At 39.5% G+C, this 72,089-nt stretch overlaps 2 protein-coding genes across 2 annotated transcripts in view; one reads left to right on the top strand and one right to left on the bottom strand.

The window, feature by feature from the left end:
• The window catches only part of ext1b (exostosin glycosyltransferase 1b), a 127,616-nt gene extending 105,291 nt beyond the window's left edge, over positions 1-22,325 (top strand). The window contains exons 7-11 of the mRNA XM_039820047.1: positions 6,047-6,142; positions 14,655-14,744; positions 18,075-18,235; positions 19,527-19,698; positions 21,099-22,325. Of these exons, the coding sequence (XP_039675981.1) occupies positions 6,047-6,142; positions 14,655-14,744; positions 18,075-18,235; positions 19,527-19,698; positions 21,099-21,284 (705 nt within the window). The 3' untranslated portion in view covers positions 21,285-22,325. The remainder of the gene's footprint in view (positions 1-6,046; positions 6,143-14,654; positions 14,745-18,074; positions 18,236-19,526; positions 19,699-21,098) is intronic.
• Positions 22,326-31,783: 9,458 nt separating this feature from the next.
• On the bottom strand, positions 31,784-67,272 carry med30 (mediator complex subunit 30). Its single transcript, XM_039821141.1, has 5 exons — positions 67,149-67,272; positions 65,910-66,219; positions 63,661-63,819; positions 58,245-58,352; positions 31,784-32,597 (listed from the first exon to the last, which is right to left on the bottom strand). The coding sequence occupies exons 2-5, from the start codon at positions 66,126-66,128 to the stop codon at positions 32,502-32,504; spliced, it is 582 nt and encodes a 193-aa protein (XP_039677075.1). The 5' UTR covers positions 66,129-66,219; positions 67,149-67,272; the 3' UTR covers positions 31,784-32,501.
• Positions 67,273-72,089: the final 4,817 nt, after the last annotated feature.

Below are 72,089 nucleotides of genomic sequence, written 5' to 3'. Positions count from 1 at the left end.
GGCAGGTCCGAGATACTGTTGTGGAGAAGTTTAAAGCCGGATTTGGATACAAAAGTATTTCGATTTCGTGCTTTAAACATCCCAAGGAGCACTGTGCAAGCGATAATATTGAAATGGAAGGAGTATCAGACCATTCCAAATCTACGAGGCCCGGCCGTCCCTCTAAACTTTCAGCTCATACAATGAGAAGACTGATCAGAGATGCAGCCAAGAGGCCCATGATCACTCTGGATGAACTGCAGAGATCTACAGCTGAGGGTGGGAGACTCTGTCCATAGGACAACAATCAGTCGTATACTGCACAAATCTGGCCTTTATGGAAGAGTGGCAAGAAGAAAGCCATTTCTTAAAGATATCCATAAAAAGTGTCGGTAAAGTTTGCCAAAAGCCACCTGGGAGACACACCAAACATGTGGAAGAAGGTGCTGTGGTCAGATGAAACCAAAATCGAACTTTTTGGCAACAATGCAAAACATTATGTTTGGCGTAAAAGCAACACAGCTCATCACCCTGAACACACCATCCCCACTGTCAAACATGGTGGTGGCAGCATCATGGTTTGGGACTGCTTTTCTTCAGCAGGGACAGGGAAGATGGTTAAAATTGATGGGAAGTTGGATGGAGCCAAATACAGGACCATTCTGGAAGAAAACCTGATGGAGTCTGCAAAAGACCTGAGACTGGGACGGAGATTTGTCTTCCAACAAGACAATGATCCAAAACATAAAGCAAAAAACCAATGGAATGGTTCACAAATAAACATATCCAGGTGTTAGAATGGCCAAGTCAAAGTCCAGACCTGAATCCAATCGAGAATCTGTGGAAAGAACTGAAAACTGCTGTTCACAAACGCTCTCCATCCAACCTCACTGAGCTCGAGCTGTTTTGCAAGGAGGAATGGGCAAAAATGTCAGTCTCTCGATGTGCAAAACTGATAGAGACATACCCCAAGCGACTTACAGCTGTAATCGCAGCAAAAGGTGGCGCTACAAAGTATTAACTGAAGGGGGCTGAATAATTTTGCACACCCAATTTTTCAGTTTTTTGATTTGTTAAAAAGGTTTGAAATATCCAATAAATTTCGTTCCACTTCATGATTGTGTCCCACTTGTTGTTGATTCTTCACAAAAAATTACAGTTTTATATCTTTATGTTTGAGGCCTGAAATGTGGCAAAAGGTCGAAAAGTTCAAGGGGGCCGAATACTTTCGCAAGGCACTGTAGAAATCGATCGACCTAATTTCGATATGCTACATCTATACACCAAACCTATAACCTATAAGCATGTTATTTCAGAAGTGAAAGAATGGCTTTTGTTGTGGATTTGCTTTCCACCCTGACTCAAGGAGGAAAGACTTCACTCGCTCTACAGATCCTCATGATCACGTTATGGCTCCGTAGCAGACGTTTTTGTAAAAATAGGCTAACAATTGTGTCATAACCATGCGACTTACTGTCGCATAGTTGTTTAATTACTAATGTTAACTAGCATTTTAGTTAGCAATAATTAGCCTGTGCCTATGTTATCTCCTTACATATACCTACGCTCTCTATCTCTGCAAGATTTGCAATGATTGAGATTTCTCTTGGCACAGCTACCAGAAGACTTCCAACTTTCAGACAGGTTGCTCACGTCACATCTACGTCTTCAAGCTCAGTTTGAGGCTGCGCAGATACGCTCAGCTATCACCGGAGAAGTGCTTCTAATAGACTGGTCTCCGTTGAAGTATAATGGCGTCGCTTTGTCCATTTAGTTAACTGTCTATGGAACGATCCGAGTGGATCACGACTCAAACAGGTTTACTGGTTTGTGTCTTTTAGCTCATAGCTTTAGCAGCAAACAGTCATGCGTCCCAGTGTTGGAATCCTCTACAGTGAAATACAGTCACACTTTTACACCGTTTAGCTGTCAGCATTTAACCGTGTTTAATCCAGCTGGTAGCAAACAGTAAACTAACATCAACTTTACCTGCTGCCAAGTGTAACATTAGCGTTAACTAGCGTGACGCCTGTTTCGGAGCATCAGAGAACATTTAAGTAGCACCGAAATCCGTTTTGCTATTCCGTCCGGTAGATACCGGCCGTTTTGGCACCGGTGCCGTATTAGCACTGGATTTTAACATGCGCCGTTCACATGAACAGAAAATGGCCTTGACTGTATCTTTTCACGACAACCCTCCATAGAGATGTATCAGCCTACTTTCAGTAACAGCGACAGTAAAAATTATTTCACACTATTATTATAGTTAAAATTTGCAATTGATCCGCGGTTCACGTGCATTCCGAGTGTTGATCCACGGATCAACCAAGGTCCGTTGCACCACTAAACAGAACTATTATTGCTTTTATTGCAAAAACTGTGAGTCTGTGACTGTTGATTTCGTCTGTCTCTGTTTTAAAGAGCTTATTAAGCGACCAACAGAGCGGTGCTCTTGGTAGCCAGACCGACTACGTTTTGAAGGATTTGTGGTGGGGAGGCAAGTCTTTACCTATGGTCTTCACGCACACACTGTGCTCATAGATCATTTTTCCGGTTGCCGCACGTATCTATTTTTAGACATAACGTTATATGATCCACTAGTCTTGATAGCATTATCGATAAGCTCGGATCTTATTGATTTTCAGGTTTTGAGAAATTTGGAACCGGGTCCTAATAGAACCGGGTCTCGAGACCCATCCCTAGTCCCCACATCCATCACTCCAGCACCAAATATTTCGTCACAACTTTTGCACAAGAAAATACCTTGACGTTGCCTTAATTAAGTGCAGTTAAAAACAATGTTATTGATCTTGACAGTTTATTCTTGACGATATAATCTCCGCTAAAGATCCACTTACTTTGAGAGATTTGTTTTAACTGCTGTTTCAAGGCCAAGAATTAACTGTCGAGCTCAACTTTTTATCCAACATGGACGAGAACATCTACATGACAACTGAGCAAAACTTCATATGCTGATGAAGACCTGATACTGTTGAAAAATGTAGAACAAGTTCAGTTTTTTTTATTCACATTTGCCTGTTCAAAAAATAGGAAGAGTGCGGATCTGAGCAAGTAATCCATTCCAACGGTTTTGTGTTACAGACCCATTGTAAGTACAGAGGTTCAGCCCTACATCAGTGTGGTGAAACCTAAGCCGCACATCCTGTTATGGGCACACTTTAAGCCAACATTTCTCAGAAACCTTCTCTCATAATAATAACAGCTTGAATGAGTAAAGTCTGCCTTCTTTTTAGTTTTTATGGAAGTGCTTCTGTGTTTGCGTTCTTCTGGCTGTGCACGCAGAGTGGAGAGCCAGGTACACAGCCGGGGTGTTTTCTTTCACTCTCAGCAGACAGAAAAAAGGAAAGAGAGAGGGGCTTCTGAGGAAAGGGATATAAATAAATGAATGGAGAGGAGAAAATGAAAGAACTCAGAGGGTGGGGGAGGCTAAATTGGACGCAAGAAAGCTTTTGAGTTGCATACTATATATAATATAAAAATATATCTGCATGTGCATTTTGAGGGAAGTGTTTCTTCGAATTGTGATACAGATACACCAAGAGTTTCTTCCCCATTTTCCTCCAGTCAAACACACACACACACACATGCAGGCATACATACACAGTTCCACCATCAGCAGCACCCTGAGAGGGCTGGTGGGCTAACAGAGCACCATCTGTGTTTCTAATCAAGGAATAGAGCCTCTGTAAGGGTGGAATAACACGTTTCTCAGCTGTGTGTGTGTGCAGAGATCCAGACTATATACCTGTTGTTATCTTACAATGACAAACACTTTCTCGTCTCTGATTCAGCCTCATTAATTATGGTTGTTTTTCTTTTTATCTGTACTGGCTTATAATTATGAGATAGTTTAGTCCATTCATCAAACAGCTGTGTGATCTTACTTTTAAAGACCCGTGACATATTTCCACACACTAACACCTTAACACAGACATCCAAATGGCTCTCAGCTCATAATTTGGCAGGTGCAGTCAAGGTGCAGACTCCCCGAAGGGAACCGCTGCTGCGTGTGACGTAGTGAAAGTCAGAATCATGTGAAACTTTATTGATCCCTGCAGGGAAATTCTTGTGGATCGCCTCCATCAGGGACATGTGAGCACAGCGGCTACAGCTCTGCACATTGGAACTGGGACGGATTCATTTACTGACTTGTTCAAGGACATTTCAGCAGGGTAGATGTTACTGTAGCTGACACACAGCAACTGAACACGACAGGATGGGATGCTGATGTGTTCCTATCACTTTCCTTATCACTAACTGGGTATTCCTTCGCCACAGGTTCAGGCAAACCAATAGGGATAGAAGTTAATATTAGTTGTGTTTGCGCTCTGCTTTGCCATTGTTTTTCTTTATGTCTCAATGTATGTAGTATAGAATAATACTACATAGTATAGAATAAACTACAATAACATACTATTGACTTCACTCTTTTTGAGTTTTAGTATGTTCTTCCTGCTGAAAAATGCATCATACATACTAAAATTGCTCAAATGTTGAATGTGGTTTTGAACAGCACGACCATCCCACTACGCTGTGCTCAACGGAAATGGAGGCACTGGAAGTGAATGCATGGCAGATGGTGGTGCTATAGCTCCAGGCAAAGCTCAGAAAACCGCAAACTAATAAATCTTTGGAGATACATTTTTCACCAGCTATTTGTAAAGTTTTGAAATGTGACAATAGGGGGAGGGGCGGTGTTGTGAAGTTTCCATTTGATTTACAATCCATCTTCACATGGTTTCCTGTTGGTTTGAGCTGCACAGTGACTGTCTATATTAGCATGTAATGTACACTTTAAAGTAGTATGTAGCATTGAACTGGGACATACTGGTTGTGCATTGTGCAGAACCACAGGTTGTGTGATAGAAATTGTAACAGTTTTAGGGTTTAAGGTTAAGGTAAAGTATAGGTCATAAACCCCGCCCCCTCTATGTTAGCGGATGGGACATGGGCCAAGCTAAAAAAAAAAAATCAAAATACACGTCAAATACATTTTTCCCAGAGATGGTTTCTGTCAGTTTAGGTAGTTATTATCACGCTGGTTTGTTCAAGTGTTCTTTTAATTGATAACTTTGGTTTTTATTAGTTATTTAATGCTATAAAAAAGGGGGAAATGTCATGATTGATAGCTGTGATTGACTCGAGATTGGTCAGGTTATGTGTTATATCAAAGATCCTCTATACATACTAAAGATAGCGCATTTCAAGCGGTGCCAATGGTATGAAACGGTACACAATTCCTGTCTCCTGAAGGGGCGTGGCCTCGTTTGAAAGGGTAGTGAACGTCATATGGATGGATGAAAAGTTATATTTGTATAATTTATAATAATTTATTTCTAATATAATTCTTCAACAGCTGGATGAATCCAAAGGTTCACAGGCCTGCAGTTGCTAAGCTGTGATTGGTCAATAGCCAGTTGGGGGAGGGGTTTAGCGAACAGTCATTTTGTCTTACCAAAATTCAAGATGCATTAGAACAGGCATAGATATAAGAATGTAAAAGTGTGTAAGGTCAGACAGGAGTCATGCCGTGTGTGTGTATATGTGTGTGTTCCTCATCTAACATTAATGAGATCTGTCGTGGAAGTGCAGTAAATGATAGAAGGTTAACTCATGTGACACGTCCATGTCTTCTGACCTGCATGTCGCTGAACAGCAAATCCAAGTTATGTAAAACATGAGTCCTTTATGTAAAACATCATCTTGATGGAGTGGGAGTGTGAGATCAAATGGGCCAGAAATTGTTTTCAGCAAACTGTTGTAGTTAGAAATGGAACCTGACAATGTGACGTTATTGCTTATGGGCTGAATGGAACGAACCATTTTGGAGCCTTAATTGGACATTTTATCACTTCAGTTGCCCTTCTAGCTCTTTAACCTTCAATCATCCTTTAATAAGGTGGCATTTGCTGGCTGTAGGTCACGTAAATGTCACATGTTCAACAAGCAGGGAAGTGTTCTGCGGGTTGTTTTGGTTAGAGGAAATCAAATCAGATACAATGTAGTTATTTGGTGCAGCTGATGATGTCTTTCTTCTTTCTTTTAGATCATTGTCCTGTGGAATTGTGACAAGCCTCTCCCGGCCAAGCACCGCTGGCCTGCCACCTCAGTGCCCGTCATCGTCATCGAGGGAGAGAATAAGGTGAGTCTGAACACTTTTCCTCTCAGTTACCGTAGGATGTGATCACTATCATTTCTAACACTTAGCTTTTCTTATGCATATTCTCCGACTGTAAAGTTAATGTATCTTGGCACATTTAATCCAGTCTGAGAGTTAATGAGTTTTGATTTGTGCTGCACTGACTCCATTAAAGGTTATGGGAATAATATACATTGGGTGTGATAAAGCATGGCTAACCCCCAATTTCCACAAGTCAATGTGTGTATTTTCACTGACTCCGGCGGTCCGCAGCCCTCCGGAGCTGATACGCAGAGCTTCTATTTTTGCCGGACACCGGAGAGCTCCGCAGCAATTCAACACAATTCAGATAGTGCGGAACAGGAAGTCGAGCACCGAAACAAAATAAAACATCCGGTTAATTTTCAAAATAAAATACACCTTGCTCACGGCGGATCATATTTCCCTGCACTACACCTTGAAAACACAGCACAGAGTTGTTTCCCCTCTACTCATCTGGATGGAAACAAACTGTTGTTGGTTTTGTGGTCCTATTCTACGTGAATTCGTGAGATCTCGTGGGTCCTCGTGACTACAGCCGTCAGTCATGGCCGCAGCCGTTCCGCAACAAATCCGGACCTGATGGGTATTGAAGGACGGCGGAGCACGCAGCAGACACGCAGCGGAACCGATCCGCAGTTGGTGGAAATGAGGGGTAATGAATATTGTTAGGAAAGATGAGGCAATTATGGGTAAGTACATATGCGTCGTAGCATTCATTTATTTTGTATGTATTGCTGTTTATTTTTTTACTTAAATCATAACTAAATATCTAATTAACTGAAGAAAGTGGCAACGTCTCTTTGGAGAAATAAGTTACAGTTGAGTTGCAATATAGACCATAAATATCCAAAATAAATTCATGCCCAGAAGACGAGCTACAGCATTGATTTTCAGGGTAGATTTTTCCTAATGTGTTTAATAACTCATGATCCTCACTTTCAGATTATTTTCAGTTATTTGATTTATAAAAGGAAAATAGTGAATGTCATTATTGTGTACATGTACATTTATATTATTATTTATATGTGTATACTTATAATGTACATACATATAGTGTATAGTGCAACTTAACTGTGAGAGATTCAGTCATTTTCTTTAATTAGATCTTTAGTGATGATTAAAGTAAAGAATAAACAGTACATGAGAAAGTGACAAAAGGCCATTTCAATCAGGAGAGACTTTTTAATAAGGTACTTTATTTGTCACATACACGTACATGTAGCGAAATTCATTCTCTGCATTTAACCCATCCCTCAAGGGAGCAAGGGAACTTGTTTGCTGATATGCGAAAGGTTTAATGTACAAGAGCATGTAGCTGTACAGAGTATTGGAGATTGAACTCCATCGTTATATTAATACATTTAATATAGGGCTAGGGAACCATGCTGTAACCCCCCGATGGAATCCAGACACCGGTGGTGGGTGAGAAGGGCCTGAAGACCAGACCGAGGAGGCACTGGTATGACAGGAGGTGGAACGGGAGGAGGAGGGATGACCGCCTTTCCTGAAATGACAGCTGATAGCACAGGGAGAGAAGCAGATTTTAAAGCAGTGTTGTGATGCTGTGATTGGCCTATGGAATCCGTGGCCGATTCTGATTGGCTTATCAGAAAGGTGAAAGCCTCCAGCGCTGATTCGCTTTAGGGAGAGAACAGATTATTGTTAGGTCTTCCTGAAAGAATTTGCGCTGAGCTACATTAGAAGGGTTAGTTGATATCAATGACAAACCCAAAGACATTCAGTTTACAATCCTATAAAACAGAGAAAAGTAGCAAATCCTCACAATTAAGAAGCTGAAACGAGAGAGGTTTTGTCTTAAAAAATGACGGCTATTATCAAAACAGTTTTGTGTTGATTGACTAATTGATTAATTGACTACTCCTTTCAGCTCTAACATGACTATTACTTCCTTAACACACACTTTTGCAAAAATATTTTTAAGAACACAAAAATAATAGGTTTAAATATGACTAAAACATGGGAATGTGCATGAAAATAATGTCATAATGTCAATATCAATTTTCTCACCTTGTCAGTGTAGAGATTTTTTTTTCCTCTGTGCTTATGAGTAACGCTGTCATAAGAGACACGTGTTAAGTTAAGCCTACAGCCAGAGTCCTGAGCATGCCTCAGTGGCATTTATTATGACACCCTTATTAGACCGAGGACTCTGCCCTGGTGAAAGGGCTGCTGTGTTTCTCTTGACCTGCCTTTGGCCCCTCTTTGTCAAAGTCAAAGGTCAGACGTTGACACACGGCTGATTCTTTGCCTCTAAACGCTGATTCAAACTCAGCTTTTAACAAGCTCACGTTGCCTCACGTTTTTGAGGAAAACGAAACAGGATCTGGTCGTTCATCTGTATTCCAAGACATCAGACTCATTTGACGCCGGCCTCTCCTCTTTCCCACTCGTGAGGACTTAACTTCACCTGCCAATCAGAGGAAGTGGTTTTCACATCAGTGTCAGTCACCCGGCGCTATGCTGGGTTTATGGTTTACCTCTCTCCGTGGCTCTAAGTGGTTTCTCCCAAGCTGTCAGTCACAGTGGGAGGGCTCTGTGTGTAGCTGTGCGTCCGTAAAAAGCGAGCAGATCAAGATTAGGTGTGTGTGTGTGTGTGTGTGTGTGTGTGTGTGTGTGTGTGTGTGTGTGTGTGTGTGTGTGTGTGTGTGTGTGTGTGTGTGTGTGTGTGTGTGTGTGTGTGTGTGTGTGTGTGTGTGTGTGTGTGTGTGTGTGTGTGTGTGTGTGTGTGTGTGGCAGCCTGTGGTTTGTTGTGGCGGATTCTGTGTTTACTGTGGCGAGCCAGGCTGTGTTCTTCCACCCCACAGAGGAAGAGAGAGTTTTTCATCTTGCCTTTTTCCCTGCTTCTTTCTTGCTTATCCCCTCTCTCTTTGATCCCTGTCTTCACTCACAGATTTTTTTTTTCTTTCCTCATGCTAATTTTCTCTTCCTCACATATGTTTTTGCTTCTCTCAGTCACTGCATCGTCCTCTCCTTTCTCCTCTTTATTTGCTTTTTTGCATACTGACCTCAGGAACGTAGCCAGAATTTTAGAAATACTGAGGTCATACTGAGACTAAGTTCCCCTAATGCACCCCTGCCCCTTATTTTTTTTAATAAATTAGATGTCCCACATTTAATTTATTTCTCATTCTTTGTAAATATGATTATCAAACATGAAGGCCTGCATTCTGATTCAAAGCCTCCACAGTGCCAGGAATAAAAAAGCTGAAACCTTGTTTTAATTTATTTATTGTTGACCGTTATTGTATAACTTGTAGATTCAGCCTACGAAAAAAAACACCTTTGTGTGTACAGTGTATACTATAATTAATTTGTCTACAGGTTTTTAAGAACCCCAAATTCCCAGGGAAGAAATAGACTACATGACCTCAGTGGCCCTAATGGTAGCAACTAGGCATGGGCCGGTATACGATTCTGACGGTATGATAACCTTCAGCAAAAATATCTCGGTATTACGGTATTGCAATTACAGCTTTAAAATGTTTGTTTTTTTAAATGTCTGGGTAAAGAAAAAAACTTTTTTTCCATTGAACACAGTGTATTTTATATTTAAACACACTGCACACTGGAAGTGAGACTGATTACTAAACTGCACTTTCTGTCCTTGACCACTCATAACAACAGCTTATACCTTAGGAACAGTATGACAGAAAATGTTAGTGGTTTTGAAACCTTGACTTTTTCAAACCGCGGTATACCATGAAATCGGTAACCGGCCTATGCCTTGTAGCAACACCCCTAGCTGTATCTGTTCTCTTATTTCTCTTTCAATTCATATATCTTCCCTCAGACAACGTTGGCCGGTTTGTGTCTTTCGCTTTAAAGGGTAATGTGTCCCCTTGCATCTTGCAGCAGGAAACATAACTTTTAAATGTGTAGTGACATAAAATCTGGTTGAGTCAGTTTAACAAGATCCACTCCTGTTAAAAAGAACAACAACAGTGAAATTAAAATAAGTAAAGAGAGAAAACATTAGCCATTTTGACCTGATACCTCTTTGAGCAGTCTGATTACTGGTCATGCTAAGCTTATACTTAATAATAAACTTTAATTTTACATAAATCATTTCACATACCTCTCTGAATCTGACTAAAAATAAAAAAAATCAGACCCCTGGATTGGATTGCTAACAGCATAGGGATCTAATTCGTCTTGAAAAATACCCAAATTTGCCTTGTACAGTAGTTTGAGTCACACACAGTCATTTTGCTGCTATGAATTCTCACTAATGCACCAAATGTGTATTAATCCGCAGCTGGAAATAGTGCCCCAGTAAAACACTATTCACTCCAGTTTGAGTAAAGTTTGCTAGATACTACAGTGCCCATCTCTTTTAGGAAATAACTAAGCCTTTTTTTTGTCATGGGATTTGTTAACAGCTAGGAAAAACATGGGATAACACCAATCTTATCTTTTAACCATGTTCCTTCTTTTTCTCCCTCTGTCCTTCCCTCTGTCATTCTCTGGCACAGGGGCCAACAATCTGGTTTATGACTGGTTGATTAAAGCCGTGTGAGAATCCCTGCAGCGCTTAATATGGTTTAAACAAACTGGTGGTCCTTTCTCCTTTCTCAGTCTTCCTCCTCTGCTGCTGTCCTTTAGAGAAGAGGTGAAGTGCTGGAGGTAGATTCCTGCTGTAAGAGCTCACATTCCTGGAGAGCACCAGGAAGCCCCAGGCTAATATGTCGCACTTCTAACATTACAAACCATCTGGGGGTTGGAAACACCAGCCTCTCATCCCCTCTTTCCTTTTTTGTCTTTTTTGTCTCTCTTTCCCTTTTTTGGGTTAGGTTTGTCTCGCTGTCACTTTCTCCCCTCCTGTCTTCTATTTTGTTCTGTCTCCACTTCTTCTTCGATGGTATTCTCTCTGACACATTCTGTTGAAAAAGAAGTGGGGAAGTGGAGGGCAGAGCAGAGGTTGTTTTGTTTCTCTTCATATGCCTGCAGGAAATTACAGCAGTAATGATGACACTAGAAACTCGCACACCTCGGCTCCTCCACCCCTGTTAGGACTGACAGTAGAAACTTCCAGCTGCTGCTGTTGCCTCTGGAGGGTTTTTTGGGGAGAGGGGGAGTAGATGGCACTTGACCGAGCCCCGACAGCGCTGTCGAGGCTCAGCTGTGTAGAATTAACTCCCCTTGTACATGTAAAATTAAGTTCTGTGGCAATCCACATTTTATATTTGATTTCTTTCCTGCATATACAGTGCACCTGCAGATATGAAAAATTCAACACTACATTTTCCAAATTGAATCCCTTAAAATAGTATTTAAAAACGTATTTTGCTGCCTATATATAGTTTAACATTTAAACAACTGTATATACGCATGTTAAGTCAGCCTTTTTCCATCACCAAAATGACCCATGTTTCTCCCATGAGCTCAAACTGTCAACTCTCACAGTTAGAATTCAGGAAACAGGTGTATGTGTTAAAAAGATACCTGATCCATCCATCAAAGAGTACCATCAGGTCTGAAAAAGCATATTATTTCAGTTTGACCTATTAAATAGTTTTTCCGTATTATGTTGCCTATTCGACATTTAGTCAACTACTATGTAAGTTCAATCTGCTTCTTGTTTTTTTTTTAATTACATTTGTACATATTTCTTGTCTGAAATGAAAAGAAATCTTTATCAGGAGTCTGACAAGCAACGATGCCCAAAATAATGAAAATGTTTGTTTCATCCATGAATCAGAACAGATTAGTGTTGAAACAAACAAATGAAATGAGCCGTCATTTATCAGACAGGTTTATCAGGCTGGAGCTTTTCAAATGCAAATATTTGCTGCTTTTCTCTCACTCGTCATCATTATATACCTCAAACTAAGTGTTGTCTATTGAACACCTGATAGACGGGTGCATAGGGAAATCAAATCATGTAACAGAAAGCGAAGTTGAAGTATTGCACAGTGATTAATTCATGAATCATAAAATTCATAATTCAAAATTACAACATCTTTATTCTTTAGCCACAGTCTGCAACAAACAATCACAAACATGAAAGACAATCATAACGCCAATAAATGTAAGGATGTCTCAGGTGTTTGTGATTTCACTCTTCTTGAATCTCATTTTGATTTGATAATTTATGTAATTGTCAAATGAAATTTTTTTTTTTTTACTGTCGATTAAATTTTATTTTTAAAGACATTTTATTCACTAAAAGGTTGGTCGATAATAAAAGTAATCATTAGTTGCAGCAAGGCATACTGTCGAGCTTCACACAGCTCGACAGTATGCCTTGCATTTCATTTCTTTTGGTGCTTGTTGCTGCCCTCGGCCGTAGGAGTGACGCAAACCTGTTGAGACTGAGGTCACTCTTCTTGAGCACAGCAGGCAGACAAGATGTTCATAGAGAAACGAGGTTAACATTGACTATTCTTCAATGCAAATGTGGCTTTTTAAGTGCAGGTGGTGTTTTAAAAGAACACATATTCTTCTGACCTTTTTAGAGCTGTGCTGAGTAACTGAATAACAGGCTGTTAGTGTGTATGTAGTGTGGATGTGTTAGTGTGTCTACGTCCATTAAAGCCATGCACTTTTAGCTGTTTCTTGTTTGTGTGGGAGGTTGTTTGAGTTTGAGCACACATCCAGTTTACAATACACACACACTTCCTCAATAAGAAGCTGCTGTTTTTTCGTCCGAATGCATTTCATCACAGCAACAGACTAAAAGACTCCCCATCTCTATGTTCTCAAGATGTTGGTCTCTCCATCCACCCACCAGGCCCCGGCCACTACCACTCTCTCTCTGCTTCCAGTAAATATTCAAGGACTGTTGTGTATAACATCGTTTGGTTTAATTTCCCGTTAAATATACGCATTCTGTTTCAGCAGTGGTTGGTGGATAGGAACGGTAAATTTGTAGGACACATGACTTGTGTCTTATGTGCTGCATTCATGTGTTTTCATTGATCTAAAATAGAAAGATGACTCTGCAGTAATAATGGAAACTTGTAACAGCACTCTATCACTGTTGGAAACAATGGGAGGCCAGCTTCTTCTCAGTGCGCTGCTGTTTGTTGATGTGATGGCTTGTTGTTGTCTTCCATGAATCTGTAAGCCATATCAATGTTAAAGGTGATCATGTCAGTGTTGTGTTGACAGCTTGTTTCTGTTGCCCTTATGTGACCAAAAACATCAGTTATCACGTTTTAACATAGTATAATCACTTCTCTGTAGCCTCCATTAGCATCCTTAGCGTGGTTTGGGCATCTGATTAGGATGCCTCCTAGTTGACCCTCTTTAGACCGTCAAAGTGGGAGGAGACTCAGGGCAGACCAGGACATTCTGGAGGGTAGTGATGTAAGATTTGTGAATGAATCATTCTTTTTGAACAACTCATAAAGAGGAACAAGTTAACTCAATTCGCAAGCGGGAGGGAATCCAGAATCCTGCTTCTGTATGGTGTATGCACAGTTAAGAGTTATAAGAGCCAGGTTAGCTTCTGAGCAGTCTCGCTTTGCCAGACCATCCACACGCTGCAGAGCAGAGGAGGGTCTGGCTGCTCCACACAGCATTCCGGGATGGGAGAAAAACATGCTCTGGTTTATTGGTATTTCTTTAAACCAATCACAATCGTCATGGGCAGCACTAAGCTCGGCACAGAGCCGCTGCAAAATAGTTGTGCGAGAGAAAACTCAGATTGGACAGATAGTCTAGCTAGCTGTCTTGATTTACCCTGCAGAGATCTTAGGAGCAGTCAACCATAGTCTTCATAAATCCACCAGAGTTTAAAATTCCAACACAAAGAAAGCAGAAGCAAACGGAAGTTGTTCACGAGTGCAAGGTTGTAGGTGAACCAAAAGAGTTGTTGATGAGTTAATTCCCTAGTGGCGAGTGACCGATACGAACCGGGTTACTTAAAAGAACCCGTCTTCTCCAGCAGGCGCTGAACTACGTGACTGGGGTGAAGTTAATCTAGGCTAGCATGCTAAGTCTGCTGCCATCGCTACCTGAAACTGAATAAGCAGCAAAAAATCCATCGATTTATTTCAAAATGATGATCATTTTTGCTAAAAGCGTTCTTGCTGAGGAAAAAGAACGAGAAAGATGTTTTTGTGGTAAAAAACGTAATCATTCCCAGATGTTAGATAAAATAGCCAATATTTGGAACAAAGCTCTCAAAACAACCTGCAATGATTTAGGATGACATGGAGCTATTAATGTTTCCATGGCAACATTCAATGAAAGCTGTCATGTGTGAATAAACACCGCCGCACTGTTGGTTTGCAAAACAATATGCAGCTGAATGGAAAAATGGAGACCATATGTACAACAAGGGTTTTTTGCTTTTTTTTCCACAGCTTTCAGATCTACATTTGCTCCTTAATGTGTTTCAGGCAACCAAATGATCACATCTTCATGCTGTTTGAAGAGGGGAATCCAACTGCTATCATTTGAATGGTGTGTTTTTAACCCTTTGTGCTCTGTGTTTCCCTCTCTGCAGGTGATGAGCAGTCGTTTCTTGCCCTACGAGACCATAGTGACCGATGCTGTCCTCAGCCTGGATGAAGACACAGTGTTGTCCACCACAGAGGTATCTTGTAATATAATAAAATAATTATATATATAGAAATATAGAAAAGTCTTTCTCTCTTTCTGCCTCTTCTCTGTGTCTTGATAGCCTGGTCCTCCTGAGACAAACTCTCTCTATGTCCCTAAAGCAACTCTCTGATTGCATTTTCTCTCAATTTTATTTCTCTTTTTCTGTTTGTCCCTGGTGTTTTCAAGTTATCGCTCTGCAGCTTGATTCTTAAATCGCTTAAACTACTCTAACTTTTACTGCCAGCGCCTTAACTTTATCCCTCTTCTCGTCTGCCTTTTCTCCTTTTCTTTCCATCTTCCACCTCATGTTTTGGCGCCAGTAATCACACGGCACCTCCCAAATCCCCTGTTCCAAAGCAGCACTGCACTAGGCATTTTTGTTCCACATGCTGTCGGGACTGTTTCTGTTTTTCCCGGGGACACGTTTTGGCGCAGCACCATAGAAATCCAGATGCCTCTTTGAACAGTGTAGAATTAGATCTCATAAAGGCTGTTTGTACGGCGGATCAAGATGGCAAGGCAGAGCTGGCACTGAAAAAAATCCAGCCCCAAAAAAAGGAATCGACCTGTGCTTCTCCGTTGAACATTTTAGGCACATCAATGCCAGTGCAAGTTAAAAAAAAGTTTCCCAATCTAAACACACTTCCCATTCCCTCCAAATTAGCCTCTCAACAAGAACAAAATCCTAATTTCCTTCCTCATCCTCAGTTTTCTTTACCCTTAAGTTAAAGGACAATTCCGGCGAAAAATGAACCTAGGGGTTAATAGCATATGTGTACAGAGTCGAACTTTCTCTGGGATCTGTTTTCATGCTAATCGAATGTGTCTGTAGCTTGAAACTAGCTACCGCAAACCAGTGCTTAGCTGCAAGTAGCGTTAATGTTTACATGCGGCCGCCATCTTGCATAACAGTCATGACCAGTCAAATCACAAACGCTGTGTTTGAGCTATGTTACTGGTTACTGGTTGCACGGCGTTCGAGGGGTCATGACCAAGATAGCGGCCACATGTAAACATTAATGTTACTGTCTTTATAATCTATCTTTGTAATAAACTGTCTGTACACTTACAAAGTTCTCAATGCTTCGGTTTGCATGTAGGGACCCTCATTATGCTACCGTTTAAGTGTGGTGCTATTTTGAGCCTTGTTAGTGGTATAAAATAGTGATTTACCCTGTACCCCGTTAGCAGCTAAACACCGGTTTGCGGTAGCTAGTTTTATGCTACAGACACATTCGATTAGCTTGAAAACAGATCCCAGAGAACGTTCAACTCAGTACATATACAGTATGTTATTAACCCCTAGGTTCATTTTGCGCCGGAATTGTCCTCTAAGGATGGTGAGAAGCAAAGTTATTCTTCACAATAAAATATAAACCAGTACTTCCGGAGGATTTCCCATGTTTATTAATCGTGCCATTTTTCCAGCAATTCTTCCTTTTGTTGCTGGTTCAACCATTTAAATAATTTTTCTTGTGACTGTGTTATTCCTTCAACTACCTTTCTCTTGCATTGAAAGTAAGAGCAAAAGAGAGTCAGAGGTCCTCTTGGCACTTGTGAAGAGAAGATAACAATGTGTTTTATGGTGTATTTTGACATTCATTCAAGTATTCATTTATATAAACACTCTCTCAGTTTAGTTTAGTGTGGTAATATGTAGTGTAGTGCAGAACGGGCTGTTTGTGGAGCAGCTGAGGCCTTTTTGATGTTTTCATCTAATTTTTTGATTGAATGCTTTGATCGTGGCCCCAGAAGAAGGCAGCTGCTTAGGAAAGGCTGCTTTGTGTTTGATGTGGTTTTGCCTATGTTGTATTTTCACTATGGCGTGCATTTCCTTTGTTAGTTCTCCATGTTGTCTATTTATTTCCTTCTTTGTTTCTTTTTCTAGCACAATGTGCACTGTAAAAAGAAATTTAATCCTAACTAAATTCAATTTCTCCACATTTCAAAAAGAATATTTCATGCTTTATATGTACAAATTACAGAACACCTTCAGGAATACTACAACAGGTGTTGTCGCATTTTTCAAATTGTGTTGTAATAATTGCTTTATTAATGGTTACTACATCTTTTACTAATGCTTTGTATATCAGTTATAATCCATTAATAAGATCAACATTTGGGTTGCCAGGTTGTGGGAAATCCCTCTGGCTAGTGTTTATCCCTTTGATTTGGTAATAATGCAGTTATAAATGTTGGCAATCCATTAAAGCATTAGTGCGTAACTTTTTTATACTAATGAACATCTGTTACATTCAAGCCATTGCCAAATGAGTTGCTACAAAGCTAATTAAGAATATCAGCTCCACAAAACTCTCTCTGTATTTCTCAGTCTGGCTATGTTCATAAGATTGTGTCGTCCGGCGACTTTCGCACGCAGAAAATCAAGCGAAGATAATTACCTCCTCTGAAGAGTCAATCATGTTTTTGTTTTTTTATCCCCCGTCTCCTCCTTGGTTACTAGCTACTCCGTGGAGGACCCCTCCTCCACGAGGTTCCTCATGAGGGAACAGAAACTACGCACTATAGCTTTAATAAACACATGCGAGTTTCAGACTTTCTAATAAGCCATCAAGTCAGTTATAGAGTTAGTTATAAATGTTACGTTGTTTTTGGTCCAGATAGGTAAAAGTAATGGCTAAACAGTTGAAATAGTTAGCTAAAGGTAATGGTTGAAATAAATTACGTGGTGTTGATGAAGAGGTACTTGGGTTCATCTCACCTCTGTGGAGGTATGTCAGACAAAATATGTCTGTAAGCGCTGTCCTGATGAACTAAAGAACTATCTAAAAAGATACATCAAGTGTCCTGCTGAAGGAGCATAAACACCACGTTAAAGAATTTTTTTCACAACCTGGCAACCCATAAGTTATTAATTGATTATAAATGATATAAAGCATTAGTAAATCAATATTAACCATGAATGCATTATTCTTTTTTTTTAGAATTTATTTTTGTTAATTTCTGTGGGTCACCATAATCCGGTTCCAGGAAATACATCAAACAAGGCGAAACAATAAAAAATAAAATACAAATAAAAAAAAAATTAATCTATAAAAACAGATTACAAAATGTCATCAAAACAGTTTTTATCAAAATTTAATTTCTATTTTTTATATAGTATACTTCCCTCAATTCTTATTGATTTTATCGACCCACCCCCACCCACCCAGATCACACCCACCTGAATCACACCCACCCACCCACCCAGATCCCCCCATGAATGCATTATTCACAACATATATAGAGTGAATTATTAGGAATTGCTACCCATTATGCATATAATAAATGTTCAACATATAATCTGTCATCGTCTGTCCAGGTGGACTTTGCCTTCACGGTCTGGCAGAGTTTTCCAGAGCGAATCGTAGGTTACCCCGCTCGTAGCCACTTCTGGGACAGCAACAAGGAGCGTTGGGGCTACACATCCAAATGGACCAACGATTATTCAATGGTGCTGACTGGGGCCGCCATCTATCACAGGTACAGCGCACGCTTCATTGTCGTCTTCTGATCCGCAGTTTACCTACTCACTGTTTCGTTGTGCTCCGCTGTTTTCTTCCATGCTCTTTACTTCTGTTGTGTTCCTCTTCTGTTGTATGGGGATCACAGCTTTGCTCTACTCTGCTCTCCAGTGTTCAGTCATCTTTCTTCTGATATAACACTTTGATGCAATGATCTGTAGATTATGAAAGTAGGTGTGATGTTCAGTGTTGCACAGCCTCAGGAAACCAGTGTTTTGACACTTGGTATGTTTTATGCAAAATTTTTCAATTTGTCCGCTACACAGCGTTTCATAGTTCCTTTCGTTTAGTTTTACTACAGCCCTGTCAGCTTTAATATGGCTTCGCTCAGCTGTGATGGGAGCAGTCCATTAAGCTGAAGTCAGCCAATCACTGTAGCCAAATGCTTAATCACTTTCAATAACTCAGTCGTTCAATCCATCCAGGAACTTGAGCAATCAGTTGTCTGTTGATGAACTCAGAGTTCTACCCAAAGGCTTTAACCTGGAACGTAAAGGTGTCTTAACATTTTTGGGAGCATTTAAATGAAGTAGTCTACGCAGTTCTTTGTGACATACACCACTCTTCAGTTGTCTCTAAAGGTCTGAAACTGTGGGATTACTCATTTTCACAGTGACGTTTTCAGGCAATAATCCAAAAGCAATCTTCTGAAAGTTTGTGAATGTACTTAGAATCTGTTGGAGTAGAATGTAAACGAAAATCAATATACAATTTAATGTGTTCAATTGGGAAAAGTGAAAAGGAAATGAAGAAAAAATGCGTGAAATTGAATCAAATCACAGATGTGCAGTTTTTGAAAAGAGGCCCCAAAAACAATTGTACATCACAAACTTAACCTGCAAATCATCCTTTAGTCTGCTTCCTTTCCATTTAAATGCTTCCACCTTTTGATTCTTAGTCACTCTGCATTTGTGTGACCCCCCTGGACCACATATACACACACAAAATGTTTTTGAAATATTGGATGTATGCACATTGGTATCATTAGTTTAGAGTCGTGGTTCTGTCCATCTGGCAAATATCTAATTGTCACTCTCCTTCAGCTCTGAGGGAAATAACTGTCTCTTTAGCTGCTAAATGCTCAACTATGTTTACCATCTAGTATCTTACTGTGTCTATTTGGTGCTGAGCAGGTAGTGAACAAAGTATTTTGTTTTTTTAGGGAAGGAAGACAATTTCTCATAAGAACTGACCCATCCAGATCAGTAGCCTATTCTATTCTTCTAACTCCTTTCTGTCCTCTCTTGCAGATATTACCATTACCTGTACACCAACTACTTACCCACTAGTCTGAAGGGCATGGTTGACCAGCTGGCCAACTGTGAGGACATCCTGATGAACTTCCTGGTCTCTGCTGTCACCAAGCTGCCGCCCATCAAGGTTACACAGAAGAAACAGTACAAGGAGACAATGATGGGACAGGTAAGAGTCTATTGAAACCCTTCTCATGACTGGATCCATGTCATTTTTTATTTTATTATAGATATATATATATATTTTTACTTAGAAGACTCATTACCTTGTACCGCTTTTATGAAAGAGCTGTTACATCAAAAACAGGACAGCTGCCAGTTGAGAGAACTGGTTTGCGCTAATGAAAAACACATTACAGGATATGATAGAACTCGTAACAGGCGTAGACCTCTTATATGAATCGTGATTCATGCTGAAGCCAGAGTTGTTTTTTTCCCATCATCAGTGTGTGTGTCATGGCCTTTGAGCTGGAGCAAACCTGTGCTGCTTTATGAAATCAACATGAATAATTCTCTTAAAATTCTTTGGTATGACCCGTGGGTAAACAGGACAAGTCACTTACTGTACAGTGGAGAGACAAAAGCAAAGAAAAGAGTCCTGTCAGTTTTTACATTTGAGTTCATCGTTGCTTGCTCCCAAATATAGAATATGATCCGGCTGATAATTTACTGAGGCACATTAATGTCAGTTGTCATTCCGTAATGGTTTTCTCTTGTCACAGTGTCTGAACTATGACTATGAATGAAAGAATGAATGCAGCTGATTGTTATTGTTGGTCTTTTTCATGTAATGTCCCTTTCCTGCCAATGATAATGATAATTAAAGTGTTTTTTGTCTGGCGTACCCCCACATGCCATCAACGACACCACTTGTCACGTTCCAAATAAGTTCAACTCAATTGATTTTGAAGTAGTACAGTTTATCCATCACTTTTAGCAAATTATTGTTTTATAATAAATGTTTTATTCATTACTTTTAGGTAGTTCTTAACTGTTTAGCTCACTGTTTATTGTGGCAAACCATTTTCTGAAGATCAGCAACACACCAGTTTGTAATTTAATTTGGATGTTTATTTTCCTTACAAATTTGTTACATAAAATCATAAATAGGAAGGCAATTCTGGCGCTCCAAAATGCTTTGTTTAAAGCCCTGACGAAGACCTACAGCAGTCGAAACATGCTGGCTTCTTTAATGATGTACCCACTATAATAAAGGCTTTTTAATATTTCCTTCCTCTTTGTCATTTTGGAGTGCTTTGATTGCCTTCCTATTAATCCTTTTTTATTCCCCATTTTCAAAGAGCACCCGACACTTGTTTGATCTACGTTTGAGTATACAGAGCTACCAGTCATCTCTTCTTTTTTTCTCCCCATAAAATTCTAACTTAATTAAGCTACTCCACAATCCTCCATGTACCCCAAAGCAAGAGCAGTGGTACTGGTACCCCCTGGGGTCATTGTTGCCAATCACTGATCTAAAGCAATACTTATTCACTGTAATATTATGACTCTAAAATGGTTCTTTTGTCTTCCCTTATTCCTCTTCTTCTTCTTCTTCATTCCCTTCAGTCTTCAAGAGCTTCTCGCTGGGCCGATCCGGACCACTTTGCCCAACGGCAAACCTGCATGAACAAGTTCGCCAGCTGGTTTGGCGCCATGCCTCTGGTCCACTCCCAAATGAGACTGGACCCCGTCCTGTTCAAGGACCAGGTCTCCATTCTCCGCAAGAAATACAGGGACATCGAGAGGCTCTGACAGGACCGGCGCCCCCTAGGGGGAGACCCTACACAGGGGGAGGCACACGAGAGAGACCCTGTGGAGAGTAGTAGTAGGACTACAGCAGGATGGACAGGGAGCGACACAGCTCTGTCTTCCACTCAGCACATTGCCAATGACCACAGCGCCGCTGCTGCCAGGACTTGACATGGAAAGGGATGAATGGGAAACAAGCAGATGGCGTTTGGATATGAAAAATACAAACAAAAATCTCAAACACAGACAGACAAAGAGGAGTACACAAACTGATGGACATGCCAAACAGTACTGTATGTTTTGCAAATGTGCAAACACACAGCACACACTACTGACGACAAGAACTCTTGGATAGAATATTTTTTTGTACAACATGAACATAGACGACATTGACTTTCCTGCTCTCTTGGCACGTGTGCAGGACGGTAGACGAGGGAAGGTGTCCACGATCGCAAATCTGGCAACCGCACCACCATAAATCCTACTGGTCACCCCTAGCTACCCTCCCCAGTATGCATCAGGACTTAATATTGGACTACCAAAACCCCTGCTTTATAGCCCAGGATACCCTGTTCTAAAGTTGATTTTATTTCTGTCCAAATCAGCTCTCTGGTGTCACTGTTGACCCTTTCTCCTCTCTGAGAGGTAATATTTTTATTCTCAAGGCTGAAAAGGTAAACATAAGTGTCCTGACAAGGTTTTTATAGCAGAGCAGCCATGATTTCTTGACATTCTTGGCCATCAACACACATCCTTGAGCCGGAAAACATCCTGTCTGTCCTATCCTTGGCTCATTTCTTGATGTGCTGATATGGCATTTATAATGGTCTCTCTGCGTCCCTGTTATCACAAAGATAAGTTAGAAAAACATCTTGTTTCATATTCCACTTTCCTCTCATACTCGCCATTTACTTTCATCATCTTTTATTTTACCCATTCAAACTCTCTGTAGTTTCCGTCTTCTGTGTGTGTGTGTGTGTGTGTGTGTGTGTGTGTGTGTGTGTGTGTGTGTGTGTGTGTGTGTGTGTGTGTGTGTGTGTGTGTGTGTGTGTGTGTGTGTGTGTGTGTGTGTGTGTGTGTGTGTGTGTGTGTGTGTTATAGCGTGGCGGGGTGCGGCCGTGCGTGTGTGTGGCCTAAAAAAAAAGTTGACTCATCCAACCATAAGCTCAAGCGGAGTACATTTTCACTCCGTTGGAATGAGTGAAATGAACATTTCTGGATGAAATGGAGCAGAACGTTGCATTCAGACTCAAACTTGTTTTTGCCCATTTATTTCTTCTTGCATGGCCTCCCAGCACTAACTTACAGGGAGAGATGGAATAAAATGTCAGCCCATAGCAGGTCTTTAGTGACCAGCTTCATTTCACAAATGTGCTTGTGGAGAGATTTTTAACGCTGAGTGCATCAGTGCCATTCTGACATCAAGGTCTGCCTTTAAAATTGTTTATTGCACATCACGTTGCCTATTTCAGTTTGAGATGCCTAGATGCCCTCAAGTTGAAATATTGTAGTCATCGGTCCAATGTGGCTCTCCTGCCACCATGATTATTATTTTTTGCCGTGACATATCAGAGGACCTCAGACCCATTAAATTGACGAAAGGTTTTCTCCTCCATTTGTCAGACAGAGATACGGTTTGGCTTCAATTAGGTAAAGCTATTTCATTTTGAGTGCTGTTTTATTCCCAAGGGACAAGCTGTTGATGAAACACTCTCACATTATGGACCATTGTGTTGTGGAAGCAGTGACCCACAAACATGACCTGCTGGCTAATGCTAGCCTTGGGAGGACAGTTTTTTTTTTTTCTCGCACATACCCTCCACTGCTTGTCCATTACTTATAACAGCTGCTCACATCACCATCATATCCACATCAAAGTGTCTGACATTTTGCACCTTAAATTACCTTATTGGTAATGCATAACCAGATTAAAATGCTAAAATAACTAGCTATCTCAACCTTTTAATTGATCATTTCGAAGAGATATGTTGTCTGTGAAAATGGCTGACTGGTAGCAGAGCTGCTACACGCTGTCATTAGGGCTGCATGCAGCATGCAGCCGAGAGCACAGGCAGTCCACTCGCACATTTAGTTTGCAGACACTTAAATGAAAGCAGCATGCTTTTAGTGGCCTTTCTGTTGAAGTGTGTGTGTGTGTGTGTGTGTGTGTGTGTGTGTGTGTGTGTGTGTGTGTGTGTGTGTGTGTGTGTGTGTGTGTGTGTGTGTGTCAACATCGTCAGTATCAGTCTCACACATTCAATTACTTTGAGTTTTCATTTCATTGATTTGTTTTATTTTTGTTTTATGGATAGTTTATATAAAATGTATTTTAAAGCCTTTACAGTGTCAACAAAACTGTTGTTCATGCTATCAGGTGTCATATCCAAATGCAAAGCTACTCTTTTTCAGCATGTATCAAAGCCAGCAGGACTATTATGTTTTTGTTTTATTTTTTCTCACGTCATTGCTTTAAATATCATGTTTGTATTTGCATTCTGGGACATCAAGATTGGAGTCTTATTTGTCTGCCGGGAGAGATTTATGATCTGTTTAATGTTAAGTCAAACAGCAAATGTTCTCTCATCTACAGTACGTGATTCCTGGAAAAACATGCTCCTCATTTGGTCTGCATCTGGTCCCTATTTCATCTTCAGAGAACCATATTGTATTGCTTTTTATTCCATATCAAGTCTTTTATGTCTGATCGTTTGAATCACTGTATGTGCATCATCTCAAGAGAACCACGTGGCTCCCAGCTTTGCAGATATCTCGCTGAAAAAACCACCCATTTCAAATCCCTGTACATAGGCATATATTTATTTTTGGAACAGAAAAAAAAAAGACAGTGTATGGTTTGAGATGACATGGCGAGAACATACAGTAAGACTGATCCTGCATCGCCGAGGGGAGTTAATGGTATTTATTCGGTTTATTTTCTACACGCTGTGCACATTAATCCACAAAGATGCCGATATACAGCTCATATTATGTTTCACTCTGCATTGGTTTTCCAAGGAAACATACATCACACTCTTTCTCATACAGAACTCTCCAAGAGATAGACATTTTCAGAGTTTTAACTCTAAAAGATTGCATACACCAGTGATCTAGAATTGGATTGGGCCGCACAATCTTGGCTCTTCGCGGGAGTCAAATTGCAAAGTCCCAATAAAGACTACGCCAACTGACACATGGAAAATAATAAGCAGCTGGCTCCTCTGATCCAGATGGAAACATTTTCAGATTCTGCAGTAACTTCCCCCCCCCCCATGCATTACAATAATGGTCTGAGGCTGTGACACAGTTGTTTAAATTGCCTCGTTCAAAGCTTGGTTTCAGGTCAGATAACTTGGCAAAGGAACTTGCTCCATCTTTCAGTTGGCGTGCTGTACATCATCGAGTCCAGAGCTCCGTCAGAGTGTGATGGATGTGATTAAGGCCACCAGGAAAACCTCTGTATCTGCTTAAACCGCCTCTGTCATGTCTGTCATTTGATCAGGAGGAACATTATGCAAGTTATCATTCTGTGCTTTAAAACAGATGATAGAATTTTACCCAAAATGTGCCAGGCATTTGGTGTTTATAGTGGCAACGGCGTGTGTGCTAAAAACTAGTCTGTTCTTGATTTGTGCCTTTTTATCAACATGTAAGTTCTTGACATGCCAAGCACTGTCTGTCATAGACTTGTTATTTCCAGTAGACAGGCAGCAATAGCACCATATGCAGGACCGGAACAGCCCTGCCTTCATACACTGGATGAGTCACAGCTTCCATTCTCTTGTTGTAACACCCCGTTTTCATCTTTGTGTTTGGACACTGTTGCTAAGTTGACAATGTATGACCACTTCCTGTTTGGAATTATTTATCAGTGATTTTGCTGTATCACTTTACCAATCAGCAGTAATATCTGTTGATCTGTAAGGACTCTTATCTAGCCCAGCTGTCCTGATGCCTTCTCCTCCCTCCTACCTTGTAATTAACAGAAGACTTTTATAGAGGTCACAAATGAAATAGATACATGCCAATTTTGTAAGAATGATTTATAAAAAAAAAAAAAATAAACTCATATTTGATGATAACTGTATCGCATTGTGCCTTTCTTTTTAACAGGCTGTTTGCTTTTAAAAGAACTTGTCAAAGTATAATATGCCATAAAAATGTCAAAAAGTAAAGTATGCCATAAAGAAGTCATAGTCGAAAAAGTATTGTATGTCGAAAAAAGTCATGGTATAGTATGTCGTAAAACATCATAGTATAGTATGTCAAAGAAAAAGTCATAGTATAGTATGTCCTAAAAAGTCAAAAATAATTCATAGTATTGTAGGTAGAAAAAAAATTATTCAAAAAGTCATAGTATAGTATGTCGGAAAAAAGGTCATAGTATAGTATTCCGAAATAGTCTTTAAAAGACATATGTCAAGAAAAAGTTATAGTACAGTATGTCGAAAAAGTCATACAAACATTATAGCATAGTATGTAGAAAAAAAGTCTTATATCTTAAAGTCTTAAAAAAGTCATAGTATAGTATGCTGAAAAAGGTCATTATAGTAGGTCGAAAAAATTCAAAAACAATTCATGGTATTGTAGGTAGAAAAAAGTCATTAAAAAGTCATAGTATAGGCTTTTCAAAAAAGTTAAAAAAAGTAAAAGTATAGTATGTCGGAAAAAAGGCATAATAAAGTCATAGTATAGTATGTTGAAAAAAGTCATAAAGAACTCCTAGTATAGTTTGTCGTAAAAACACAAATAAGTCATAGTATAGTATGTCGAAAAAGTCTTTAAAAAGTTATAGCATGTTATGTCGAAAAAAGTCATAGTATATGTCGAATTAATCTTAAAAAGTCATAGTATATTATGTCAAAAAAAGTCATAGCATATGTTGAAATAATCTTAAAAAGTCATAGTATAATATGTCGGAAAAAGTCAGAAAGAAGTTTTATGTCGAACAAAGTCTTTAAAAAGTCATAGTATAGTATGTCGAAAAAGTCATTAAAAAAATCTAAGAATAGAATGTAGGCAAAAAATTCATAGTATATTATGTCGAAAAAATTCATAGTATATGTCGAAATAATCTTAAAAAGTCATAGTATAGTATGTCGAAAAAAAAGTCATAAAGAAGTCTTATGTCGAACAAAGTCTAAAAAGTCATAGCATAGTAGGTCGAAAAAAGTCATAGTATAGTTTGTCGAAAGAACACATAAAAAATCATGGTATAGTATGTCAGAAAAAAGGCATAAAAAAGCCATAGTATAGTGTGTTGAAAAAGTCATAAAAAAAATCTAAGAATAGCATGTAGGCTAAGAATTCAGTATAGTATGTTGAAAAAAGTCATAGTATGTTGAAAAAAGTTATAAAGAAGTCATAGTATAGTTTGTCAAGAGAACACATAAATAAGTCGAAAAATGTCATAGTATATGTCGAAATAATCGGTTTATTATTAATTGGTTTGGAGCTGTATTTACAATTCACCTTACTGAAGACAAACAGTCATGGGTTAATATGTTAAAGAAGTCATATTATAGTGTGTCATAAAAAGACATAGTATAGTATGTCGGAAAAAAGTCATAAAAAAGTCATACTATATTATGTCAAAAAGAAATCTTAGTATAGTATCTCGAAATAAAAGTCATAGTATAGTATTTGGGAAAAAAAATCATAGTATAGTATGTCGAAAAAAGTCATAAAGAAGTCATAGTATAGTATGTCGAAAAAGTTTTTAAAAAATCATAGTATAGTATGTCAGAAAAAAGTCATAAAAATTCATAGTATAGTGTGTTGAAAAAGGTCATAAAAGAAGTAATAGCATAGTTTGTCAAAAGATCACATAAATAAGTCATAGTATATTATGTCGAAAAATGTCATAGTATATGTTGAAATAATCTTAAAAAGTCATAGTATAGTACGTCGAAAAAAGTCATAGCATAGTATGTCGGAAAAAAGTCATAAAGAAGTCTTATGTCGAACAAAGTCTTAAAAAAGTCATAGTATAGTATGCTGAAAAAGGTCATGGTTTAATAGGTCGAAAAAATTCAAAAACAATTCATAGTACTGTAGGTAGAAAAAAAGTCATAAAAAGCTCATAGTATAGTATGTTGGAAAAAAGTCATAGTATAGTATGTCGAATAAAAGTCATAAATATTTTAAAGTATTGTAGGTAGAAAAAAGTAAAAAAAGTGATTGTATAGTAAGTTGAAAAAAGACATAAAAAAGTCATAGTATAGTATGCTGAAAAAGGTAATGGCATAGTAGGTCGAAAAAATTTAAAAACAATTCATAGTATTGTAGGTAGAAAAAAAGTCATAAAAAGGTCATAGTATGATATGTTGAAAAAAGACATAAAAAAGTCATAGTATAGTATGTCGAAAAGAAAGTAATAGTATAGTATGTCAAAAGAATTCATAGTATAGTATGTTGAAAAAATTCATAAAAAAGTCATAGTATAGTATGTCGAAAAGAAAGTAATAGTATAGTATGTCGAAAGAATCCATAGCATAGTATGTCGGAAAAAAGTCATAAAGAAGTCTTATGTCGAACAAAGTCTTTAAAAAGTCATAGTATAGTATGCTGAAAAAGGTCATGGTTTAGTTGGTCGAAAAAATTTAAAAACAATTCATAGTACTGTAGGTAGAAAAAAAGTAATAAAAAGGTCATAGTATAGTATGTCGGAAAAAAGGCATAAAAAGTCATAGTATGGTATGTCGAAAAAGTCATTAAAAAGTCATAGTATAGTATGTTGAAAAGAAAGTCATAGTATAGTATGTCGAATAAAAGTCATAAATATTCCATAGTATTGTAGGTAGAAAAGAGTAATAGTATAGTATGTTGAAAAAAAGTCATAGTATAGTATGTCGAATAAAAGTCATAAATATTCCATAGTATTGTAGGTAGAAAAAAGTCATAGTATGTCGAAATAGTCTTAAAAAAGACATAGTATCGTATGTCATAAAAACTCATAAAAAGACATAGTCCAGTATGCCATAAAGAAGTCATAGTATAGTATGTCGAAAAAAGTCATAAAAATGTCACACTATAGTATTGCATAAAAAGTCATAGTCCAGTATGCCATGAAGAAGTCATAGTATATTATGTCGAAAAAAGTCATAAAAAAGTCATAGTACTGTATGTCATAAAAAGTCATAGTATAGAATGTCGAAAAACATAATAAAAAAGTCATAGTATAGTATACCATAAGGAAGTCATAGTATAGTATGTCGATATGACCCCATAAGGAAGTCATAGTACAGCATGTCATCAAAAAGTCATACAACTGGCACTGGCCAGTTTTCATTATAAAGATAGGTCCTCTGGAGTGGACACACAAGAACTAGGAAAGCATTACATCACTTTATAAACAAACTGAACCTAGTGGATATATGGAGGCATCTGAGTCCATCAAATCATTTTGTTCCTGTTCATATATATATATATATATATATTGGTCTAGTGCTAACAAAAGCCACTCTAGAATAGATTACTTTTTTGTGTCAACAGAACTTCTTTCTATTATCAGAGGCTGCCAATTATAACAGCACAGTCATATCAGATCATGCAGCTGTATCATCGGTCTTTGTGGAGCCAAATTTGATACACAAATCTCCTAAATGGACGTAGGACAAAACATTTCTGCAGTTCATTGGAAAACAAATAGATATTTACTTTGAGTTCAACACATCCAAGACAACAGACACAATTAGATGGGAAGCCTTTAAGGCATTTATGAAAGGTCAAATGCAACCTTTAAGTTTAATAAACACTGATACAAAAATCCTCAGTAAATTTTTAGCGAAGTCCTACTTCCAAGTATTGTGGGCAATGACAAAAATTGATTTGTAAAGGGAAGGCAAAGATTCCATAATATATGGCGCGTTCTCAATGATCTGTGCTGCCAAAAAGAAGAAAAAGACACGGCTCTTGCTTGATGCTTGCTTGATAAATATCTTAAAAATGAACATATTGCCTAAATTCCCTTTCATGTCACCTGCAGGAATTTTTAAGAAACTCGCAGCACTCTTCCGGAAATTTGTACGGAATAATCGCTTATCTCTGCTGTATCTTACAGTTGATACTGGGGGGCTGAAATGTCCAAATCTTTATTGGTACTATTTAGCAACACAATTGAGAACTATAATGTTCTATTTTTCTTCGGGAGATGCTCCGTTATGGACGGTCACGGAGTCATGCCCCTTTAAGGTACTGTTGTATTTGTACCTATATTTAGCTAAGCTGAATTACTTAAGGACACATACTGCTCACCCTAAAGTTCTTCATATGTCATAGTATAGTATGTCATAAAAAAATAAAAGTCATATTATAGTACAGTTTCTCAAAGAGCGAGCCACAGGCCAATGGCGGCCTTCAGAAACATTTTGTGTGGCCCCTGAACATGACATGAAATGCATGCTGCGCAAATTGATATATCAGTTTAGCTAAAATTATACATTGTACAATTGACCCTGTCTAACCTACATATACAAACTTGAAACGTATTAACTTTTAATACTTTTTAAGCGCTTTATGAGTCTTGTCTTAGATCAAGAAAATGTGTCTGGGACAGACAAATAGTGGAACAAAATGTATTTAATCTGCATTAGACTAGAGTGAAACAAAAATCCAGTTTGGGCCTCAGTTCTTTAGAATCAAGGACCAGTTTTGCACAATTCGCGCAACAAATCATAGTCATACCTGCTTCTCCTAAATGCCATTCCTCCACTGACACTTTTTTACAGTGTCTGAGGATTCCTTTTTCTTCCTGAACATGACACAAGCGCACATTGTAAACATCAGAGTATAACCCAGCACATTTTTATTGGCTTCATCATTCGTACTCAGTCCCTGACCTCTGCCTTGGCTGAATGAGAACACACTCCATTTGTACAGATATAATTCTGCATTGCCCTCGGAGATAAAATAACCACTTCTGTATTAGACAACTGAGGAGGGGTTTATTAGTCACTAGTCAGAGCATTGATTTTTTTTTTTTTTTTACTCCGCTGAAAGCCTTCTCGCTGCTCCAATGCTGCATCTGTCCTTCTGCGTCTCCCTGAGGACGAGAGCCTCATAACACATCTTAGATATGACCCCAGCTTTGCTCTGAATTATTAAACACACCCATATCACACACTGATATTCTCATGCATATCTGTGACCTGACAGTGGAGTGTGTGTTTGTGTGTGCATGCACGCGCACATGTACTCAGCGTGTACTGTACTTTAGCTTGTTTCAGGTTTGTATTGAATGAGGTCCTTTATGAATTCTTTCTCTCTCTTACTTCATCTGTCATTTATCTTCTATAAAACAATTGTGTATGGGCAAAAATACAAAATGTAAGCAGAGACCAAAGGCTCCCCCTAGTTGAATTAGCTTGCCTCCTATCAAAAAAGGGCCAGTACTTATCATGCACCTGAGGAAATCACTCCTAAATGCCTTACATTTCCTGAGTGATAGGGAAGATATTTAGTCCTACTTTTGAGCCTCACAACCAACTATTTCTGCAGAAATAAATCAAACTTTCTCACACATCCTCAGATAATGGTCAGATTAATTATTATTTATCTACTTACTAAAAACAAGCTGCACTCATGCAAACCGTGGGTTTATTGATTTGATAGTTCATTTATTCATTTAAAGAGTTATCATTATATTGTGACGGTGCAGTTCCCAACCGAGCTTGACCGATATATTGGCTAGGTTGACATAACTTCAAGCATATTACCTTATCTCAGATACATCAGTATCTGTGCATATGACAGCTGATAATTAACAATAAATGCCAAACTAGGTTTAAGATCTTCAAAGTGCTCATATTATGCTTTTTGGCTTTTCCCCTTTCCTTTACTGTGTTATATATCTTTTTTGTGCACGTTATAGGTTTACAAAGTGAAAAAGCACAAAGTCCACCCAAAAAGGCACTTACCATCTCCAACAGAAAACACTGTTCACAAACTGCTCCAAACAGCTCTGTTGTAGTCTAGCCTTTACTTGCGTCACTTTGTAACACACGTTATAATGCTCGCCTAGCTGCTAGCATGGTACGCCCTCATACTCTGCTTCTGACTGGCTAGTAGTCCTTACCTAGCTAACGCGCATGTGTGACTCCTAACAAAGATGGTACAGAAGCGGGATGCCTCACTCTGTAGCTAAAACGGAGAGCTCAACACACAGGGTGAAAAGAGGAGCTGCAGCAATGTGCAGTACAACAAACTATTCTGATATAACCTCTAAATACAATTATGATCCTGAAAATGAGCATAATATGAGCACTTTAAGAACCATTGTCACCGTAGCATCATTTTTCCACCAGAGAGCACTGACAAGCTGATTCTTACAATGTAAAATGTCAAGAGGAATCTGTATCAAGATTGTTTTTTTGTTACTATCGTCCGATATATAGTTTATTATAGATTAACTTTTAGCGCGAGGAGTGATTTTGAAATGCTTGATAAATACAGACGGGATAAATAACAGATACACAGACGAACAAAAATCACAGCACAACACAGCATTGAGTTATATTTTTAAATCACAGCAAGATTTATAGTTCAGCAGAATCCTTAACGAGGCATTGTATTGACATGTCAAGTCCAATCAGAGCAGAGCATAGATGGGTTTACATATTACATCAAATAAAAAAAGCAGATCAATATAGTAAGAATAAGACTCATAATTTTGCCACAGTGTTTGTCCTTCTTATTAACGTTTTTAGGGATCATATAAAAGATTTTTAAATGTAGGGCTTCACTTGATTTAAATACACAAAACTGGCAGAATTTTGGGATTAAATAGAATATATCAATGTGTCCGATACAGGCATAACCCCCTTTCTTGAGCTAGGGCCTACAAATACATAAAACGTAATATATCAACTCTTAATTCAACTATTAATTCAGTCATTATGTGGATTGAAATGCAGAATATCGAGGTAGACAGAATTTTTTCTGCCATCGTCCACACTGATGTCACCTGCCCCCTCCGTTCCGGTGTTTTATTGGGCCTCAAGCGCTTTTCGTCTTCATGTGTCTCCTCTCGGTTTTCCTGCTATTGTTTTACTTCTTCTTCAGGAAACAGGTTAATATTGCCAAAGTCCCAATTTCTTCTGTAAAGTGCAGCCTCAGCCAGCCTGTGGTACCCTGTCGCACGTCCAGTTCATGACCAAATAATCCCATTTTTGGGGCAATTTTGTGTGCGAGTGTGTGCACGTTGTATATAAATGTGCATTTGTTTTAGCTCCTGACAGCCAGCATGGAGTTGATCTCCCAAATGAGGTTGCGGAGTTGGTCCATGATCTGCTTCAGCTGCTGGTTCTTCTGCTTTAGCTTCTACAGGAAAAAATGACAAAAAGAAAAAGAATATTACATATTTTTAGATGTAAAAACAAAAAACAAATATGAATGTCATAGTGCCTTTTTGTCTGCTAAAACAATAAAACTACAGGTTTACAAAAGACCAAAAGGTCAAACAACCAACAAAACACTTCAACAAACACATTTCAGCAGAAAAAAATAATCCATGGCTTACAGGGTATTAAAGTTGCACATACTGTAGTACTGAAAAGTCCCATGCAGCCAGATTTGAGCTGCTACACTGGACCACATAACTAGATTTCCCCATCAGCACTACATTAGCATCATGCTATCAACACAGCATAAACTTCACATATTCTACACCACTGGAAGTCCTGTAAAATATAATTTATTTAACCACAGTACTGAGAAAAACAGGTTCCAGGTGTAATCTCGTTCCTAATGACTGTTGCGGTTTTGCTGCTGGCATGAGAAAATGAACAGGGAGGTTTTTCTCAGCAGGAAATCCTGTGAGAAACACATTTAAAAGATTCTGTTTCCTGTCTTCAAATTTAGTATTAGTCCAAGTTATTATTGTCGTTACAGTATGAAAACAAGGTTCAAGGTGTTTATGCCTCGGTAGTTTTAAAAATGGAGACGGATTCTTTGGAGAGTATAACAGCTACTGCCAGACACTTATATGTAACAAAGGCAACAAAGCCATATAAAAACCTAAAACCTACAATAAATTCAAACTGATCCTACTAAGTATTGTATGTGCAGCCAAAGCCTGATATAGCTTATTCCTCTGTGCCGTTGAGCTCTATTGATTCCAGCAGCCTTCAGGATGAACAGGAAGTCACAGAAACACTATTGTGTGCAAAAACGTACAAAAAAAACACATCTCTAGATAATATTTACCATGTTCACCATCTTAGTTTGGCATGTTAGCATGCAAACATTTGCTAATTACATTGAGGCTGATAGGAATGCCATTAGTTTTGCAGGTATTTGGTCATAAAGCAAAGTATTGGTACATTAAAAAACTTTGACTCGCTGGTGGCAGCAGATGAAAAGTCTAATGTATTGTTGGTTTAGTTTTTTTCAAAGGATTTATTGACAGTAAAAAAATAAACAAAAAAATAACCCCTGCCTTATCCTTTAGTGTTTGTATGGGGTGGGGCGAAGATAAATAAAAGTTAGAAAGCCATCTTTAACTTCATTTCTTTCATTGTATTTTTTCCTCCAACATACAATAGACAACGTTTTCCACCCTGCCCATTAACCTCTTCCCAAACACTGAGTACTTTAGTTGACTTTATCAATCCTAGCCTCTGCTAATCGCTAAACTAACACATCTGGCCTGCCTCGGGGTTGTACAGGTACATCACAGCGGAGCAAACAACCCAATCACCCCGTCAGTCACTGAGGGCTTTGTCTGCTGATTGCCTCTGAATGTGCTACCAAGATCTCTAAGTCAACAGCTGCCATGGTCTGAAGTACCTCATTGCCCGAGCTTTATACATCAACAAATAATGGAGCTGCTGCTGCTGGAGAGTCACAATAAAAACAGGCACAGCTGCCAAATGTGTGCTGGCTTTGAACAAGTAACAAAACATCTACAATTGAAGGTTCAGGCAAATTAAGCAACAGCAGTACATCACAGCTACTTACTCAGCTGCTTTTCTTCTGATAGATAGCCAGCGAGAGATGGGGGCTTACTCACTCAGGAGCTACTGTATCTGCAGTGCAGTGAAATCTATTAAGATTAAATCCATCTCACTCTCTCGGTAACACTCCTTTAGCCATGACTAATTACCAGCCATTTTAGCAGTGCAGATAACACCTTGAGCAATCGATTCCACACAGCTCTCTTATTATCAGCTGTTTAGCTGATTGTCCTTGAAGATATTCCAGAGTGGAACATTTGGAGGCCTTCCAGTCTCTCTCTCTCTGGGGGACTCTCACTGCCTCTTAAGCTCTCTCACTCTTTTCTCTTTCTATCTCTCTCTTCGACTTTCACTTTAATTGTGTGTGTGTGTGTGTCTTACATGGGATATGCCTCATTACCCTGACGAGCAAGTTCTTGAAATATCTCGGTCATTTACTCTGTATTAATGAGATGATACCATGAGCCTTTGTAATTTCAGTCAAACACTTTTTAAACAAAGAATACAACACTGGTCCTTTCTTTTAACAGCAAAACTATTTTTTAACAATTTAAATGGAAAAAAAGCTGCAATAACAGATATAGTTTTCAAGCGTTAACAGACAGATTTGGCTTCAAAGACAAAATGTCTTACTTTTGAATCCAGATTCTACTCTCAGCTTTTCTTTGAAACCAGACATGAAATTCCCCATTTTTCACAGTGGAAATAAAACTATGGAGGCTTGAAGCCTTCACGGCACATTCATCACAAAAAGGCTCGCTGGCATACCTTGATTTATGAATAACAAGACTGCTATTATTACAGAAATTGTTCTGCAACCTCAGGGAGATATAATTCCATTCATAACCTTGTAATTAGCGTAACTCTAATCCTTCACACCTATAATGCGATGTTTGAAAAAAAAAAAAGGGTATACTACAGAGAACAAAGCAGAGAAAAGAAGCTCTGAACCATTTTTTTTTTAAATCTCGATAACAAGGCTTTTACACACATACACACACAAAAACAGGTATCCAGCTGATGCACTCCCTCATTTCTTGGCATGCCACTCAGCAGGTCAGCCCCACAATAATGTTTTTGATGCTTTTTCAATCCGCAGTAGGCATTTTCTGACACGCTCTGACACCGCATCGGCCGCGGCAGGGTGGCCAGTCAACAACTCATGAAAGTAAACAAGGAAGCGCTGTCTGAGCTCCTGTCTCTGAAGGCCTCCTGCGGACTGGCAGACTGCCTACCTGCTTCAAATAACCAGGAAATGCTGGCAGACGCCGGTGGACTGGCAAAGGAGAGAGTGGAAAAGCACAATGACCCGAGATGGAGTGGAAATGGAGATTGGCACGCACAGAGGAGATGGTGTGATGTGAGTATGTGAGTGTGTGCATGTGTTTATGGTCTGATGTGCATGTCTGTGTGCGTGTCTGTGAGGGTGTGGCTGCACATGAAAATAGGCTCGTTGGAGATGAACTGCGCCTCGCCTGTAAAGTGGACGAGAGTAGGCGGCAGCAGCAGGGGGCGGTGACAAAAATCCGCTCTCAAGTCAGACAGTTTCCAGCCGATTCCAGCAGCCTTCAGGCTGAACAGGAAGTCACAGAAACACTGTGGTCCGATTCCGATTTAATAAAATGCTATCAGACCCATATATCAGCTTGTACACAGTCTCCAGTTGTTTTATCATGACAGAGTAGCTCTCAAAATGCTCTACATGCGATCTGTTGCTGATTTTAATTAACAACAGACTGTAAATGATCCGTAATCTGAACAGATTTAGTCTCTCTGACTTCTAAACTTAACTACCAGAATAAACTTATATCATACAAATAGCAGTTAAAATCCCTCCAATTCAAAATCAATAAAAAGTTTATATAAAACGTCATCATGTTGAGTCAATTCTGAACCAATCAGCTGTTGGATCAGCTGAGAGGCCGGCGTCTCCCAGCATGCCCCTGGGTCCGCCTGGGTATTGCAGTCGGTGAAAAGCAACTGCGCTGCCTGCGTCTCAGAACTGCGGCCGCCTTGATCTCGTGAGGTTATCGTTGCCCACGTGTGCATGACGTCAGAGCAAGTCGGGATCAAGTCGGACACAAATCTAACCGGCATGCATTGGGCGGCGATCGCCAGTGATCGATTCTGCGCAGACCTGGCACATCTCAAATGAGCCTAATGTCTGTGTGTTATTTTATTTGTGTGAGTGTGCGTCAGACTGCATAAGGGATGCAGCGATTCAATCCAGTGGATAGGTTTCGGCGCCAATAGTGACCTTATTAAGCAGGTATTGGCCAAGATGGACCGTCTTAGTCTAAAAAATCTAATAATTTCCCAAAATGAATGTCTTTAAACAACAAGTCCAAAACCTAAAAATATTAAATTTACACTAACATAAAACAGACAAAAGCAGCAAATCCTCACATTTTGTGAATAAAAAACAGAGAAGTCTAGCATTTTTCCTTAAAGTATTGTTGATAATTACTTCTCTGTCGATCGACGAATCAATTCAGTTGTTTTGAAAACATTGCATGGAAGTTTTTATTACATGTAGTAAGTGTGCACACCCAATATCTGTGTGCGATCAGAGAGCCGGAACAGAAGGTCATGTAAAGCTCTCAGGTGCAGCTTACAGCAGATCTGGGCAGAGGACAAGCCAGGGTGAGATTTTTGCAAGCAAACCAAGTCGCCTTGTAAACAAAAGTCACATGGACTGATAAGTAGTTTGTTTATTGGACAGAATTTTGGCAACCTCTCCCCTAAGAGATTTAACATTTTGGCAGTGGGGGTGGGGGGGTCAAAAACATATCCGATTCTAGTCCCTGTAACTGCAGCTAAGCCTAATGGACATTTTACAATTTACGTCTGATTCATACCCAGTAAGAACGGATTCTAAAACCAAGTTGAAAATAGTGTAACTAGAGTCGCACTGTGGTTTGACCTACATTTGTTTAATTTCCCAAGCTTGTGAAACTGTGGGGTTTCAGATGTTAATCACTCCCAGTTTATGTAAAAGTTGAGGTGAAAATAAATCAGCAACAATTTTGATAAGTGATGAATCATTTAAGTAATTTATGAAGCCAGAATTCCAAACATTACCTCGTTTCAGCTTCTTAATTTTGAGGTTGTGCTGCTTTTCTTTGTCTTACAGTAAACTGAATATATTTGGGTCTTGGACATATGGTCAAACACATTGTCACTTTGGGCTTCAGAAAAATTTGATGGACATTTGTCACTATTTTCTGATAAAATAATCTCAAGTAATCGGCAGAATAATTGATAATAAAAATAATCTAAAACACCTTGAATGTGGTTAATATGGACATCTTTATTGGGGGTTCTCGCTTTTCAAAAGTGAAGATTTGCTGCTTTTCAGTGTTTTATATTATTTCAAATGAAATAATGTTGTTTGGATTAAAAAGACATTAAAAGAGGTCATCTTTTGTTCTTAGAACTTGTGATGGCCATTTTTTATATTTGTTTTACATATTACTGACTAAACAATAATCAGTAGATGAATGGATGATGAAAATGACTATAGGTTGCAGCCAGACATATTTAAAAGCAACAAGAAGGACAGCGATTCACAATAAAATTGTTTTCATGTTGTCTGTTACAGTTATTTACTGATTTATTTGTTTTTTTTAATTAAGTAATTGTATTTGACTTTTCTATGTAAAGCTCTGACTTGGGAATTCCAACATTCAGAAACACAACTCTTACTTGTCTTGTTTAACAGCCTGTACAACTGTAGGATTACCATTTCTCACGTTGTGTTCCTGTCCTGCCAGCATTGCTATAGTAAGCGTAAAAAGTCTCACTTCTTCCTTTGTCCTCCACTGTCTCTTAAAGAAAAGAGTCCATACATCTGCTGAGTCTCAAACTGACAACTAGAGTCCATTAGTATCTGCCGCTTTGATTCTGACAGTATCTGATCCTTTGTTCACCATCAACTTTATAACAACCCAATCAGTTTGAATTACAGTGATTAAATAGTCACAGATTACACAGAAATGGCTTGTGCATAGTGGAGTGGAGGACAGCAGCTCCATCATTAGCTGCGGCCTTTAAAAACAGAAAAGTAGGAAAAGGGACGGAGTGCTCTTAGCTAACAGGACAGATGACAGTTTGTTTGAATGACATAGATGAAGGGCTGTTACTCCGTTTTCTCCATCCTTCGCTGCTTCTCTATCTCTGCCTTTTCGAAGACACCCTTCTTCATGCTCCCTTTCTCCCCTACCCATCCAAATCAGATCAAAGAAGCTGTCCTCAGTGGAAGGGTGTAAGACAGAAGTGAAAGAAAGTAAAAAGATGAATTTTTCATTGAAATCACTTTATTAAAATTCTGCTCCAGTGAAACGTAACAAGAGAAGCTGGAACTGCTGTATCTCTGTGTCATGTCACAACAGATCCTGGCTCGGGCCACCAAAAGACATTCCCTGACCTGATATCCATTAGTCACAAAATTGGAGATTGCTTTTAATTAAAAGTGAATGGATTTTGGTGATTTCAATACATCACTGCTCGAAAGACGTTCTGTGACAGATCGGACGCAACAACTCAGCACAACATTGTAATCTGTAAACACTTGGGATTTGTCAAATGTAGGCCATCAAACAACAGGGCTTCTTCAGGCTTATCAAGCTTGATAATTGGCAACTCTATATTAATTAATTCTGTTGCTCCACAATAAAGCCGATTGGGGAGTTTTTTTTTTTTAATCTATTAGACATAGAAAATTCAAGCTAATCTTGTAATTATATTATTATATGAATAAGATGAGGTATTCATCTCCTTTTTAGCCATTTGACCCATTTCATCTATGATTAAAAACATGACCACCATGCTTTAAGAACACTAGCGAGGATTTTTAATGAGAAGATTTGAGATAATGGTGGGGACAAAATGACTTAGATTGAAAAATACACACACACACACACACACACACACACACACACACACACACACACACACACACACACACACACACACACACACACACACACACACACACACACACACACACACACACACACACACACACACACACACACACACACACACACACACACACAGGAGGAGAGAGGAGGAATATAGCAAGTGGAGCGGAGACGTGCTTTCACTCAGGATTCCTCTGCTAATCCGCCCTGTCGCTGACGACTCAAATCGCAGCTTTGACTCCGACGGATCTGGCTGGGAATTACAAGTGTTAGTGTCTGTGAGTGAGGAGAAGGGATTAGGGAGGGGAAGAGAGAGGAGAGGAGAGGAGAGGAGAGGAGAGGAGAGGAGAGGAGAAAAAGGTAGGAATGGGTTCCAAGTTGGTAAAATACCTGAATTCTTTAAGCTCTGCAGCCAATGAATCCCTTATCTAATGTTAATTTTACAAAACTGACTGAATGAACACGAAGGACCGCCTTCACTTAAACAATCCAAAGTGTGGATAAACTTCACCGTCAACAAAACAACCAGCAAAAGCAATAACTGCAGGAGGGCACCATGTGAAGTTCAATGCCTTACACTTCACATGGTTTACAGAGGCTGAGGCAAAACCCCTTGCTGTCCTCAGACAGTGAGACTGAGGAGTGTCATGGCAGAAACACAGGTCAGATTTAATTAAATAATATGTTTTATAATAAGTAGGACAAAACCTTGGAAATGAGCCTCAGCTATATGGAGAGGTGCCTTTCCAGAAACCAGCATTCTCCTAAAAATTGCACAAATGATTAAAGTCGTATTTATTTTGGAGTTTTGATTGAAGTTCAGGGGAACAGATCCACATACACAACTAGTTCAAGATCAAGTGGCAAACATGGACTAAGGTAAAGCAACATCAATTCATGGTTCATTTGAAATAAAAAAGATATGATTTGTTGAAGATTGCTGTAGATTGCACTTGAGTGAGTGCATGCTTAGTAAAAAATGTTCCAAAGTGAAATGTAAGTTGAAGGAAAATACTCTGCCCACTCTGAGGAAACTTGTAGAAAGCACAAGTGAGTCGGGGGGTAAGTAAGCTGCTTACTGCTCTGTGCCCTGCCTGGGGAACCCTGGGACGCTAAGTGGGCCCTGGTTGACCATCTGACAGTATACCCACAGGGAGCCGGGCCACAGAAGCTTTAATTTGCCTGACATCAGTTAAAAAAGCCTTAATTGACTTTATAAACTTCATGGCTTTCTCTCAACGGAAGGTTTAAGTGCAAGTGTGTTCTTTGTTGGCAGTGGCTTTCCAAGGGGAATAAAGCCATTTAAAGGGATTTTGAAGGCAGATAAAAGCCTTCTCTTCCAGGAGTGGCAGAAATACAATAGCCATGTTGTCATCTTTGCATACTCCTACCAACAGGGTTCTTTCAATACGTCCTCAGCATTGAGGTGGAAAGCCTGCAGTGTCAGCCGACTGGTGCAGAACAGCTGCAATCGATTTGGCCTTTTAGAGGTATCTGAGGCTAGGTGCCCCCTCGCTCTCTCCTAAGCACTTGAGTCTCTGCCAGGTAGCCCCATCGATTTCGCTTACCTTTGTGATTTGGTTCCCAGTCATAATAAATGAGGGGCAAGAAGGTTGAAGTGCTGTTTCTTTAAAACCAATGACGGGCAGCCATGCAAGTAACTTAACCATCACAAAATTGCACATCAGAGCAAAATCCAAGAAATGTTTACTGTGTAGGGGCATAAGTGACATAAAAAAATGTCTATTTCACTGCAGAAGTCTCATTATGTTAACTACCTTTTTTTGTAGACCTAAGAACATGCAATAAGCTCTTGTGCCTGAGTGCATAGCAAAGTTCATACTTTAGTTCAGGAGAGTAAAAGGGGTAATTTGTACTGAGCAGCAGATTAGCTACAGCAGGGGACTGATAAGGAGGAAATTCAAATCACAACATTCTGGGTTTCAAAATGTGTTGTCTGCATACAGGGCTCCAGACTAACTTTTTTCACAACTGAAAATTTCAGGGGCATAACCAGAAAATTTAGGGGCACACATCGTAAATCAACATGCTAACCAAATATTCACATTTCTACTAATTTCCAATGTATTACTAATAAATACTGTGTACTAATGTGCTATTTCAAATTCAGTGTCACATTTTATTGCACACTTTTGAAGATTTAACATAGAAGGTAAACAGACAGCACCATCGCTGTCATGATAGTACAAATATATATATACACCATACATTCAGAATAAAAAAGTGCTTAGTAACAAAGTGCATAGTAACCTTTCGGTCATTTCACAGTTAAAAACAATACTTAACAAATGTATGTAAACATTAGGGGCACTGGCCAATAACATTCCACTAGAAGAAGTAGGCCTAAACAACTTGTGCCTTTACTCACTCCCCCTTAGAGCAGATCCTCCTTTGTTCCACTAGGAGGCTCAGAAGCCGTTACATTTCAACATCATCTCCGCCTCATCTGTGCTCTGATTTACAGCCTCTTGTCTTCTAAAAGCAACCGGCAGTGGCGTTGCTTTTTCATTTATTAACATGCTACGGCATACTCTATACTTGAGGCTAAGATTGTGTTTAACTAGCGTATTGTGTTTAAACTGCGAAGTGCCTGCACTGTCAGCAAACTTTGTGTTCCCTGCAGTTCTGGGGTAGCGACTGCAACATTCGCAGTTCATGGAGTTCGTCTCCTTACAGTACCTCAACCAGCTGAATTCTCGCAGCCAGTCTTCCCGAAAATGGTGGGTTCAGGCCTTTTTCGCCACAAAAAAACCTCTGACTCGGAATCATCATCCAACTCTGACACTCTAGACTCTGGCATTAGCACACTAGCCGCAGGTCGGAAGAACAAGTCAATAGTTTGCTTGCTCATTGTTAAGACGCACGTAAGTTGTGATATCTGTCTCCTTCCCACAGACGTTTACGCATGCTCGATTATCTCTAGGACTGGATGTAAAATTCAGTCGCACACTCTCCAATTTTGGTCACAAAATGCGACCATTTGGTCGCAGTCTGGAGCCCTGGCATATGTATGGTCGCTTAAAGCACGGATATAGAGTTAAAGCCATAGTTACAGGTAGAGCCAAACAAATATGGGACTTTGATCAATATTTGAGAGACAAAACAAAACCTGATGTGGAGGATGCATATGCCAAAATTTTGTTTTTAATACACTTGTAATGTAGCATTTTGATCCTTTTCACACACACCGAGTAAACATATTTCTTTGCAATTACCTTGCCAATTTGGTTATTAGGATACATTATGTACAGCTGAGCAATAAACTTTACCAGTAAGAAAATAATTACACTTAGTGTAGTATATATAAATCTATATAAATATAAGAAACATAAGGGTAGGGAAATTGTTGAAACAGTGATTGATAATTGGAGAAATTGATCATTTTCAGATGCACCATTTTGTTGATTTCTTTTTTTAAATATCTATAAATTGGTATAAATAAAAAGAGAAAAACAACAGATATCTCCCACTACCAACATAACAAAAATATCAATATAGACAATATATTACAACCCCAAATCAGAAAAAGTTGTGACAGTATGGAAAACACAAATAAAAAAAGAAAGTAGTGATTTCTAAATGTACTTTGACTTGTATTTCATTGCAGACAATACAACAGCACATAATGTAATGTGTTCCTCATGATTTTTATTGTTTTAAAAAAAAAAACATTTCAAAAAAAGTTGGAACAGTAAAGCATTTACCACTTTGTAATGTTGCCATTCCTTTTCACAACACTTAAAAGACGTTTAGGGACTGAAGACACCATGTGATGAGGTGTTTCAGGTGTAATTTTGTCCCATTCTTGCTGCAAACAAGTCTTAAGGTGGGCAACAGTACGGGGTCTTCGTTGTCGCATTTTGCGCTTCAAAATGCGCCACACATTCTCTATTGGAGACAGGTCGGGACTGCAGGCAGGCCAGTCAAGTACCCGTATCCTCTTCCTCCACTGCCAGGACTTTGTAATGTGTGCAGAATGTGGTTTTGCATTATCTTGTTGAAATATGCATGGACGTCCCTGGAAAAGATGTCTTCTTGAAGGCAGCATATTGTGCTCCAAAATCTCTATGTACTTTTCAGCATTAATGGTGCCATCACAGAAGTGCAAGTTACCTTTGCCAAGGGCACTGACACAACCCCATACCATGACAGACCCTGGTTTTTGGACTTGTTGCTGGTAACAGTCTGGATGATCCTTTTCTTCTTTGGTCCGGAGCACACGGCGTCCATTTCTCCCAAAAAATACCTGAAATACTGATTCATCTGACCACAGTACACGTTTCCACTGTGTGATGGTCCATCCCAGATGCCTTCTAGCCCAGAGAAGTCGACGGCGCTTCTGGAGACCGTTAACATAGGGCTTCCTTTTGGCACAGTACAGTTTTAACTGGCATTTGTGATTGTAACTACGTATTGTGGTACTTGACAAAGGTTTGCCAAAGTAGTCCTGAGCCCATGTGGTGATATCGCTTATAGATGAATGACGATTCTTGATGCAGTGCCGCCTGAGGGATCGGAGATCACGGTTGTTCAGCTTAGGCTTGCGCCCTTGTCCTTTACGCACTGAAATTCCTCCACATTCCTTGAATCTTTTAATTATGTTATGCACTGTTGAAGGTGAAATAAGCAAATGTCTTCCTATCTTTCTTTGAGGAACATTGTTTTTAAACATTTCAATAATTTTCTCAAGTATTTGTTGGCAAACTGGCGATCCTCGGCCCATCTTTGCTCCTAAAGGACTAGACCTTTCTAACAACTATCTTTTGTACCAAATCATAATTACAATCACCTGTTGACATCACCTGTTTCAAATCACATCATTATTTAACCAATTTACCTGATTACTAGCCCTAAATTGCTCCTGTCCTAACCTTTTTGGAATGTGTTGCAGGTCTGAATGACAGGAAAGGATGTATATTTACAAATGAAATTAAGTTGACCAGACAAAACATGAAATATTTTGTGTTCACATTGTCTGCAATGAAATACAAGTCAAAGTACATTTAGAAATCACTACTATCTTTTTTTATTTGTGTTTTCCATACTGTCCCAACTTTTTCTGATTTGGGGTTGTAAATGATATCAGCCAACAACATCAGCCTACAGATGTATCGGTCGGCCTCTAGTTAGAGGTTCAACTATTAATCAGTCAGCATGAAACAGTGTCAAATGGCTGAGGCTTCCTGCCCACTCTGTCTAATTAGAGTACTTTCCTGTTTGACATCTGTGCTGCTAACTAGCTAACGTATAGCAGGGCCAGGGGAAAGCAGAGCTCAGTTTAAAAGTAGCTGCAGAGAGTGAAGGCTTGCTTGGAGGGCTGATTTGTAGATGGAGCAGATGATGTCTGAGCGTTAAAAGTGTGTGTGTATTTGTTTTGTGTGTTTGTGTGTACTGTAGGTATGACTGTGCATGTTCTGTAAGTTTTGAGTTTGAAGCATTTGCAGAGTGATACCCCGTCGTCTCCATCTCAGAGCAGGCAGGACGTCTTTCTTTCATCTCTCTCTGATGTTTGTCAGGAGGACCTTATATCATCTGAGGCCAAGCCGTAAACCTCCTCTCAAACTCTACTCTAAGTAAACATGATAAGGTTGCAAAATTCCAGGAATATTCACGGTGAAAACGTTCCTTGAGAATTAACGGGCAAGTTATGTGAATTAACAGGGAAAAAATGGAAATATAGGAGTTATCTGCTCACGCTGTCATATGCAGACAGAAACTAACCTTTTACCATTTCATAAGCAGACATAACCAATTTATTTGCCAAATAGGCAATTTGTCATATAAATACATACAGTGCGAAATGCAATATGTGGTGAGTTACCTAGCTAGCAAGTTAACTAACAGGAAAAAGTACTTTGAAAATTTGAGCCGACAATGTGGGCTTTGTGCAAACTTCTGGTTTACAGTGAACAACAAATATGGAAAAGGAATGTTTTAAATGAAAGAATGAAAATGGAATCGTTAAAACTCCTCAGCTCATTTAAGCAACATCCCACATGGTAACTAGCTAGCAAAAACTAGCAGAAGGTGATAAGTTATAAAATGTGTACTTTGCTATAGGCTACTATCTGCTGCTAAAATATATAAAACATACATTCACTCCTGTAATATAATCAAGACTTAATGAATACATGTAGTCCTAGCTCAGACAGTGCAGTAGTGTTGGTGTGGGCTGCACATGCGATGGGAGAATGCACTGTGCATGCAAAGGGTTAATTATAAGTTCACTAATAAAATGCCTTTAAATTGAAATTGTGATGAAATCCCCAAATTCCTGAGCTTAATTTACGGACCCTTTGCAACTTTGATATTCAAGGTCTTCTTTGATTGGCAGTGGAGAATTCTTATGAGGTTGAAAATAAAAACTGATTTAAATATTCTTCAGGTGCCAACAACAGTAATTCCGAGTATATACATGTACTGTAAAACAACGTGGGGGCTAGTTTTTTTTCAAAGTACACTCCCAACAATGTTACAGTACTTGTTCTTCAAGTACACAACAACACTTTCTCAAGTTCAAAGATAGATATTTCTGTAGCTATTTCTGCGAACACCTGAACAAGCAAGCTTTCCCTTTACTAAATTAAAAAGCAGAATGAAAAGTGATGACAGGGTTTGAGCAAAAAACCATAGCATTCTTTCAGGTGATGTAGTGTAACATGCCCTTTGGCAGTCTCATCACAGGAAAGGCACGTTTATTTGTATAGCACATTTCATACATAAAAGCAATTCAAAGTGCTTTACATAATCAAAAACGAAAAAAGTATCCCTTACACAGCAGACCACAAAGCCTGTTGTTTATTCTTTACTCCCTGTTTTCATAGTTCTGATATTAGTGATGAACCCTGAATCCATATTTTTAGAACTGAGCATTCAAACCACTCCAAATAACTCTCCATGTAGAATGCAAAACAAACACAGTTTGCATGTCAAGCCAATATTGTGGCATGGTGGTGCTGTCACTTATTAGTGGAAAAAAATCAACTTCAAACTCAAATTTGATTTGAAAACAACCTACGTAGCCTAATCCTAAAATTGTTTCAGAGTTGTTTGAATGCATTTTACTAGAGATGCACAGATTGACCGGCTGGTGACCCATAATTGGCCAATTTTCACGTGATTGGCCATGACCGGCCACCGGCGAACAGTCAGCCGCTCTCTCTCCCCTCTGCAGGCTGAACAACTGGGACATGAAAACCGCACTCACATGGGTCCCGTGAAATATGACAGCTACGGTTTAAGCAGGTAGGTGGTGCAAGATGGTAGTAGCAAAATATTGTCCTTGATTGAAATGGAGTTGTTAGGCTGGCATTGTTCTGCATCAAAGCTGAACGTGGCACAACTGCACCAAAAGCAACGGGATAACTGAATGGAGAAAGCAAAAAGACGCAGAAAAAAAAACACGTACAGTAAATAATGGTGTTGAAAGAAGAAGAAAGAGAGAAGGTTTTGCACCAAAGAGGTGGCATTGTTTTCACCAGACTAGCAAATCATGAGGTATCTGGCTCTGCAACATGCCCGTTAAAAGGGGCTGGGATTACTCCACACGGCTCTCACAGAACGCTCCCCAACTCGTCAAATACTGACGCTTTTTCACGACTCTCGGCGTCTGATACTGATGCTCATTCTCTGCTCAGGACACCATTACTGCTCAGGATACCACTCGCAAATAGTTGTTTACTGCTATATTAATTTTCTGAATATTGAGTACAGCCCCTTTAAAACCGGACACCGTGTTTTGGTGAGAATAACTCAATCAACTTTAACAAAACATTTGCTTCCAGTGAAAACTCTCTATCTGACACTGCACTAGTGGAGGTAGTACATCCCTGGATGACACTTGAAGAGAGGCCAAAGACCCCGACCTCCTCCACACAGACTTGGACTACAGATTGTGCTAGGAAGTGAAGAGGAAGACGGGGCATGTTTCAGGCAATCCACTCCACAATCCCACCACTTCTACATCTACTGCACCACATCCTACTACCACTGCCACCTCAATACAAACCCCTATGTTTCAGCCATTATCTTCCACGTAGGATACGTAAGTAATATCAAGTGTAAAAACTAAAGACTAGAGTTCATATACATGTATGTTGGATTCTGATGAGTCCACCAACCTTTCACTTTGCCCAAATTTAGGAACAGCCCAGATTGCAAATCAATAGGGCTGCAACCAACAATTCTTTTCTTTAACGATTAATCTGCCTATTATTTTCTCAATTAAACGCTTAGTCTACAGAATTTTAAACAGGAAAAATTCATAGATTTGTTGCATCTCTACAGCACATTTCACAACAAATATTGCTTGTTTATGTAAAAATAAACCTTGAATCCTTGCAGAAATGTAGACATGTAGAGCCTTGAAGAGCCAAGTATTTTACAAAAAATGTACAGACAGTGGCTAACTTACTACGTAAACTACCACATTGTTTATGCTTCCAGAGGATGCCTGATGACCTGAGAGTGCTCCGGGCCTTGGCTCCTTTAAAAATGATTTAAAAACATCTCTTTTTAATGGAACCTTTGGTCTTTTACGTGAACTTCCCTCTGTTTGATGTATATACAATTGTATCCAACATGTAATTTGTTCTTTAAAGCAGTCTCAAAAGCATCAGAAAAATATAAAACTGGCCTTAACGTGCCTTTTTCTTATGTTACACAAGTGTCCTACCTACAACATAACTGGCAAATATGTACACAATATAGTGTGAGCAAAAAAAAGGCTGTCCAACTTACTTCATGCCTTCCTTTCATGTAAATAATAGCTCTAAACACCACAACAGTCAGACAATGGTTAAAAAAAACTAATTGCTTACATGGCCCTTAAACACTGTAACACAAAGCAGAAATAATTGGGGTTGCACTTGACACTAAATGCAGCAAAATACTAGGAAAACACTTATTCACCACAAAAAAAACCCAGCTCTGATACCTCCTCCGCAAGAGCTTTGCAGCTACACTGCCCCTCTGACCCCCGCAAAACAATTAAAAAGCCCTAGGCATAAAGGGAGCCTCTAATGGGCCACATATGAGACTGCTAATAAGACAGAGGTATGGGCACCTGCTGTGCACAGACTACTAATTCTGGAGCCTGAACATAGCGGCGGAAGACGGGATAGGAGCAATAGAGGAAAAGAGGGATGGAAGAATAGGAGGTATAAGGAGGAAGGGAGAAAGAAAGGGAGAGGAAGTGGAGAACAGCAGGGGGTAACGTCTGTGGGAGTGGAAAGAGAGACACGCCTAGAGAGAGGAGGAGGAGGCAGGGAATCAGAGAGCAAAGCGAGGGCAATGGAAAGAGACAGAGAGAGAGTATCTGCCAACCAAGCTGCATCCCTCTCTCCTGGTCTTATCCTACAGTTAGGAGGTTGCGTTTGTTTATCATCAGGCCTCGGCAGACTCGGCAGCCAGTAACACTGGAATTCATTACACAAGCCGAGCCGGCAGCTTGCTCGCACAGGTCTGAAGAGGAGAGAAGAGCAAAGCCAGACAGTGGATGGCTTTTCTATTTGAAATTACAAACATCCCCCTGTTTTTAATTTCTCCCTATCTCATTTGAATAAAGAGGACAGACGCGGTAATTAACGGGGTATTAAAAAAGCAAGGCAGTGTGCAGTGAAGGAGAGGAGGAGGAAGAGGAGGAGGGTGAGGGGGCATGGGAGGGAGAGCAGCAGCAGAGTGGGAGAGATAGTAACTAAAAGAGGGGAGAGAAAGAGAGGAGCTGTGGAGAATTAATAACAGGCCAGATCTCTCCAAGGCCTCCTTAATGGGCTGTGACAGGAATTTATTCACACTTAGGCTGGTATTAAATCAAACGCGAGGCGAGTGGCAGTGGCAGGCTGCAGCATAGGGGTGGGGCAGGGGGGCAGGTGCAGCAGAGAAAACAGCCGGGGTCTGCCATGTCGCACAGGTCCAGCATTACAACCCCCCTACCAGGGTGGAGGGTCAATACCAAGGCCCTTGGGATAGATAGAAGGATGGAGAGATGGAGCGATAAAGGGACGTATGAAGAGAACAAACGATGAGTGATGTGCCAATGACAAGACAGCCTGTCCCGTGCCCAAGATGGAATGATTATCAAGTAGTCCGGAGAGTCGCTATGAATCATCCTTCCTCCATTCTGCAAAATGCACCGTCACTCAGCCAGCCAGTCAATCAGGCAGGCAGGCAGAAAGGAGGCAGATTCCCACAGCACTTGCTACAAAAAAGCTGGTCGAAAATGGAAGCTGCTTATAACAGAAACCTCTGTCCAAATTAGTGCTTGGTGAAAAATTCTGCTGGCAAATTTACCTGTCATATGTTTTGTTTTTCCTTCATTAATTGACGTGTGTCCAGTATTGTAGGATATTCATTAGGGCTGTAATTTGTGGTCACTTGGGTGCCACAGAATTCAGTCCATGTATTGGAGCAGAAACAGTATAGTTTACATGCTAGGGCTGAACGATTAATTGCATTTGCAATAATATCGCAATATGTTAAAACGCGATTTCCTAATCGCAAAGGCTGCAATTTGGTCACATGACTCGCGAGAGCAAATCAATCTGCACTCCACAGAGAAAGCATCAACTTGGCATGCTAACGCTACGCCGTACCTTGACCTGATTTCTGTCATTCAAACAACTCTGAGTTGTAGTTTAAAACTTTACAGCCATTTTAATAAAATGAAGGGTTTTATTCGGGCTTGAGTCCATACATGCAGTTAATGGATACAGGCACACAGAACTGAAGGCTCGGTTGGCAACGATTAGCTCCATTATAAAGATATGGAGTGAAGGAGCTGCCACTGAGAGGGGTAACAACCAGACTCTGATAAATGACGTTCGGGGAGCTTTCACAGCAGCGTGGCCGCAGTGTTTCAACGGTTTTATTAGTACAGTTAATCCCACGGCAAGAACACCAGCAACTAATGTAACGATAGCCTCTCTGAGGCATATATAGAGACACATACATATACACACACACTATATTTTTACTTATTTAACTGTATAGTAAAGTTCAAAGACAGTGTTTAAAAAGTATGTTTATTACAGTAAATTAAAGAAAAGTGTAGTAAAGCCACATATTTGTTTTTATATTTCTACAATCTGCACTTTAGTTTGTTTGATTTGTTTCTGACTTTCACATGAATGTTTACACCAGGCTTGGTCAGTGCTCAATATACTACTGTGATTGAAGTAGTTAAATAAAAGATGTCATTCATATAAATTCATGCATCACCTAATTTCATCATCACATACCTCCAGGAAAGAACAGTTTGTTTAATCTATCTAATCGTGTGTTGTTCATACTATACAATGATTTATTGTTTGTCTTTGTTGAATAATACAGAAGACAAAGAGCTTAAAAAAGAATCGCATATTAAATCGCAATAATTGGGGGGAAAAAATCGCAATTAGATTATTTTCAGAAATCGTTCAGCCCTATTACATGCACACCAATATTCCACTATTATTCCAAATTTGATACAGGTCATGTAAATGGCATACTCCGTTTGGATATTTAGAATAAGGCCTTTTTCCGAATATAGCATTTTCAGATTAAGACGTGGGATATTCCGGTATTATTCAGGTTTTAGAGGCATTGTTTGGACATGTATTCAGCGCATTCAGAATATGCGTCTCAATCTGGGTTTTCACTGCAGGCTTATGGTCAGTTCTGTGCGTTGCTATGGTTTCTGTACACAAACCAAGCAGCCAACAGTTTGCAAGGCTGGAGACCCGATAAGAAGGAGAAACACAGCTACTTTTAAACATTATCAAAGGCTTGGATATCAACAGGTTTTTGGATATGTGCAAACATCGCTATGCCGAGCTTTTCAAGAAGCTGGTTGAAGGAATGAAAGAGGGACGCACAGTCCAACAAGTCCGCCGCTGGTAAACTCTGAAAAAATCCTGTTTTGCACGGCTACATTGTAAACAGGAATATTAGTGGAATATTCACTTTCATTAGCCATGTAAACAGCTTAGTCGGAATATCGTCTTTTTCGGAATTAGGGCAAAATACGGAATATTATGTGCATGTAAACGTAGTCAGTGTGGATGACTGGGGATCCTGAATTGAAATGCACTATCACTTTCTACAGAACCAGAGGTATGCAGCACAGAGATTGAGCAATCGCAACCCATTAGGCACCAATGAATTATGGCTAATGCTTTACATTTATGCAAACAAAGGACTTTCACACATGCTCAAATAAACTCTACTTCTTCATACACACATCAACTGCACACTGGGACACATGACATAGAGTATACGAATATTGTATAGAAGCAACAAGGACAAATAGGCACACACTCATATTTACATCCAGACACATGTACACTGGGGGAATATACACATTCAGGGCTCCAGACTGCGACCAAATGTTCACATTTTGGGGCTACAGAGCTCCTAGTAAAAAAAAGTTAGTGTGGACCCTTGATATTCAAACAAACTTAAATTCAAATACATATGGTCACACGCAGCATGCTTCCAAGTAAAGACACTTGTGGAGAGTGATGAGAGTGATGCCTCCCCCTCCAACGCTGGGCAGATTGCATCACCATCCGTCAGCCAGATTTCGACAAACAGCAATTACCCCAATCGACAGATAACAAGAGCAAGGCTATCACTCACAGCCAAGACATCCCATAAAGCAGCCAGACATTACCATGGAGGAGTCATTTATCTGCCTCTCCTCCACCCATCCCCCTTCCACCACCACTGCACCCCACACTGATCTTTACTTCTACTACCTGTTAAACGCCGTCAGCTTGGGGGGTGGGCTTCAGGCTTCAGGCTTCAACTGAATAGAGGTAGGATTATGGGCCTGGGGTTATGGGGGATGGAATAAAACCTGAAGTGACATCTACCGCAAGGGTCAAGGTCCCTGCCTTTCAGATGCAGTTAATTTAAAGGCAGCTAGACGGTGATGGCGTAAACTACACTACTGTACTACAACTGTAGAATAGGATGTCAATTGCGGTTTTTTCTTTCTTTTTTTCATCATTACAACTCTTTTAATCATGTCATGTCACGGAGCCTTCTTCTTCTGCAATGGTTATCTCATTGGGCCTAACCCCTAATACTTGCATAACAGTCATGGATGGAAACACGATTTTCTGCACTATATTTGGATGGAAACATGCTAATTAGAGCTGAAATGATAAGCCGATTAATCGTTAAGCCGATCAACAAAAATTACTACAATTTACATGATCAATGAATAGTTTAAGTAATTTTTTAGGCAAGAATGCTTAAAAAAATAATAAAAGTGAATATGTTCTGGTTTTCTAAGGCTTCTATGACCACACACTGAATCCACGGGTTTGACAAAATAAGCAATTTGAAGAAGTCACACTGGGCTCTGTGAAATTTTAATGGACATTTTTCACTATTTTCTGACCATACAATTAATCAAGAAAACAATTGGCAGATTAATCTTTAATAAAAGAATCCTTAGTTGCAGCCCTAATGGCAATAGGAAGCTCCCTTATAACTCTCCGGAAATGAATTGTGTGTTTCCACCTCATGTTAGAGTCTCACTAGTTAATTTCGCTAGTGCTAATGAGTGTCTTGGTGGCCTTTTCAAAGGTTATTGTTTTATCAAGGGGTTATCAATGCTTACAGAGACACATTTTCAAGCATGTTTGCTTCAGTGGACTTATCACACTCACAAGTGGTGTCGGCAGCCACTCGCTGCACCAATCTAAACTTCACTAAGGTTCCACCCTACCTGACAGATTTTGGATTTTATGGCTATGGTAGCAGACATCCGGCCTGCCTCTGTAACATTACAGATACAATGTCAATATTTATGCAGTCTATAGTGGAAGCAGGGCTTGGGACAAGGCTGTAGACAAGGATGAAAGGTGCTGTAGGTAGTATTGTGAAGATCCAGGACTTAGCCAAAAGATTTGAACTTCGACAACTTCTCAGTTGAGGTCTCCTAAGCCCCTCCCCCCACAAGTGAGAATGAATATGTGTGCATGAGCAGTGAACAGGGAGCAGTGGATTTGTGCAAATCGCACTACAGGCTGTAGGTGGTGCCAGAGGAGCCGGATTATTTTTTAAATGACCTGCTTCATGTAGTTCTACTCGGAAATAGGGTCAGTTTCAGCAAATATGACAGAAATTTAGTTTTATAAGTCTTACCTACTGCCCCTTTAAGTAGGGTTTGGACATTGTGAACATTTAGGACTGTGCCAACGATTCTACTTTCCATTATTCCCTCTTGTGAGCACAGAACACACACTTCAATGGCTCTCTTCAGATCACTCTGTTCTGTTATATTGTAACAAGGGTGGTGTCTGTTCCAAGGTTATTTCACTCAGAACAGAGCGCACAAAAATCCCCATCCATGGATTTAGAATCCCATTACCGTGCCATCCTATCACTCTGCCAATCACAACCATCCCATAAAGATGCATTATATCACTGTCCATTACTTACAGCATTGAGTGAATTTCAATTGTAAGTCATTGAAAGTTGTTTTTTCCAACAAAAAAAATCTGCTTTTTGCTTTTGTGAGTGGAAATATAAGGCTACCAATCCTAAACCAGTTTGACATATAAGGTGAAGAGTCTGAGACATGATTGTACTTATCTTTTCACTTATGCATCAATCTTCTCTCTTACTTTCAGTCTCTCTGGGCATCCTGTCACAGAAGGCATCTGTTATCATCTATCGTTTCACCTGTCTCTTATTTCCTGTACATCCCTGACTCTTTGATACCCCTATACACATTTTAATTCATATCACAAACACCACACAAATTATTTGTACTTGCGTTTTGCTACCTGTTTCCTCCTCTGTGTCCCTTCATCCTTTACCCTCAGCTTTACTCTCTCTGACAACACAAGCCATTTGTCTGGTCATCCATCCATCCATCTTCAAACACCTTTCCCACCTGAACAGTTCATTTCTCTTTCTCCTTTTACTCAAAGGCTTTCTTTCCATCCTTCTTTTTCCCCTCTATCACACATCTTTTATCTATCACTCCATCAACCTTTTCATGGTAACATCGTTCTGCCATTTAGCTCTCTTCCTACCCTTTTCTCTCTTTTTTTATGTATCTCTCTTTCTATTTTCTGCCACCTCACCCTCCTCCCGATCATCCCCCCCATCTCATCCAGAACTATCCTATCTGGCTGGAGTGACTGCAGCAGATGTAGCCAGGACACAAACATCTGCTTCCCCTGTACTGCTGCATCTCTACTCTGCTGATCAGACTAACCGCTTTAACTCCCCAAAGCTTGCTGTCCTTACTGCGGCCTTAATGTGCAGCTGGGCAGCCTGGGCAGAATCACAGCTAAATATGCTGCAAACACAAAGGACAGATTGAAAAGCGGTTTTAAAAAAAAAAAAGCCTCTGGGTATGGTTGGCCGATATGACAAAAATAAACCCTAATCGTGATAGAAAATTTCTTCAATAAGAAACTAGAAATGTCAATATACTGTTGCCAAGTTACATTGCTTGATAAAATGTTATCAACCAATCACGTCACAGAAGACGACTGGCTTTGTTTGTATCATTCATTTATTTAAGTAGATTCTCTGTTTGCAGCTCATATAGTTCTTGGTCATTGTCAGGTTCTGAATCTGTAGAAGGATATTTAAGCTTAAAGGGGTAGTTTTTGACCACTGGTAGCGCTATGCAATTTTAATGTATGGGTCCCTGTTGTGTCTGTTGTTGTGCACACAGGTAACATGATAGACATTTGTACCACAGTTTAACATTATTCTACTGTTCCACAGGTAGTGGTAATGCAGCAAAGAAACAGCATTGAGACAACAAAGGCAGGGAAGAAGAAAACTGCAAAATAGTTAACATGCACGTAAATAATGCAGGTTTCAAAAATTAGCTTTGCAAATTTGTTTGGGTAAAAGAAATGCATTCAACAGTTTTGTTAGGCCTCAAGGATGCACACACGGGCTCCCGGATAGCTCAGTTGGTAGAGCGGGCGCCCATATATAGAGGTTTACTCCTCGACACAGCGTGCCCGGGATCGACTCCAACCCTTTGCTGCATGTCATTCCCCCTCTCTCTCCCCTTTCATGTCTTCAGCTGTCCTATCAATAAAGGCCTCAAAATGCCCAAAAAATAATAAGGATAAAAAGGATGCACACACTACTGAATTTTAAACAGTGAGCAGTGAACAGAAATTACCCTTTACTAAGTCCCCTTATTTAATCAAGACTAATCATAAAGCGATCTGATGTAGATCAAGAAAAGCAGTCTAGTTTAAGAAAGACTTTTATGCAAGACAACTGAGATGTGGCTAAAAGTCAGTATCATCACATCATTTATATATTGCGCATTCAGTGTACGATATATTCCACTTCAAAATAAGTGACGTATTGCATACACGATACAGTATAATGAGCTGTTCTTTTAGATATACTACATAATAAGGTCTTGCTATGTGTTAACAGATTGTATTCTGTATTTCAGTCCGGTATTGCATTTAAAGAGTTGGAATAAGCACTTGCTTATTTATCTACCACAACATCAGCAGGCTTTAACTGTGCTCTTTGTGGGTATGGAGGCTTTGTGTGAAAAGGCGATGCAGTTTGTTTTGGATGGAGCTGAGTGCAGTTGAGCGAAGGGTTCACTGCAATGTTTCACTGTTGTGTTAACATTTAAAAGCAGCCAGGGGAGCTGTGCTGAGCTCTTAAAAATAACCAATTCGCATCTCTGTTTGCTGACACTTCTGACCTTGGACCATTATCATTGCAGCACAGCACACAACACGAGTTGGCATGCACAATCTGTACAGATCCAGCACAATGCACATACAAAGAGGGGAAACAGAGAAGGGCTTCAGCCAGCACGCGCACATACTGAAAGCTTGTGTGAAAGCAAATGTAAACACAATCTTCTCTCTGAAGAAAGAACAAAAGCTCTTTCGCACTCTCTCAAACTCAATATATACACACACACACACACATACATATATATACACAAACAAAACAAATCCATTTCAGACAAAGCAAACTAAAAAGGCCTCCTAAATAATGCATGATGTCTTACCTTTGCTACGCTCCACTGTCCATAACTACTGTACTCAGGTGAGATGGAAACTGCTTGGAGGTATTGTGTCTGACTTCTGGCTGTCTACCTCACCTGCATCTATGCAGGATCTAGGTTTCAACGACCCACAGCTGATATTAGTACACAGCGCTTTAATGTCATCTTGATGGGCCCTGTTTCCCAGGGAGAGATTAAATCTAATCCTGGACTCAAAAATAATCTATTATGGCAAATGCCAAAACATCAAGGGGCAGGTTTTTTTCAGTGTTAAAGGTGCCCTGCCACACGTATTTCATTACTTTGTGGTAATGTCTGAAGTTCTACCATGGACTCTAACATTTTTTGTGGAAAAAATGCCTTGATTACCTTGTTTCAAGCCATTCTAGCATGGTATAGAAAGCCTACAGGAAGACTCAGCTCGATTTCTGCCAGTTCTCATTAATATTCAACAAGCTAAGCTGTTTGAATCTGATTGGCTAACCAATAAGAGAGCCTGGCTGTCAGAATCCTTTACCCAGCCCAACTGGGCGAGCTAATGAATAGTAATGAGCTCAGGCAATATGATATGATGTCAGACTGACCAGCTTTTGTAATTGGCCTGATTTCTCTGCTTATTTCTTTTCAGTGGCTAGAGCTGACAGAGGAGGTGGCAATTCATTTTCACATTCACAACATAACACAAACACATATGGACCTAACATATTTCAAAAAATGCAAGTAAAAACAGTTTTGTATGGCAGGGTGCTTTTAAGAGGATCTCTGTCGTGTCCCGGTGGATAGTTCAGCAATGCTTTTCTATTGTTGGATTATGTTTAATTAACATCTGAGACACCACCCTTCACCCCTCTATGCATCTCTATGCTCAGATTCAACATGTTTGTCTGTGGTGTGTAACTTAAGCCATGACTCAGGATTAAATCTTTCCCCAACAAACTTTCAGACTTTGATTGACAACATGGCATGTCAGTCTGTAGAAAAGCTCTCTGCTCTGCACTTCAGAGTGTCATAAAACAGATTCTCTATCAGAGCTGGGCAAAATATATCTGACAGTAAATACATTTGAAAAAGCTCTTAGGTGTGTTTGATGTCTGCCAGTTGAAACCACTCCAGAAGTGAATAACTCACTCACAATTTATATTAAAAAAGTAAAGGCTTCTTCCTTTCTTTTAATATTTAAAACACCATCAGCTACTATCTCGTTTAAGTCAGCTCTTGATCAGTTCATTCACTTTTATATTGATATTAATACAAACTATAAAATGTAAGTTATTAGCTTACTTATACTAGTATTATAATCTTTGTTTGCATTCTGGCAACTCAAAAAATGAATCTAAGGTTCAACAATCGACAGGATCCTCCTTTACGGCACACTGGCATAATGTTTAAGAAGGCTGAGCAGAGTGACACACTGATAAAGGGGGCACATCCTCCAGTCCCCTTTAAAACTGGGAACCACCAGCCTTGTCAGTCAGTCCATGGGTACTCTGCCCAATCTCCATGTGATATTGAAGACGCGTTTTGAGTAAGATAGCCCAACAATATCCAGAGCCTTAGCATTTCCCACCAGCATATTGCCCCCCTTTAAACACACAAACTCTATTAGCAAACAATAAAGTTTATCAAGTGTAGCCTCTTAATTTTGTTTTGTATAAACCACATCTTTACAACCTGGATGGTTGCTATCCAAATAATGAAAGCTGGGCTATTAAAGCTTCAGGTTAATGATGGTGAGTACAATTACTAATCCGTAATGAATTTCATGCTTAATTATTATTTCTATCTATCTAATTATTATATCTTTAAGATGATATTAAAGTTGGTTTTCCCTCACGCTCAGCTAGATTTGAAATGCCTGCAGGCCCATGGATGTCAGAGGTGAACTGAAACTTTACTGATCTAAAATAACATGCTAAACTGTGATAAAATCTCATGATATCACTTTTTGAACCTTTTTCCATTTTTCTTTTATCAGCCCTACCTTCTCATTTCATTACCGTTGGCTGTGAATGAGACCTGTAACCCTAACAGTGTTGTGCTATTGAGCTACAGAACACAATACCTTGTTGACCTCCAGGATTTCTCTCCTCTCCTCGGTGGCAGGGCGGCTCTGGCCAGCTGAGCGATCCTCGTGTTTAGAGCTGTCATCCTCCACAAAGGGTATCAGTTGCTGGAAGGGACAGCAAACAAAAATCAGACTGTATTATTTACTGTAAAGCAAGACGACTGCCAGAGGATCACTTCCAAAATTCTGATATATTCAACTGATATGGATTGCATTCGGTTTATCAATTACAGTAATACAGCACATATATAATCTACAATGTAAAAGTACAGTTTTATTTTTGTGACAATCAACTCTATTTTAAGAGTAGTTGTGAAGTACAACTCATATTCACATTTTCCTATATATGCCCGCTGAGTGCAGTTATAAGTCAGAATTATGTGCGTATGGGCAAGCTCAACCTTTGAGTGCTATCCTACACTGAAGATATCCCTGTGCTGTCTCATAATCTTGTTCCCATGAACTGGTGAAAATGGGGATTCTGTGTAAGCTCTTGAACACAGTCTCACTGGTCTCTCTTCAACATAGAGAGAGACAGTACAGAGACAGAAAGTGAGTGGGAGATTAATTCATTTTTAAACGCTCTGTGTGCTTGACCTTGTCTGCTTGACACTACAGTGAGGCTGATGTGCGAGAGCCCTCAGGCGAGGCACAGTTCCTGAGCCGACAGGGTCACCGCCTGCTGCTTTACCTCACACTGCACCCTAGTGGCCACCTCAGGGAGGAGGCGAGCAGGAGGCTTGCTGCAGTACCACATCCAAGTGATGTGTGTATGTCTTGAGAACACACTGTTCCGTACATAACGTACAGCAAGGACATAACAGGTTTTATACTGAGAATGTGTGATTAATGACATGCTTGATGAGCTACTGAATGGACACACAGTGTAAATGTAGACAAATGTCTGTGCTATTGTACAGAGCTTCCAGGAAATACACAGTATCAGCTATGTTGACATAAAGTCAATTTTGTGGATTAACACTCAGAAATCTAAAAACTATTTTAATGGGTTTCAATTAAAAACGCAAAAATAATCTGCGGGAGTTGATTACACTGGAAGCAAGGATTTGCTGTTGCAAGGAAAAAATAACATCAACAAGAACTACCATCGCCAAAGTTTCCTTTCCAAAACAAAAACTGTCATACCAGACAAGATCAAAAACACAGATTAGGTAGGAGACTCTCCAAACAACCAGAAGCCAATATCAACAGCCATATAATGGAAAAACCCACCTTGCTCCAATAACGACTTGGCACGATGCTAATCTAAATCATGCAAAGTTGGTTCTTTAGATTAGTCTGCTTTTCTACACTGTTTGACCTGAGTTTGTGCAGCTGGAGTGGAGACCCTGCGGAGACTAGACAATGATTGGAGTAAGATGGTTCGTCTGGAAACAATGACTGACTGGGGTTTGAATACGGCTAGAGCAGGCCAACGTCAAGACAAATATGTAAGGAATAAAAAGGAAGGCACGAAGGAAGATGGAGATAAGTGTAGACAAACAGATGAAGAGGGAGGTGAGGACTGTAAGACGATGGGTAAAATGTCAGATAGTCCGAGAGAAAAAAAGCTAAGGCTAAAAAGAAGAGACAATACAAACCGAAAGACAAGAGAGAATATGAGAAACACAAAGAGGCCAAGGGGGAGGGAAAAAAAGAGCCACAGAAAGATGCAAAAATCTGGATAACTTTCTGTGCTGCTGTCCTTTTTTCAGGCCGATATTCACGCCAAACTGAAAACTGACTGTTGGAGGGAGAAAAGACAGCACGACATGTGCAGGATATTATATCAGACAAACTATGAGCTTGTCTCTGGCTCAAGGAAACTTTAAGTAGGAAAAGAGGAAAGTTCTTTCATTAGATAATTTCTAACCAAAGCCAATGACATATCAAATTTTAAAGGTAGTGGGCTGATTTTTGGCAGTTCCTGAGGGGAAAATGAAATGTGCTGAGTAGGGTGGGAAAGTGTAGTATAGTGTAGTGTGTGTGTGTGTCTGTGTGTGTGTGTGTGTGTGTGTGTGTGTGTGTGTGTGTGTGTGTGTGTGTGTGTGTCATAACCCTTTCTCTTCGAGAGAAAGATGGATGTGGTTTGCTGCCTGACAAAGAAGAATGGGCTAATGAAGTTTTCCAGGTTGCCTTGCTGAGACAAAAAGCAAAGAGTAGAAAAGACCAAAAAATAGCAACAACAAAATAGCGGGGTGAATGTGTAAGGGGAGAGGGAAATGAAATAGCATGGCTGAACAGTGCAGGAAATGACAGAGGGGAGGAAGACCACAGAAAAGAGGAAACAGAGGGAAAGTAGAAGAGAAAGCTGGAGAGAAAGAGAGTGAAACAAAGCCAACAAGACCAAATAGATTAAAAGAAAGAAATGGGAAATGAAGGAAATGGAGAGAGACAATACTGAGCAGCTATCAGAGAGAGAAAGAAGATGAAAGGTGGAAAAAGAGGGATAGGAAGAAGCGAAAAGAAATACAGAAAGTGTGAGAGTTTGAGAAAAAGAGGAAGGAAAAAGCTGCAACGGAGCAGCAAAGAAAGACAGCTGGAAAGAAAAAGGGGAAAGCGCAGACGTGTGCATTTGGTCCAGCTGTTCATTAAACGGGTCTGTTGCTAATTAGACTGCGATGAGGTCACACTGCCCGAGTCATTGATTCCACTTCCTGTGTCGGGCAGCCAATAGTGAGCGGCTGTCAGGCAGGCACCTGAATTCTGCGGGATGATAAATGGCATGCATGCTCGGGCCAAAATCAACTACCCTCAGCCCCAGACAAACATGGTGAGCCGAGCTATTGGCTGGTCAGCACTGAACTGGGTCTCAGCCTCAAGGGGAAACAAATACATTTAAATAAGGTGGAAATAAGAAGGGGAAAATAGCTAGAAGGCGTAATGACTCAATAAGGGTTTACACTACTACAGCAAAGGAAAATGTCGGAAGTGAACCACTCATAGGCTTTGATATAGGGGCGGAACTCCAGACGAGAGTCATTCTGAATAACCAGTGGACAGATCATTCAAAATGCTTCTGAGCAACTGCATTACTCAATGTGGAAAATGCACACAGTGGCAGCCATCACAAATTTGTTCCAATTTAAGACTGGTCTCCTCCCACATTCTCCTTTATCCTCAGTAGGAGTCTGGTGAGAGAGATTAGCTCCAAACCAATCTGTAGAAATTGGGAAGGGACTGCCGCAGTCATAAATCCAATCAAACAGCGGTGGATAGCCTAGCTGTAGCCCTGCATGGAGCCTCAAACGGTGCATGCCCAGTGAGCATGTGTGTGCCTGTGTGCCTTTGCGCGTGTGTGTTTTGTTGTTCCTGAAGGTGGATGGCAACCGTAACCAGTGGTAAAGAGACTCTGGAGACTCACCTAAAGCAACTGAATCTGCTGCAAGCGGAGAAAAGACAGACCTGGAGGGAGTAGGTGAGATAAGAGTCCCCCAGGGTAAAGATGTGTGTGAGTAAGGGGGGATGTGGCAGTAACAATGGCCTACTTTCTTTAAACTAACAGCTTCCTAATTTAGCAGGCAGTTAGTGTGAAACGCTAGGCCACATGTAGATGAGGCAGTGTCTGAAAGCACACACAAAAAAATCCTGACAAGCTTATACAGTACGAGTTGACATTTGCATGTGGAAGGATCAATTAATCATTTCAAATTAAAAATGTAGTTCCTTCCACCTCTACACCACAGTAGTTACAACCACCTCATGTAGGTTCTAATTGCAGAGCTAGGTGTACAATATATGTATTAAAAGCATAACTTGAGGTTGGGTGAGGTAGGAGAGCATCTCAGTCAGTAGCAACTGAGAAATGTATAGATAAACATAAAACATTAGTACATGTCCTTCTAAACGGGTTGAAAATGAAGTAAAGCTTTCTTAATCCAATTACCTCCATATAACAATATTTTCTGGGTCAGGTTTCTATAAACATGGTGCCAGTGATGTTTGACATAACAAATTTGACCGGATAAAAGGTGTAAAGGGCAACACACACCTGCAGTGTCTGACGCATATCAACGCTTGATGTTTTCTATGAAATCCCTCGCACCAGCGGCGACCAGCGATTATGTGTCAACTCAGCAGGATACGCCACTGTCTACTATTACGCCACTATTTTCCAACTTTAATCAAAGTTATCACAATCGTCCCAGTTCCGCTACTGTACCCTGACTACTACTTTTGTCTGTATGATGCATGTCCAGTGTGTGCTACAGCACCAACACTCAGACCCCATTTTCACCTGGCGACATCCATCCTGAGTGATCAGATCACAAGTGGACAGCTCTAAGTACAGGCGAAAACACTCTCAGGACGCATTGATATCGGATCGCATAAAAACACATTTGGAGGTGGTTTGAGCCGCATGTGTCCACATTCTAATAGCAGTGAAAACGGGAATGTATCCTGTGTAAAGACCGCTTACTCAACTGTGAGCTGAAATACGTAGGCTAGCCTACTCATTCAAAGTATTTCTCATGTCACAGCAACCACTGAGAGAATTGTGTGTTTTGGATGTTATCATATTCTGTTAGCAGTGTGTCTGTGGTTTTGTTCCTGCATGCTGCCTGATCCTATATCCCCGGCTGTCTCGAGCTCTCTGCAGCTCTGTTGTCATGAAAATAACGTTATTTTTAGTTTCATAAAACATCCTGAATTCACCTATATAGGACATTAGGCTGCTACAAAACTTCCTGCTCCTATGTCATCTCCTTCTGTGGTTTATTAGACTCGCATTACCAGAGTTACACGGCACTGTCTGGAGGGTTTCATTTCCTATAAATTCTTCACAATAAAAGTTCTCCGTTATTTTGTGATTTAAAAGCTTTTATTATGAACCCGCAAAAATCAGGAAATGTTGGGGTTTCATCAGCAGTAACGTCTCTTTCTCTCCTGCACAGGTCCCGGCGCCCCTCAGTAGACATCCTTATGTCGGCACACAGGCAGCGCTTTTTCATTGAACGTTTCTAATGTATGATTTATGTGAGTGTAACAACCAGCCTATATGCAATATATATATATTCTGTATATACTGTATACGTAATAATGTACGTGTTAATTTGCAGTTAGAGCGGGGAAGTGATATCCGATCACAAGAGGTCACTCAGGATGCATTTGGAGACACATTCTACTGCCAGGTGGAAACACACATACCTACAGCTGTCCACTTGTGATCACTTACATCAGATTTAAATACCAAGTGGAAATGGGGCTTATGAGAACTATAAGTGAATGACAGTGAGTATGATTATTTGACTCAACTATAAGTAAGGCTTCATAGTGTGCCAAACCTTGGTTGGAATTATTACCTGTATTCACACTGGCCCAAACCACACGCACATGTACATATCCACTTGCATTTTAATCACATTAATATAAGAAAATTATGTCAAATCTTGTCAGTGTCACTATGGCTCACCTCTGGAGGTATGAGGTCCATCCCGGCACAGTTTTCATTGCATTTGTCATAGACAAGGCGCAGCTTGCGGAACAGCACAGAAAGCATTCGTAGGTGCTCCTGGAGTTTCCCCAGCCTGTCCTGGTGGGTGTTGGGGTGGTATGTGACTCCATTAGGCAGCTGAGAAACACCACAGAGGAAATGTTTTGTTAAGCAAAGTACAAGTCTACAATTTTGCTAGTGCTAATAAAAAGAAACAGCCATTGATCCCCACTGACTGCAAAAAGCACTAGAAATCCTCTGTTGTTCCCTAACTGGTAATAGTTCATTGGAAGCCTTCTGCTAATGCACACAGTAGAGGCACTTTGTGTGATAGTTTCCCTTCTACTTAAGAATGACAGCAACCTAGGTGTAGAGAAACCTTAAAAATGTATGTATGTGTAATGTAACAATATGTAATGTAACAATATGGTAACTGGTCCTGATAATATAGTACAATCACAGTTTAAACTCAAAAACACAAACACAAAAAAAATCAGCTGCATCAAAGGTTAACTGCATCAGCCGCTGCACTTTGAATGTTTTCACTCACTCTCATACTGAGATCTGGCATTACTGGCTTTTAACCACAATGGGTGTTAAAGAGTGACAATACAGGTTTTTACTGAGAAAATCGACAAGCCTCTGGGGCAGCACTGTCTGATTATAAACATCCTACATAACATGAAACAAGCATGCCTTCAGGGCAAGCAAAGTGAAGAAAGAAGACACAGAGAAACAGGGGGGAGACAGACAAGACAGACAGGCAGAGGGAGAGAGAGGCAGGGAAGATGAATGAAGATTTTTTATGACTATAAAGACAGTCTGGAATATAAAAAAAAAAATAAGTCACAAGAATGCTGTTTGTGCATTCTGTCGCTGAGGCGTGTTTGTTTGGCCCGTCTCTCAATTAATGTGATTATATGCAGTTTGAAAACCCAATTATATTTGAGTAAAGGCAATACCCCATTTTCTCGAACGTCATGTTAACTCGTTACCCGGCTAATATGCCGGTTAACAGACCTAGATAACTCCTTTAGCAACCGGGGTATCTGAGCATGTATACACCTTAACTGGGGTAACACGTTACGCGTGTGGGCATGCTCCGTAGATTATAAGTGCCCCTGCCCACTCCACTGCAGTGGTTTTTGACCCGGAAATGGAGGAGAGCAGTTGGAAGCAAAGGCGCCAAAAACATCAGCAACAACATGAGCTTTAAACCTTTCAACCCACTGAGGTCTTTGCCATGGAAGGTACAGCAGAAAATGTTCCCACTACCTTCCAAGTTGTGGATTTTATACAAAGGTCAACCCGAAGAAAAAGCCTTATCCTGACCAATTGTACTTTGGCAGAGCACCACCTACTGTACCAGAGGTAAAGTTAATCCCATCATTCTTTCTATTCTTCCGTGCTCATGTATACGGGGAGAACTGGCATAACAACTTTCCTTTATCACTTGATTGCACTAATTTACCATATACAGTACAAATAAGAGACAGATTTCTGCAATCAGTATGACTCATAAGACTGTACAATGATAATATGTCAGACAACATACTGTGTGTGATGCAGTCAAGACTTGTTCAGCTAGTGTTGGATTTCAACAACAAATGTCACACAACATCAGTGTTGGAAGTGTGGAAATATGCATTATTCAGCCAAAACACTTTGATTTCAACAATCTGTCCACACTAAATAGCAGCTTAGTCCCTATTCATTAGCCTCTCATCACAAATTCAACCACTGCTTGGACTCCTCATTCCGAACATTAACTTTTTCTGTAAGATCTTTGGTGTTATTTGTGACAGTGGCCATACTTTTACCAACTCATTACAGAATTAGACCTGCTTTTGTATCCTTACACTGGAATGACAGCTGTTTTGTTATTTGCATAATAGTGCTGTCATGTTACCATCAGACATCTCATTACTATTTTAGTAAATTATTTTAAATATATTTTAATGTTGTGTTTATCTTTTGGCTTTTTATGATTATATTCTGCTGCTCTATCTTTTGTATAGATCTGTTAAATTATGTTGTGTTTTCATACTGCAGTTTTCACTCATCTCATGCTATTGTTCTTATGACATTAAGTGTCTTGTAAGGGTGTTTGGGCTTTGGGAAACATACGCAAAAAAAAACCCTGAAAAAGCAGAAGGAGAGGCAAACAGAAGACTGAAGGGTGAGTGTAACCATATTTGACAGGCGTGTGGGCAGAGATGGAGACAGACCTGCATGTTCCTAAGGAGCTGAAAGATCTCCATGGTCCTGAGGACAATGTCTTGGACCGTCTCCTGGCCGATGCGACAGAGTGAGGCTGTGTTGACATCCCGTGCTGCCTGGGCCTGCTGCTGCTGCTGCTGCTGCTGTTGTTGTTGCTGCTGCTGCTGCTGCTGCTGCGGGGGCGGAGGCTGCCCGCCAAAAGGCGACACCAGTGGAGGGGTTGTCATGGAGACAGCAAGTAAAGATGCTGGTGGAGGAGGTCTAGTCCTAGGTGAGATTACCTGTCAGGCTATTTCACACCAGCACACCCTTACATGCCTACATAAAAGTGTTTTACAGGAGTAGGAGGGGAAAATGTTGATGAGGGGGGAGAAAGTAGGACAAGTAAAGTCACAGAAGTCACTGAGAAAACAATAGTCACCATAATGTATAAGGATACTGGCATAACATTTAGCTTGTATCATCAGTCAAGTTCAAGTTATTTATTTATTTTCACATGCACAACAACTACAAATTACAATGCATACCAATATAAAAAGAGAGTAACATTTTGAATCCAAGACTTTTCAGAAAGTGCAGAAGTTAAATATAGTGATACAACATATATATAAACATAAAATATATATTTGTGGTAAACAGGTGTACAGTAACTGAAAAATGAATTAACAATAATATAAGTAGGAATATAGTTAATGTATATGTGTAATGAGAAGTAATAAATAAAAATATGTATAGATATAACGTTAAGTTAGCCACAGTGGTATTAATAACAATGTGCAACACTCACATATACACTCAAGACATGCAGTAACGTTACAGCTCTCTAAAAGCTTCACAGCTGTCACAAATAAACTAAAACCAAACGCGGTCTAACTTAGCTAGCTAAACAGAATCAACACTGACAAAGTATCTGAGCTAACGTTATAGCATTTAATATAAGTTGTATACCGGGTTTTTAGAAACAGTTAAACGTAGCTTTAAACCAGTACAAGTATGTTAGAAGCTGTCCTGGACTTTTAAATGCCACACCCAACAACATTCAGTCTGATAACGTGTCAATTATTTAGCTAACAAAGTGGAGTGGTTGACACTAAAGCTAAGGGGACAGTCACACCACACACGACACTTCAGCTTTTTCTCGGTTCATTATTTATGTGTCGATTGATTATTCCGTCACGACGTTAACTCAACACCGCAGTGCGTGTTCAAATTAATTTAATAGCACATTAGACAACGTGTAATGTTACCTGTGTGGTGATAATTTATCTGTTTTGTTGACATGTCAAGTTGTCTGCTCTGCTCCTAGGATTTTCAGCTACCGCAACTATCGCGAGAATTCGGCTTGAAACCGCGACTGATTATTGTAAATGATGAAGGAGATGTGCAACTTGAAAATGCCTTTTTTTTTATTTAATGTTATTTTAAGGGAAGGAGATATGATCTACACGGATTGAATGTCATAATTATTTAAATTAAAATAAAAACATATTTATCGATATTTACCACCCCTCACCCCCCCTAATGGTTTGAAAGAATTAATGACAATATTACGGTAAAGCAAGGCGCACTAAAATGTGTTCAGGCTACTTAGGGTAACAGCGCCATATGCTGGTCTACTCTTATATAACAGCCAAGTCACACACATTGACTTCATCAGTCCACAGGCCAATTTACGCCACATGGTTGCTTCTCATGGGTCATTATAACTTTTTAAGTAAGCATGATTCAACTTCATCCCATAAATGGATATGTTGTCTAATTTGTGTTCAATAAAATCCTTCAATGCATCCATTCATGCATTTATTAGGTCTACCTATACTGTACAGCTGTCCTTGGATTACTTTGCGAGCCATCAGAATTCAAATTAATTTGAAATACAAGAGGTGTCATAAATAGACATGTTGCTTCCTCAGCATGTGCGCTGCCATGCAGCAGAATTACAGCTCTGATTTACAGAGACTGGAAATAAGAGCTTTTGAGAAAAAGAAGGCTTTGCCTTCAGGCTTGAGTGGGGCTGAAAAAGTAGATTATGATGCCTATTACTTGATTTACATTATTTAAATTTGGGGTTACAGGCTGGATTTCAATTTCCTTTTATCTAAAACACATTTTGTGTAATAATAACTTGTAGTCGTTTCTTTTCACGTATTCTTTGTCACTCTATCTTCAACATTTCATTTCATTTATTATACAGGGAAGTTAAAAGTAACATTAAGTTACAATATAAACAGTTCTGACTCAGTTTAAAAACTGGTTTCCAGCAGGTTCCTGTTCTGCAGAAACATAGAACATTGAACATAGTTACGGCACATGAGGACAGAAAAATTTGTACAGGACATTAGCATGGGCTAGACAGACATAGACAACTAAAAACAACAATACAGACAGTGCAAACAAGACTTGGACAATACATGAACAATCAATTTGTGCAAATGTAACTGTTGAGAAGGAACAGTTTGTCTGCCTTTTTTAAATTTGTGATGGATTGTAGTGTTCTGATGTGATGGGGAATGTCATTCCAAATTGTGATGTATACATGAAAAAAGGATTTCTGACCATAGTTGTTTTTGTATGAGGGGACTGGAATAAATGCCTGTGAGACTGACCTAGTGAGATGTACTGGTCTCATGTTGTGTGTCGGGAGAAGTGCAGCAAGTGTTGGTCAAGTGCTATTTTGAATCTGAAAATAAAATGCAATAGCGTGGCTGTTTATGTAGCGTGTGAGTGTAATGCAATGGTGAGACCACTTTGGAAGATTACTGTGGATCTTGAGAGCTCGATTGTGTAGTCGTCCTATTGGTTCAGTAATTTCCTTAGTGGTAAGAGACCAGATTGGAAGACAGTAGGACATTGTTGAAAACACAATTGCATGTAGGTAGGTTTCAGAAACAGAAAAGGAAATATATGATCTGATCTCGTATACACATAAAGTTTCTGATTCAGCATTTTTGTTAAGTTAGAAATGTGTTCCCGGTGTGAATCAAGCAGCACTCCAAGATATTTGTAAGTCTTTGTGACGATAAGATCTTGGTTTGCAAATAGAATCAGTAAAAGAAAGACTTTTTCTGGGTGAGTGAAAATACATATTCAGTTTTCTTTACATTGATGGTCAAGTGGTTCTTTTTCAACCAGTCATGTAAGAACTGAAGATCAGATGATAATTTGGATCAGGATTTGAGTCAGATAGAAAAATCTGAGTATCATCAGCGTACAGTAAGCATTTTGAGTGTTTACACACTTGAAGGAGATCATTGATGTATAAAAGCAAAAGGTTCCAAGAATTTTGCCTTGTGGAACACCCATATCTCAGACTAAAGGGTGGGATGTTGCATGATTAATTTTGACAGCTTGCAACCTGTTCGTCAGGTAGGAAGACAGCATTTCCATTACAGATGAAGACAATTTAAATTACTGAAGTTTGTTAAGCAAGATCTGATGGTTCACTGTGTCGAAGGCTTTACAAAAATCAATAAAAATAGCTCCAGTGATGTGACTTTTATTAAGAGAGTCACGTAATTGTTCAGTGAAGAGTAGTAATGCCGACATGGTTGATCTCGTGTTGACAGTCACTCAGCCAGTTGTTAGTTTCAAGGTAAGAACTTAACTGGTTATGAAAGGCTTTTTCAAGCAACTTAGACATTGCAGGAAGTATTGCTATAGGTCTGTAGTTTGAGATAAGAGTATGATCATCAGATTTAAAAATTTGAGTTATTTGTGCTGTTTTCCAGTCAGTGGGGAAGACAGAAAGCCTTATACAAAGTGCTGAAAGAGAGGTATGAGGCTATCATGCAAAACGGATATGAAAAGCACAAGTTCACTTGACTGCCCACAACTTCTTAATTGCAGAAGGAGTGCTGGTTAGCTTGCCAGGATGAGTGAGCGTTACTCTTACAATCCCCATCTGCCATACAGCCAGACCAACTGAGGCATGCCATTTGGAAATGGGTTTATCCGTAATCGTCCAGCCTGTCTTCTTGTTGTGTTTAATTGGGACGATAGTGATGGTGAGTGGGTGGAGGCAGGTAGTGAGATGAAAATGCTTTCCCTCATCTGTTGCTGAATTATACATTTGACATTAGAAGAAAGAATTTAAACAATAACCAAGTTCATTCACACAGCATATCAATGCAAAGGTCGGAAAATGCAAATGTGTGTGTGAGTGTATGTGTATGTGCATGCTCATTTTGTGTGTTTGTGCAGTAAATGTGTGTCTGTCATGGGGCCAGGGCTGAGAAAGCAGCTGTCTACAGGCCCTTAGATACTTGAGAGATAATTTATAATCACTGATCAACGTGAATAGAGACACAACAGAATGTATTGATCACATCAAGGCAAGCTGATGGAAAACTTAAATTGTCCATGTAATTGAACCTCATTGAGATGAAAACATTCTTGTACATAAAAAAATTCTAAAGACCTTCATTCATCACAAAGCCATGAGTTTGATTACCTCTATGTGTCTTGTGCAGCATCCTGTACATCATGTTATCAAGGCCTCTTGCATAAAAAAAAAAACAGGCAACACAGATTACCTTGAAACTTACAGCACTGCGTCATCTCATCAATGCTGTAGGGGCTTGAACCTTGAGTATGAGAGGGTGAGACAGAAAGAGTCAGATAGACAGAGAGAAAGAGGATGAAGTTGTAGTGAATAGAAGAAGAGAAGCAGAGGAAAAGATGTAAAAAGAGTTGGAGAGGAAGCAAAAGGTAACAAAAAGCAAAAACGAAATAATTGTACTTAAGTTCAAGGTAGAGCTTTCAACTAGAATATAATGCTGGATAGTTTAATGAATAATACTGCATCATGCATCATACATTAGTGGTTATATATACATTATTCGATTTTATGGACTGGTGCAGCCATAAAAGAAAGTCCATGAAGTGTGGAATAAGATGCAACTTTACTGAAGAAGAATTAAAGACTTACATTTTGTGTTAAACACAAAATTGAAATATGTTAAATGAAAATACCTAATGTGGAGAAAATGGTATTGGAAAATAAAATGCTAACTTTATGTACAGTCTATGGTGGTGATTATAGAAGTCTGCATGTATGAGATTATAAAATGAGTCTTAAATCCAGTGGTGAAAGAAGTACTCCTATATTTTACTGAAGTAAAAGTAACAATGACACTATGAAAAAATACTGTTTACAAGCAGGCTAAACGTCTTACATGACCTACTATCAAAGTAAAAGTACTTGTCGGTCCTTTGAGTGCTATATCACTTATTCTATAATATTGTTTTTACTGTAAAGGTTTAATTTATAACTGTCATATTATATAAATTGATCATATGTTGATTGTAAAATCTTAATTTAAAAAAATCAACTCCAGCTGTCAGATAAATGTAATGAAGTAAAAAGTACAATATTTACTCCTGAAATGTAGTAGAGTAGAAGTGTAAAGTACATGAAATGGAAGTACCTCAAAATTGTATATTACAGAACTTAAGTAAATGTACTTTATTATTTTCACCACTGCCTAAATTCAGATATTTTCAAAATAAAAGACCGGCCAGCTGTGTCGGTTGTTATTAATGATGCCCTTGGCCATGCTACTGCTGTTGGTACTGTTAACAGGGATCAACATGCCCCTCAAAACAATGGCTCCATTTGTGAGCTTGTTGCCCAGCAACAGAGGAGCTGTTCATGAGTGCTTCATCATTCATCAAATCAGACTTTGAAAGCAAGACAGAGTATTTGAAAAATGAATATTTTATTGTATTATTAATTTCACCTTACAACTCTACTAAGGCAGTGGAAAGACATTTGTATTCAAATGCACTTGATTCTTACATGCAGTACATCTGAAGATGCAGGTGAAATAATCAATGCATATAAATAGCCTATGTATTGATCTACATTTACATTCCAGATTGTGTGCAAATGGTTGTATGTCATGTCTTATGTTGACACTGTAGGTTAATGCTCAAACAAACAGTACTTTTGCATCGGTCTGAATGCTTCACATAAAGTCACAAAGTAAATACAGTAGTTAAAAAGTCTGAGTAGAAGTATAAATGACCAGTTAGTCATCTAACATGTATAAATTCATAACAGAGGAACATTTAGTTCGTACAGTGCGTTGGGATTTCTATTTCATCATAAATACACTCAAAAGCAACAACTCAATATTAAAGGTGCAATATGTAATACTGTCAGCTAGTGTTTAAAATAGTTACTGCAG

The sequence above is a fragment of the Perca fluviatilis genome, chromosome 13 (assembly GCF_010015445.1).
Source record: "Perca fluviatilis chromosome 13, GENO_Pfluv_1.0, whole genome shotgun sequence".
Lineage (NCBI taxonomy): Eukaryota > Metazoa > Chordata > Actinopteri > Perciformes > Percidae > Perca > Perca fluviatilis.
This window is presented reverse-complemented; position numbering and strand designations above follow the sequence as displayed.

Coding starts and splice junctions, on each gene's coding strand:
- med30 (XM_039821141.1), bottom strand. CDS start 66,128: ATGACAACCCCTCCACTGGTGTCGCCTTTTGGCGGGCAGCCTCCGCCC. Junction 63,820..65,909: donor AGCTCCTTAGGAACATGCAG/GTCTGTCTCCAT, acceptor GGTGTTTCTCAG/CTGCCTAATGGAGTCACATA. Junction 32,598..58,244: donor AAATCCTGGAGGTCAACAAG/GTATTGTGTTCT, acceptor TTTTTCCTGTAG/AAGCTAAAGCAGAAGAACCA.